Genomic DNA, 72,089 nt, shown 5'->3' with positions numbered 1-72,089 from the left:
TGCTCTGAGCAAGTTTAAGGTAGGCTAGGCTAAGCTATGATGTTTGGTAGGGTAGGTGTATTAAATGCAATTTAGACTTAGGATATTTTCAACTTATGGTGGCTTTATCAGGATGTAACCCCATCGTAAGTTGAGAAAGATCTGTATTGTCAATTTTTGGAAATACAGAATTCTCTTCTGTGCAATTCTATTATACATATGTGCAAAATATTCATATGTATTAAACATTTGTGACAACAGAGGAAAGTATAAGGTTTAAGGTATGCTTTCTTTGAGAAGGTGTGACCCACATCTAAATCAATGATACTCCGTAGCCATAAAAAACATGTCACTGTTTTTATTTTTTTTCCTTTTTACTGCTTCCAAAGGAAATTTGCTTGATTCCTACTCTATTTACAACCAAAGCCTGGCAACGTGCCTTCACATGTGGGGTAAGACTGAGTGAAAAACAAGTGAGAAACTGGTTGTAGATAAATGTGAAGAGGTGACCGTGAGATGATCCCTCCAGAACTGTGCAACACATACGTCTCCAGTGTCATCAGCCTGTTACTAAAAAGTGAGGTTACATTTCATTTTTGTGTCTAGATAATTATGGAAAAAGACCCTGTCTATCCGTTTACCAGATTTTAGCACCTGTTTGTCTACTACACTGTTTGGAGAGTTTCCAGGATACTGCCTCTAATGTGGCTAAGAGCTTTTCTGCAGTCAGGTCTCTCCCTACAGCCTTCCCATCCTGCTGGCTGACAGGATGTTTGTTACCTTTGCTGCTACTGATGTTTATCAGGCTGCCACTCTGCCTCTAACTACCATTGACATTGCCTGCCCAGCTCCCGGAGGGGGACACCGTTCTTGTAATTCTCCATAAGATGGTGGAGACACTGCAAGGACCTTGGCAAGGCTTGGGAGGCAGAGGAGCTGCAAACTCATATGTTAATAGAAGTCTGGCTGGTAATGGAAATGTGTGAAGGCTGTATGGTGTGAGAAAAGTGGCCATGACATTGCCTTTAATGTCAGGAAATTAGAGGCAATGTGAGGGTGGTGGTGAACTGGCTAACACACGCTCCAAACTGATTGTTGATCTGTGGGAATGAAGACTTAGTTTTGCCATATCTGATTTTGCAAGAGAAGTCTGAAACTCATATTTTTAAGTGAAACCTTATTTTTCAACACGGGCACCTGATTCTTTTTTTTTTTTTTTTTAGATGACACCTCCAAGGCCAAACCAAACATTTCTGTGGTCTTAATGGGACTGTCAGGCACTAATTAATAATCTTTGACTAACAGCTGCTGTTATAGGTAGCTACTCTTAGAACCCATATCCCAACTACACTTTCAAGTCCCTGCGTAGCAACCATCAGACTTACGTGTGGCAACACGCGCGCACACACACACACACACACACACATACAGTGCATGTAAGTGAGAATTTCATTCTTAGCAGGGGAAAACCTGCATCCTTTTAGCTAATGGGGTCTGGCTCCACCAACTACTCAAAATAGTCCCAGTGGTTTGCCCACTTCCACCTCAAATAACATTTTATGTGAAAGGGTTACATTATAGTCCAGATGTCAATGCACCAAATTCAATACAGTTTGCTTTCAGTCTTGTCTTCAGGATGAGGCAAAGAAAAGTTGCAGCTGCACATATAATATTATCACATCTCTTACCCTCCTAGGAGCAAATTCTTGAAAAAGAACTATAAACACAACTTCCAAGAATGAAATAGTAATTTTCAGGTAGAAAATAGATTGAATCTAGATTTAAGAGAAATCGTCTTCAGCTCTAGGGAGGCAGTCTTGCTAGTAAACCAAATTCAAAGCACTTAAGCCCAATGTCAGGCCTCTCCTTGGGGGCTACTTCCCTACATTCAGGACTCTCCTCAAGAATAATGGAGAGCTACTTGTGTACAAGTGTAAAAGGGCCCACCAAATTTCCACATCAGAATGCAGAAAAACTGTATATCACTCTCTCATTGAAGCTTCTCCTGCTTCAAAATTTACAGTTCACTCTACACCAAACAGTCCAGGAAACTTGATTGAAGGCAAAGCAAATTTAAAGAAAGAACAATTCAGCCACAGAAGCAGAAATAAGCAGAATCCCAAAGTCTACCACCAGTAGTAAGAAATAACTCATGCTGGGGAGAAGGTGAGAGGCCACCTGTAGTTTTTGGATAACCCAGCAGGTAGATATCCATTGTAGGGATGGTGTGTCAGGTATATTGGAATTACAAAACTAATGTCTATTGTTCTGATTTCATGCTTACTAGAGAATATTCCGATAATTTGATTTTCCCAGCAGATTTGCCTACCAGAAGTGAATGTGCTGGTCAGGCCAAACTGAAAAATACAGCCCACTTAACTAGATTGACAGCATTTCTCACTGTAGACTAACAAAAATTTTTCTGGTTATATACTTTACTTACACAAATATATTTTATAACTACTTGGTATAAATATCTTTGGAGTCCTTTATGTATTTTACATTCTCAAACATTTGATAATTTGATTTTTGTTGTTGTTGTTGTTGAGGAAGATTGGCCCTGAGCTAACATCTGATGCCAATCCTCTCCTTTTGCTTGAGGGAGATTGTTCCCGAGCTAACATCTGTGCCAATCTTCCTCTGTTTTTAGTATGTGGGATGCTGCTACAGCATGGCTTGATGAGTGGTGCATAGGTCCACACCGGGGATCTGAACCTATGAACTCCAGGCCCCCGAAGCCGAGCATGCGAACTTAACCACTATGCCACCGGGCCAGCCCCTGATAATTTGATTTTAAGTAGGCATTCACAGATGGTAATATGGGTGAATTAAAATATCACCTTGTGCATTCAATTCATTTTTAACTTTTCTTTATTAATGGACTGGAAAAATAAATTTTTATTTTTATTTCTCATATTATTTTTCAAGGTTAAATAAATTTACATTTCTTTACCTGTAGAATTTGCACTGCTGTTAAGAGGGAGGGAAGTGAAGAAAATTCACATTTATTGACAGCCTACTATTGTTTGACCTCTTAAATATATCTTTTGTTTTGCATAATAACCCTGGGGTAAAAAAGGTATTTCTCCTCATTTTATAAAAATAAGCTTAAGCATGTTTAGTAAAACTTGCCTTGGGTCATACAACTAGTAAATTGCAGGCCTGAGATTTAAATTTAAAGAGGCTAGATGACTGTTATTTCTTCTGATTTATTATTGGCACATTGGAGCCTAAAACTCTAGAAGAACGTATAATCTTGTGTGTTACTAAAAGTTTTAATAGGCCCTAACTGAGGTTTAAGTAGTATTTGAATGAGCCAGATTGGGAGAAGCCATGATTCAAGTCTGGCAGACATCTGGGGTTATAGAAGGATGGGCTTTTGAGATATGGGTCAAGCCAGAGACATGAGGCTTCAGGTATTTTTAATCATGATCATTCTACATCTAGGTAGTGGAAGGCACAGGGGAATGGGTAGAAAATAAGCATATTAGTCAAACGAACAAGATGATTATAGCTTCCAAAGAATTGATTTAGTGGCCGAGAAAATGATGAATACATTCATACATAGTAGATAATTACAGGAGGCCTAAGGATAGGATCAGCCATATATCTGAAATATGGCTAAAACTTATTAAAGTACTTGATATTAAACTAAAATCATATAGAACTAGAAAATGAGACCATATAATTCTCAGTCATTGTTTTCTCTGAAAATGGCTTTGTTTACTTGATAATTTGACTAGGTATAGAATTTCAGGTACAAAGTTTCTTAACTCAATATTTCGCCCAGTTGTTTCATTGCAAGCAGTATTCTAATGAAAAGTCTGTTTTTATTATCTTGTAAGGAATCTATTTTTTTCTTTCTAGTAGCATAAAGTTTTCCCTCTTTAACTTGATATTCTAAGATTTCACCATCTTGTTTCTGTGTTTTTAATTTTGTGTGGCATTTGCTGGCCCTTTGTGAGGTTTCAACTCTTTGCACAGTTCTAGAAAATTCTAGGCAATTACCTCCTGAAATATTTCTTCTACCACATTTTCTCTAAATCAACTAGAGGATATTATGCCTGGTGGGGTGAACTTGATAACTAGTCTTCTGGGTTGTGAGTGCTCCCAATTCCTCTTAGTGTCACCAGCCCCCCAAAATACTGCCCTATTTCTCTGCAATACGTTCCCATATTCATCTTTCCTGTCTGGCGGTAGATACTGCTATTTGTCTTGCAGGAGGGGGAGGAGAGTGATATGCAAAGGTCAGCCTGCCTGGCTCCTCTCTTTGTGATACTCCAACTCCTGTCAGTTGCTTCTGGATCTAGCTTCTTCTGGATTTCATCATCTCCGGGCATAGAGCATTTGTGTTGCTGGTCTCATCTCCCAGGTTAGAACTTTCTGGAGAGAATCCTGGCCTGTGAATTCTGTCTTGTCTGTTTGTATTTTTCAAAGGTCAGTTACTATTCTGTAGTTCTGTAAGTTCTTTTTTGTTTGTTTTTTACTATGGCTATTTTTATTTATTTTTAAAATATATTTTCCTTAATTTCTATGAATTTAGTGGAAGAGGGGAGATTACATCAAATGTTTACCATTTTGAAACTAGAAGCCTGTCCTCCACCCTTTTTTCATTAATACATGTGTTTTGTACTTAATAATATGGTCAGATAATTATCCATGAAATTATCTAAAAAAAACAAACAAAAAAATTTGATTATTCCCTTCTATTCCATATTTATTCCTTACAAACGTACCTCAGTCTTCATCTCCCAGCTCTGTCCATTTTCCCCCAAAACATACACATACACATCATACACTTAGCATAAACATATACATATATTATAGGTAGATTTAACTGTAGTTTAAAGACATAACACTTCATTAAATGATGATGGAGAAGCAATGAAGGCAAACCAGCAGGTTATGGTTGATAGAATTAAAACAGTTGACTTTTAACCTTATTAGTCATGACTATGGAATAGAGATGGGTGAAGCATTCACTTAAATTTTAAGTTACTTATTTACAACCTGATAATACTCTTTCTTTTAATTTTTCCAGATGCCTAAATGTTAGGGTTTGGGGAAGGAATTATTTTTTTCAGGCAAAATAATAGTCCTGAGAGGCAAAGTTTTTCTTGTTTTCAAAAATATTATTTTTAAAGTTATAAACAGAATGGACTCATAGTTAAAACACTTCTTTTTAACTGTAAGTGTCTGATATGGAGAGTTTAGCTGTGTTCAACCCTGTCTATTTGCTCCCGCATTTGTGAAATTTTATATCTAAGTTCTCTTCAGTTCTTAAGTATCAAAAGCAAATCAGAAATAGACTCTGTATTTTCATGTTGTGGGAGATCAAGATTTGGCCACCCTGAAATCTATCTCTTTACCTTGGTTGTTTTCTCTGAGGACATTTGACCTCCCCCACTAACTGCCTAAAGAATTTGACATGGTAGCTTCTTCCTGGAACAGATCTATCATGATGGCTGTAAAGATAACGTAGGGTAAATGTTACAATAAGAAAGACACCAACAAGGCCCTCTTATCAGAAGTTCTGTCTCTCTGGCCACATTCTCTGGATGACCCTGCAAAGAGTTACCAGACAATCATTTACATTTATAAGGGAAGTCTCCATTTGTAAAGGTATCTCCCTCTCTGTTTGGAGAAGAGAGGGAGATGAGCTCATTTCTAGTGACTTGTCAATGTGGAAGGTGAGGCCTTGAGCTACATAATAAACCTTACTCTTGTTTACTGTGCTTTAGTGGTAATCTCCTGTAACTGACTCCCCCCACCCCCCAAATCCTCCTTTGTCATTGGCTGAAAATGATATTTAAGACGAGAATTTCTGCTATTGTGTGGAGAAACGCAGTGTCCCTGCTTTCTCCCATGTATACATGTTATTAAACTTGGTATTATTTTCTCCTGCTAACCTGTCTTGTTGATTATTTGGCCAGCCAGAAGAACCTTAAGGGAAAGGGCAGAGGGAGATTCTCTCTCTTCCCCCGACAATGTATTCTGAGTTTTTAATAACTGAATCTGTGTTTGACTGGAAGAGGCTTCTGTTTAAAAAATAAATAGTATTTGTATTGTACCTATCCTCATAGCTATTATTCTACATCCAAGTAAGTACCTTGTTATAGCTCCTATCCCTTAACTTCTCAAAGTAACGAAGAATAAAAACTTTTATCATTTGATTAACTGCCTTAAATCATTAGCTATATTACACCTTAGACAAAATGCATATTATTGATAAGAAGAATGAGCTTTTTATAGGTATGATATCAAGAACTGACAAACAATATGGAATAATGGAGAACACACATAAGGAGTTCCAAGGAAAAATTCTTAAGGATTTTGTTTCTTGTGCTTTAAATATTTTGATAAAAAGCCTAAGGAAAGGTTCTCAATTCTCATACTGATTTATGGAAAAGACCACTCACTGTCATTGTGGCTCCATGAGCATTCATAGAAAGTCTTGTTTGGTGAGACTTATACCTTTTTCTTACACACAAATCCAAGTTCAGTCATGCTTCTCTTTTACTTAAACCTCTTAGCCTGACCCCCTGTGGTTCTCAGGAATGCTGCCCTGCTGCATCCTCAGGCCTTTCTCCACTCCTTTAACTAATTTGTCATTTGTTCCCTATACTCTTACCTGATAGAGAGGTTCTAAATTTTCAACACATTGTTCAAACCTCCTACTTTTGTTCTCAGCATACCCCCAAACCAACTTCTGCCTCACGGATCTTCTGTCTTTAAAGTCACTAGTAAAGTCCCCTTTGCCTGATCCAGCAATCTCTTCTTGATTCTCTTTATGGACTCAGGTCTATAGCCAGGCTGCCTGTGTCCTAATCCAGCTCCACTATTTACTCACTGGGATACTTGGGGTACATTACTTCTCTTCTCTAGGCCTCAATTTCTTCATCTATAAAATGTGGTTAATAAGCTTGTTGTGAGGACCAAATGAGGTAATACATATAAAGAATTTAGAATAGTGCTCAGCACACATCAAGTCCTCAGTAAATGGCAGCCATTACTGCTGCAGTTGTAAACTTTTCTCATTCATTTGTTCAATAACATTTATTGAACTTCCACTACATGCTAAGCACTGGAGTTGTAGAGAAAAAGGTCTAGTTCCTGTGCTAAAGAAGATCATAATCCAGTCAGGAAAATATACAAGGAAAGAGAAAATATCAATAATGTGAGATGATAAATTCATACATTAAACTATTATGCAGCCACCAAAACTGAAATTTGGCCTAGATTTACTGATATGGAAAGATATCCATAAAATAGTCTTAAATAAAAAATAGACATAAACCTATTTTTATTACACATTCTATTATTTTTCCAGTATTTTTCCAGTACCTCAGCTACATGGTAGGTACGGGGAATATAGAGGTGAATAAGATAGGCATACGCACTGAGTCCACAAATTTGTTGGTGGGAAAACTGCTACTGAACATGTAATTCCAAATAGGGTCCATGCTATCAAGTAGATGTAGGAAATGTTATAGCAGCTTTTCCAGAGATAAACCACATTAGAAGATTACTTCTCTGAAAATATGATGTTTAAACTGAGATTCTAGTGATAAACACAAGTTAATTCCACGAAAAGCTGGAGTAAAAGTGTTCGTAGCAGAGAAAATAGGATGACAAAATTCTAAGGTAGAAAAAGCATGGTATGTACAAAGAGGTGAGAACTCCAATGTGGCATGGAGAAGAAGTGATGGAGAGAGAGGCATATAGTAAGGAGGAAAGGTAGGTAGGGACCAGGTCTTTCCCGGCTTTACAGGTTATAGTAAGAATATGACATCTTTTCCTAAAGCCAATAGGAAATTTTGAAAAAATATTAAGGAGAGGAAAGGCTTGTATAATCCAAAGTTTAAGACAGATCACTGCCTGAATTGTGGAGAATAAGAAGAGGCACAAATACACATAGGAAGGAGGATGTACACCAAAACGTGTTCACTTGTGGGCACAAAATGAATACCTTGGGACAGTGGCAGATTGGTTAACTTTATTCTCTTTAGACTTCCTTTTTATATTTTCTGAGATTTTCACAATGGACCAATATCATTTTTAATAATGAAAATCAGTCAAACATATTAAAAATTCTAATACAATATAATAGGTATTATAGCTATGGAAAGTACCCACTAGTAAGGATATCTGACCTAGACTAAAGAGGAACAGTTATCTAGAGAAGATGAAAGATGAGTTAAGTGCTGATGGATGGATAGTTCAGGCAGACCAAGAAAAGGAGAATAGATATTCTGAATCAAAGGTAGAGCATTTATAAAGATATGTTGACCAAAGAGAAGATGGTTCAGCATGCAAAGTATGCCATGACCAATGATGTGGCTGAAGGAGTAGGCAGGAGAAGGGTATTAGACATTATGCTAATAAATTCATAGTTTATTCTGAAAATGGTAAATAGTAATTGGAGAATGTTGAGATGCATAAGGACCATCCTGATTGATTTTAGACTGAGATAGTCACTTTGGGGATTAACTGACCCAACTCTGGGGGGTAACAAGTCCAACGTTCTAGGAAAAAGAAAGGTATAATGCAAAACTATTCTATTTGTGTTATACATTTCTGAATTATTAAAAAAAATTTGAACTCCTTACCAAGGCAATTCTGTCATAATCTCAACCAAATAAGAACTAAAAAATATAGAGATTGAGGGATTTATAAGTGACAGAACCTAAAATGTAAAAGAAGCTAAGCTGAGATGATGGAGGAGAGAAGCGAGAATCCTTTAATCCCTGCCTGGGAAGGTGGCTGACCTTGGTATGCAGTGAAGAAGCAAGTTTAAACCATTACCTCTTGCCTCTTAGTTCTCAGACTCTTGATCCTCTCACCTAAAGTGAGAGCTCTGTTGAGTAGGAACCTTGACTCTTTCACTGTGCTATTAATTTTCTCCAGCAACACCGAGAGTGAGAGACACATGGGAGCCATGCAAGAAATATTTGTTGAGTAGATAATTCCTTATACCGAGGCCAAAATCTTGTGGATATAGTAGAAAAATATCAGGATATTCAAATGTGGGTACTTCGTTAGGCTTTTAGGAATGTAATTCATGAGACATACTAATTTATGTCTTTAGGAATGTAGTACAGGAGAGAGATTAATTTCCATCTAAATTGGCCCACCAGAAAGTAGACATAGAAACATAAGACAAGCATTTAACTTTGTTAATTTAAGCAATTTATTTCTACAGCCAGATTTGAAATCTTTGAAGATTAGGAAATAATCCAGTTTTGTTAGCTCTGTGACACACTTCAAAGCTATTGAAATAGCTATGGATCCTTATCATTGAAATGGGCACAGCTAGGTGGAGCCGGAAGAGTTGGGGACGCTTTTTATTTACCCCTGAAATCTCCTGCCTTGCTGAAACTAAAGGAATACTGTATCCCATTGTAAAGCACATTTCCTTGGAATTCAGCTTAATAGAAGAAGGTTGCCCTCACTCCCACCCTCCATACTTTTGCTATTGCTTCTCATCCACATCTACACAAAGGCCATTAATCTGAGAGTTACAGAGAAAAGCAGAGCTCCCAGGTATGATGCAGAGATGGCCCATCTCTGTCTCTTTCTTTAGCAAACCAAAGGCTTCAGTGGCATGACCCCACAAGATTTCTGGTTTAGTAATTAGCAAATAGATTCTCTTGAATTCTAATTGATTTGAAGCCAGCAGAGAGTTTAAACTAACTGAATTTTGGGGGTAGGGGAAAGCCCTACCCTTAAGAACAGATAGTGGTCAATTTGTAATGCAATCTTCAGGCATAAGTATCTATACCTATCAGGAATTATTTGGATCTACAACGGTAATACAGCTGTCTGGGGAGAATCTCTCCAATATCCCTTTTAGAGGGAGGCTTGAAAGTTACAGGACAAACGAAATTTTTCCAGGGAGCAGAACTTAACGTGCAGATTGGGTCATCAAGGACATTTCCTCTACTTCCAAGAAAGCAAGTCAAAAACAACATTTTATAGTACGTGCTCTTAATAAGGGATCACTTTTCCCCCTTTCTTCTCTGTAAATGAGATATTTTATTATAGTTACTCTGCCTTGGTTGTGCCTTTTTCTGCTTCTCTGAATCCAGTGTTCACCCTCTACCCTTCTCTACCCTACTCTCTGTCCTGGGAGGCTGACCTGTGTAGACAATGTCAATGGATTCTTATGTCATCTGGCCTCTAGTTGGGTTCAGCCAATGGGGAGGCACAGCAGTAGATCAGAGGGAGGGAAGAGGATAAGGTCAGGGTACTTATCTCCTGACTCCCTCCCTGCAAGGGTGCCTTCTGTGTCCCTCAACTGAAGGTCACTGCTCATCTTAAGTCAAATCACTCTAAGTGACTCTCCCTCCTTTGGTAATTTCTGGCCTGGGGTGGGGCAATAGCTCAGCTGCTACAAAACCCCAGGTTTCCTGCATAATACTTTGTAATTCCCCCACATGCATACCTTAGTAAGTAGACCCTTTGTGGACAATTCCTCCTTGAAAATATCCTATTTAGTTGTGCTACCTATTTCTTCTTGGGACCCTGATTGATAGAACTGTGAAACTCATTGTCTAACCCAAGACTGGTATTTTGAAACTTCACATCAGAGTCTGACTCCACTGTACTGAAAGAGATTGTACAGAAAGCTTGGACTTGAAAAACACTGACCTCAGGACATTGTCTATGAAGGTATAATAGACATGACTGTGTGTAATTTCTCATTGCGTAGGAAGTGAGTGTTTTTGGTGGCACATGGATTACTCTTGGCGGGGACATTTTTGGAGTTGTAGGTATGTCTTTGAATGTGTGCTAAGCAATTGAAGAGTAAATTGTAGTGGATATCCACTGTGGTTCTATTTTATGCCAATAATTTTTCTTTTAATTTTCTATTCTTAAAATGAACCGATTAGGACCCTGGCCAATTCATTTTATGAATTTTATTAGAAAAAAAGGAGTAAAATGGGACATAAAATGGCCCATCGGTGCACAAAATCAAAAATTATATGAGTATTTGATATTTTAACCAAACATTCACCTTAAATAAAGGCAAATAACCAGGGAAGTGGTACAGATGAGGTCAAATTCAGCAGAACATTGGTATTTGCAATATTTATGGTTTAACCATGGTTTTTTAATCATGATATGGTATTTGATATGACTATTTATTGAAGTGACTTTCACATATGAACTAATGCCACTTTTCACGTTTTCTCTACCTATATTGGAGTCCTCAATAAGAGATATGAATGTTATGTCTAAAAGAGAAATTCTTGTCTGTTCTCTTTAGATAATCCTAGTCTTAATCTGTAATACAATATCCTTTTTGAGAAGATTGCAATCAATCAAAGGATAATTGGTTAACATGACATACCAAGCTTAAAACCCCCTAAATGGGGCCTCCTTAAAACCTGCCTTTCCCTACAATAGCCAGAGTTTCTTTGGGGGTCATTATTTTTGGACCCTTCTGAATGATGCATGAGTATGCTGGGACAACAATCATAACAAATCTCTTGTCACTGAGTCCCACCTCTGCCTGAAGCTCATTGAGGAGGAAATTTGTGTAGCATCCTATATGAGGTGGTAAAATTGTTCTAGTATCAGGTTATAGTAACCTTCTCCCAAATTAAATGTGGAAAAGAAGACAATACCATGTAAAACTTTCTATGGATTCACAAAAATGATCGCTTCTTGACTTTTGGCTAAGATCAAATGTGGATTCGCCAGAATGAACTGCTATCTTGGTGTCAAATCTTGAACTTAGAAAAAATGGTTTAAACAGATAGTTGCTGTCTTATTATAGTGGTCATTCAAAGGAGGGGCAGTTCTGCCTTCAGAAAGAGTACCAATATTGGGACCCTATCCTTAATGGATTCACTACGGAAGAACTTCATGCATTTGATAGTACAAGAAGATTGCACAATAAACTTACATGTTGAAAAGTACAGGTGCACAATGGAACACTATATAGGCATTCAAAATGATGCTTTAGAATTGAATTTATTAACATGAACAGATGTTCACGATGTATTCTACAGAGACAAAAAGACTAAACTCTATGGTGTCAGTTAGGATAGTTTTGGCAGCAAGTAACAGAGCATCCAACTCAAAATGCATTAAAAAATGATATATTTACTTTTATAGTTATAATTATTAGATTTATTAATCCAGCTGATCTACTCCAGAGGTAGGGCAGTCTTCAAGGTTGGTTGATTCAGTGACCCAATAATGTCATCAAGGAACCGGGTTCTTTCTGTCTCTTTGCTTTGTACCCAAAATATCTACTTCATCCTATGGCTGGTTCCCAAAATAATTGTAAGATAGATTCCAGGTGCAGTTGGGTGCCCACTTGCTTTCTCATTCACATTCAGATGGAGAAGGAGAGAATAGCTGACTATCACTTGCTGTAAAGACTGAAAGGAACTTTTCTAGAAGTCTCTAGCAACCATCTCCTCATTTGTCATTGGCTATTATGGCATCATATGCTGATTTCTAAACTCATAGTTGGCAAAGGGAATGTGATTCTCTTTAGACCAGTCAAGCTCACTCCTTGATCCAAGGTCAATTTCCCAAATCAGAGTTGCTATTTAAAGGAGAATAAGATGGGATGCATTGAGAAAATCAAATGTAATTTTTAAAATTATCTATCTATCTACCTATCTATCTACTTATCTATCTATCTAATCTGATCTCTATCTATGAGTAGACTAGAAAATTTTAATCTTACAATATGATAGTATCTGGGCAATGGAATTACATTTCTTATAGATTTTTAAAAATTATCTATCTAACTGTATCTATGAATAGCCAATAAAATTAATACTACACAGTGGTGGTATCTGGGCAGTGGAGTTATGTTACTTTTAAATTTTCTTCCTTTTGCTTACCTGTATGTAATCTTGTTCTGTAAATAACCATGCATTGTTTTTGTCTCTTTAAACTTTTAGTGTGGGAAATTTCAAATAAATCCAAAAATAAAGGAAATAGTATAATGAACCCTCGAGTACACATCACCTAGCTTCAACAATTACCAACTTGTGACAAATCTTGTTTTATGCATTGTTTTGTAATAAGAAAAACGTTCAGTTAAAAAGAAGTTAAGATCGACTTCACATTTTCTCTAATCCGTAGAATTCACCTTTATGCAAATCTAAGCTAAGGATAGCCCAATATTGTTCTTGTCAGTTGCCCAAGATCCCTCTCAAATTGTGCCCAATGTATTTCTTTGAAAGTTTGGTTTTGCTCAGCTTCTCACCCTACCTGTTCTTCTTAAAAATTTGACTGCAGGATACCCAATATCAGAGGGAAAAGCACCTGACTCTGGGAACTTGGGCATACAAGAGGAAGTCGCTCACTGAAAGCAAAGAGTTATTTTGGCATTTCATTTTTATTTTTAAGACCTGTGAAAATTTGCATTTTACTCTCTCTATGTTTCATAGAAATAGAATTTTAAATTACTCACTGTTGAATAAATTTGACACAGTAGGGAGATGGTCCCTGTTGGTCTTGTGGCTCCCTGTCCTCCGAGACACCCTGACAAATACCCCTGTGAACACAAAGTCCCCAGATTGAGAGGCACAGCCTGGGCTTTTCTTCCCATTTAAGGCCCTCCTTCTGCCCTTCGACTTTGTTTCCTTGACTTTGAAACTCCATTCTCTTTAAGGACTTTGGCTTGAATGCAGTCCTCTTGATTTTTCCACCACAAACCTTCTCAGCTAGTGTGCCCTACCCTAGGAACTAATCTTCAATTGCCAGGCCTGGCCCAGTACCCTGCAGGAGGATCTTGGACGCACAAACCATAAGCATGAAGATCCTCGTTCATTTAATAAATCTTTATTGAGTGCGACCTATGTACCTGGCACTTTGCTAGGAATCGGGAATACTGTGGTTAAACAGAAGGACGTGATCCCTGACTTTAAGGAGTCTACACTGTCATGAGGGGCACAAATGTACAGACAGTTACACGGTGGGCTAATAAGTGCTAGGTTAGGTGAAGTACTATGTCCTATGAAGTACAGAGCAGGGTCCCTTAATTGGCTCAGGGACATCTTCCAACACTATAATGTAGTATAATGAGAGGAGAGGCAAGGAAGGGGTGGCTTGGTGGTAATTTTCTATATTTGAATGAAAACTTACTCTTGTTCAATCATGCAGAATGGTTTCTTAGAAGTAAAGGGACTGTCAAAAATGGTATTCAGTATGGGAACTTGTTTCCAGGTTTGCTTATTACATTGACTCATCAAGGAGGAACTAGCATGAAGAGTTTGATTACTTAGGAGTATGGATTAGAAAAAAATACTATATTTCAGGTTGAACTTTTTTTGTGAACATCTTACAAACATATTAGGTATTTTATTCAAGTCTCAGTACTTTTGGTCATGCTGCTGCTGCTTCTTGGAATGAACTTTCTTTGTTATCTTGGTGAAATCTTAATCATTTGTGAGTTCTCAGCCTTCTGTGAAATTTCTGCCAAGCAGAACCAATTGCTCCATCCTCTCTTTTTCCTTAGCCCTTTGTTTCTATACCACATACCAAGCATCTGTATCTGCCTCTCCTGCTATGCCTTCTTGCTCGCAGAGAGCAATTAATCATTCTACCTTCCAACCTCAGAACTCTGTATAGTACTTAAATATAACAGATATTTAAAAAAATATATATGGATTGAGCTGATTCAAATTTAATTTTATTTTCACAGTCAACAGATTCCTTTGATTACTTTATCATTAAAAGACTATACTATATCAATATTCAGAAACTTTAGGTTTATTTTTTCTTTCCTGTTTGTCAGTAAAAGAATGGGGTAGTGGTGGTGACATTGGCACCTCTTCTGAAAGCATCTTGATTACGTGAATATGATGTGAGACTCATTTCTCATTGAGTAATTCAGAAACGAACATACCCAATCATTGATGAACTCCTCTAAGGTGGAGATGGAGGGAAAGGCCTTATCCACACACAGTTAATTTGGCTGAGTAATGGAATTGAATTAGAAAATGGGTGAAGAGAGGCCTTTACCTATCCTTTCCACGCCCTCCTGCAGACGTGTAGTCCTACTCCTCAAGTTATTTAACCAATAGACTGTTTTATGTCTGGACGTTTTCTTTTCCAACTTTAGTCTTCCTTCTCTTCCCTTTCAGCTGTATATTAGACATAAAAATGCTATATAAGGTGACTCTTGATACTGGATATTCTCCATGAAATCTATTGAGGCCTTTAAGAAATGGCACATCCATTCTGACAGCTTGATTAGGGGTTCTATTTTAATAATTTCTTTCTTATACTTCCAGATACTCCACACATAGAGCAGGTCTCATGATCACTTGTGTACTTTGATATAACTTTATTAGGCTCAAACAAAGTAAGAGTCACTAATAGGTGAGAAAACATATTACTATAGTGAACTAGAAATTAGACTGGTGACAGGAAGTTGTGGCTTCTAGAGATCAAAATAACCTTGCTTGTGATCTTAGAAGAAAACCAAAAAAGTTGTTCGCTTAGGTCCAGTTTTAAACAAGAAGAACAATATATTTTACAACATTATTTTTGGTAATTCTGTAAATGATTTTGAGTGATTTTGCTGTACTAGGCATTGTGCTAGATGCTGTGAGTAATAAAAGATGAATAAGAATAAAGTTATCTCCTTAATGGCGGCGGGCCCCATGGCTTAGCAGTTAAGCGCATGCGCTCCGCTACTGGCAGCCCGGGTTCGGATCCCGGGAGCGCACCGATGCACTGCTTGTCCGGCCATGCTGAGGCCGCATCCTACATACAGCAACTAGAAGGATGTGCAGCTATGACATACAACTACCTACTGGGGCTTTGGGGAAAAAAAAGGAGGAGGATTGGCAGTAGATGTTAGCTCACAGCCGGTCTTCCTCAGCAAAAAGAGGAGGATTAGCATGGATGTTAGCTCAGGGCTGATCTTCCTCACACACACACAAAAAAAGAATAAAGTTATCTCCTTAAAAGAGACTGCAATATCAGTTAGCCCTTCCCTTGATTATAATCAAAATCATTTTATAACTTCCAAACAGAGATATATGTGCCAAATACATCTTCCTAGAACTTATTTAAATAGCCATTGTTAGGTTCTACAGTTCAAGTTCAATTAACTTAGCACCACTTAACCTCATTTAATTTGGACACTTCTAGTATTAGAAAATATCTTTTATACTATCATCCATTTAATCATTAATGTTGTTAAATATCCACTCCCGTCTTTTTTTTTTAGAATGATGTGTTACATAAAATTATAGATAAATAAATTTAAAAAAGAAACCAACTAAGACTTTGTATCTTTGGCTGGATGTTGAATAGTGAATGCCTCCCCTCAGGCAATTTAGGAAATTTACATATATTCTCCTTTTGCTTAGCTTTAGACATTTAAAAATGGTGATCTTTTAAGTCTTGAGTTTAATGACCTATCAAAAATAATTTAAGCCTGGAAAACCACCAATCTAGAAGTTAAAAATGCACTATTAAGGTATGGTGGTTAACAACCCAGTTTATAAATGACAACTAGACAGATTGGGCTCAAATCCTAGCTTAGACCCTTACCAGTGTGTCACCTAGGTCAAGTTAACATAAGTTCTGTCAACAAAACCAAAAATAAACAAGTGAGACTACATCAAACTAAAAAGCTTCTGCACAGCAAATGAAACAATCAGTAGCGTTAAAAGTCAACCTGTGGAATGGGAGAAAATATTTACAAACCATTTATCTGATACAAGGGTAATGTTCAAAATATATAAGAAACTCCTACAACTCAAAAGCAGAAACACTAAAAACCTGATTTTTAAAACGGGCTAAGGATTTGAACAGACATTTGTCCAAAGAAGACATACAAAAAACAGGTATATGAAAAAATACTCAATGTCACTGATCATCAGAGAAATGCAAATCAAAACCGCAATGAGATATCACCTCACACCTGTCAGGATGGTTATTAAAAAAAGAGAGATTGATGAGAATATGGAGAAATTGGAACTCTTGCACTCTGTTGGTGGAAATGCAAAATGGTGCAGCTGCCATAGAGGTTCCTCAAAAAATTAAACATAGAACTACCACACAATCCAGCAATCCCATTTCTGGGTATTTATCCACAAGAATTGAAATCAGGATCTTGAAGAGATATTAGCACTCCCATATTCATTGCAGCACAATTCATAATAGCCAAGACATGGAAATAGTCTAAATGTCCATCGACAGATGAATGGAAAAGAAAATGTGGAATATAAATACAGTGGAATACTATTCAGCCTTAAAAAAGAAGGGAATTCTGCAATATGTGACAGTGTGGGTGGACCCTGAAGACATTATGCTAAGAGAAATTAAGCCAGTCACAGAAAGACAGATACTATGTGATTCCAATTATATGAGGTATCTAAAATAGTCAAATTCATAGAATCAAAGAGAATGTTGGTTTCCAGAGTCTGGAGGGAGGGGGAAAGAAGGAGTTACTAAACAATGGGCATAAAGTTTCAGTTAAGCAAAATGAATGGTCTCTAGAAATCTGCTGTAGAACGTTGTATCTATAGTCAACAATAACGTATTATATATTTAAGAATTTGTTAAAAGGGTAGATCACATGTTAAGTGTTCTTACCACAATAAAATAAAATTTTTTAAGAATTATATAAATCCTGGTATCTTAGTTCTCTTGTCTGCAAAATGGAGATAATAATAATGCCTACTTTATAGGGTTGTTGTGAAAATAAATCAAATATATGTAAAGTGCTTAGAAGAGGGTATGATATAGGTAAATACTTCATAGTAAGAGGTAGGTGTTACCTCTTACTATTTTTTCTTGAGTGTAGGAACCTGATATCTATTTATACTGGTAGTCTCCTCCTGTGACACAAAGAGATTGGGTACAAAAAATGCTCAATAAATAATTAATTCATTCAACAAGTGTTTTTGAATGCCTATGTTTCAGGTACCATCTAGGTCCTGGGGGTAGAGCCAAAGAGAACAAAACAAAGTTCTCAGTCTTAAAGTCCTTCATTCTAATGGAGGAAACCGACAATAGAAAAAGAAACATAAATATAAATAATTTTAAGTACTGATAAGTACTTTGAAGAAAAAGAAGGCAGGTTAACAGGATGAAGAATAATGGGGGCTATTAGTGGGACAGACTTGTTTTATATGGAATGGTCAGGACTCTCTTGAGGCCATGATGTTGGATCATAGTCATGACTGAAGTGAGAGAATAAGTGTTGGGAAAATTAATGGGAAGAGAATACTAGAAAGTAGAAACAGGAAGTATAAAGGCCATGAGGCAGAACTGAATTCAGGGGTTCAAGAGCAAACAGAAGGCCCATGTGGTGCAGTAGAGTGACATCTAGTATTTGGAGATGAGGTAGGAATAGCCAAATAATTTTGGATTAATAATAGATATGTTCAGGGCTGGCTTGGTGACATAGTGGTTAAGTTCAAGCACTCTGCTTCGGTGGCCCAGAATTTGTGGATTCAGATCCCAGTCGCGAACCTGCACACCGCTCATCAAGCCAAGCTGTGGCAGCGTCCCACATGCAAAGTAGAGGAAGATTGGTACAGATGTTAGCTCAGGGACAATCTTCCTCAAGCAAAAAGAGGAAGATTGGCAATAGATATTAGCTCAGGGACGATCTTCCTCACCAAAAATCAATCAATCAATAATAATAATAATAATAATAGATACATTCAATAAATCAACAGAAATGATGGAACATCATGATAAAAAATACCTAAGGATTATAAAATCTTATGGAAATTAGGGGACATAACAAGGTACGTTTGTAACCAAGATTTTAAGATATTGAATAAGACTTTTTCTGTTGCTCGTAATTGAAAAGAAGAGATAAGAAACCCCCTTCCTATGAGAAACTCCAAAGAGATGCCAAAAATTGAGGCCAGACACTGTCCTCCTCCAAAGATAGGCACACTGTAAAGTGAAATAACTTACTCACCCAACAGCAACCAGCATCCAGCCCCCAACATGTATAAGGAGAAAACTGTGGAGGAGAGTGGTGAAAGTTAGCAAACTCCTGGAGAGCAGAGTGTTCACTGAAAAAGATTACTCCTCTTTCCAAGGAAAAAAAGACAGATTATTCTTTTCTCCTAGTGAAGTCAAATGACAGAAGCCCTTTGGGAGAATCATGTGTAAAGATTGTGTGTGTGTGTCTGCAAGAAGGGAGATTGGCCCCTCCTTTTTCAGCTGGTTGGATGATAACCTACTGAACACACAGGTCCATCTAGAGTTGCTCTGGCACACCAGTGTGGTGAGAGTCTTCTTGGAGAAGTTAAGCACTTGCCTGCTGAAATTTGGTATCCACCTGTGAACCAAAAACAGTTGCTCACTTCTAGTCTTCAAATTTTTAAAGAAGAGGAAGTTCCTGGTGTAGCTCCCACTTACAGGGTAGCAAGGGACTGTAGTCTAGAGTTTGTCCTTGAGAGGGAATAAATGGCCCTCTCCACCCCATCCTGGTATTCTGTGGCTCTTGGAGAGTTCAGACGATGATCTCAAAATATATAAAAAACACATACAACTCAACAACAGAAAAACAAACAACCCAACTAATAAATGGGCAAAGGATCTGAAGAGACATTTTCCCAAAGAAGATATACAAATGGCCAACAGGCACATGAAAAGATGTTCAACATCACTAATTGCTAGGGAAATGCAAATCAAAACTACAACGCCTGTCATAATGGCTATAATTAACAAGACAAGCAATAACATGTGTTGAAGAGGATGTGGAGAAAAGAGAACCCTCATACACTGCTGGTGGGAATGTAAACTGGTGCAGCCACTATGGAAAACAGTATGGAGATTCCTCAAAAAATTAAAAATAGAACTACAATATGATCCAGCTACTCCACTTCTGGATATTTATCCAAAGCACATGAAAATACGAATGGAAAAAGATATTTGCACCCCTATGTTCATTGCAGCATTATTCACAATAGTCAAGACTAGGAAACAATCTAAGTGCCCATCAGTGGATGAATGAATAAAGAAGAAGTGGTATATGTACACAATGGAATACTACTCAGCCATAAAAAATGAAATCATGCCATTTTTGACAACATGGGTGAACCTTGAAGGTATTATCCTAAGCGAAATAAGTCAGAAAGAGAAAGTCAAATACCATATGATTTCACTCATAAGTGGAAGATAAAAACAACAACAACAACAAACAAATACAGAGATACAGAGATTACATTGGTGGTTACTAGAGGGGAAGAGAGGAGAGCGGAGGGCAAAAGGGGTGACTGGGCATACGTGTACGGTGATGGATGGTAATTAGTCTTTGAGTGGTGAACACGATGTAGTCTACACAGAAATTGAAATATAATGATGTACACCTGAAATTTATACAGTGGTATAAACCAATGTTACCTCAATGGAAAAAAAAAGATGATCTCAATGGTTACCATGGCTATATGTAAAGCAGCACGGAAGTAAGGAAAAGGACAGGATAGCTGCTAAGTGAAGGAGAATTCCAGCTGGAGGGGAAGTTAGGGGCAGAACTGGTGTCAGAGCCCAGAGTGAACATGGTTGCTTTTCTTTGAGGGATTCTTCAATGACGGAGGGGGCTAGGGTAAAGCTGAACACCATCCAAAGAAAGCCAAGCACATCACCAGTGCAGAGCTCTCAATAGCAGAATGTATTAGCAGTAGACAAAACTGGATGGAATCAGGGAAAGACCTGGGACAATTTCCCAAGCCAACACATGGCTGATTATGTACGATTTTTACTACCCTTGTCTCTCCTCTCTGACTCCAAAACTAGAGGAGCTAAACAGTAACGAGAGAGGAGCCAGACCTCCTTCCAACTTCTCTATTCCAAGCAGCCAGCATCACAGTTTAAGTGTGTGTTGAGGGAAAAAAAGGTGATATATTTATATCAGATTCACAATTGAAGTTTTAAACTAAACAAAGGTTCTCATAACTAAAATTAGTAGAAAATGATGGCATGTGTCAAGATTTCATCAAGGATATGAAAAAGAGATTCGACACATTATAGTTGGAAGCCTTGATTGGAATAAAAATAACACTGTTTTGCTTTTATGCCCCTGCTGAGATTCATTACACAAGTAACCAAGCAACGAAATGGAATAATACAAACCACACTGGATCTACCAAGAAGTCAAAGCGCACTAATTTAAAATCATAATCTCGTAGGATTTTATTTTATTTAAAAGTAAAATTTTGGGGCTGGCCCTGTGGCATAGCGGTTAAGTGCCCACGCTCCGCTGCTGATGGCCCGGGTTCGGATCCCGGGTGGGCACAGAGGCACCGCTTGTCAGGCCATGCTGTGGCAGCGTCCCATATAAAGTGGAGGAAGATAGGCACAGATCTTAGCCCAGGGCCAATCTTCCTCAGCAAAAAAAAAAGGATTGGCATGGATGTTAGCTCAGGGCTGATCTTCCTCACACACACACACACACACACACAAAAGTAAAATTTCATCCAGCTCCTCAGTTTTGATAAAGTATCGATTCTGCCAACTTGTCTCTTTGGTTTAGCAAATTAACTGATCTTCCCTTAATCAGCAAAATATTACATTAACTCTCCAGGCCTTTGTCCAGGATATGAACTCAGCTATCTCCTATTCTGTTCTTATAAAGGTCTTCTGAGAGAAGCGATATTTAAGAAAGTTCGTCTAAGGGACATGGTACCTCTAGTTTAGGTACTTTGAGTTCTACCTTCGGATCAAGCTAGACCAGTAGAAGTATACATTCATGACCATGTAAAAGTATCTCCTGTAAAAATCTGTCACCAACTTCAACTAAATTATCTTCTTAGACTTCTTTAGATTTATTATAAGAAATAGTTATATAAAATTCTCTTCTATTTTTTGATAAAAATATTGCTGATATTATTCAGTGCATTGCTCAGTGTAACCCCCATGTGAGAAATTTCTTCAACTTAGTGGCAGGAAACGTTCTCTGTTGATGTGTTTCTTTCTTTTCAGTAATGAAAATTGTATAACTTTCTAAGTTTCCTTTGGTATCCTTACTGCCATAAGTTCAAAGCCAAGTTTGCAGTTCTACCAGAGCAAGTATGTTAAATAATATGTAGAATATATTTGCATTTGTACTTTTTCTTGAATTTGATCCCTATTTTATCAATTTATTGTATATTTTGGGAATGTCTACTTGTAAAGAGATGGAGTATAGATAAATAAATTTAGTTCATACTCCAGGAAGAGTCTGTTGAGAAGACTGAAAGTTGATCCCCCAACATGAAATTGATTAAACTTAAAAATGTTTTACAAAGACTAATTGCAAAAAAACAGTTTTAAAATTAAAATGGGTCCAAATGTCATCTTCATTCACTCACTAGTTTAACAATATTAACCAGTCTGTATTGCATACCCCAATAAACGCAACAATAAAAATATTGTTTTAACATTGTTATTGTCTGTTAATTGTAAAGAACTTACCTCGGGCTTTTACTATATGCGTCATGTATTGTAAAGCTTAGCAGAGGCTCACGTCAATGCCCAGAAAAATTATCCCCAGCGTCACGAAGACAGTTATAGCAGGTGCAGAACATCTTATAGAGGAATAGAGAAAATAAATCACATTTTTGCTAAGAAAATAAGACAAAGAAAAAGACAGTGAGTGACAAAGCAGTAATAGCTTGTTCTCCAGCTGCACCGTTACATGATCTCTTCTTGCTGAGATATAAGCAAAGGTTAATTAATTACATTGATCTCTTTGTTTTCTCAGCTTAAACAAATTAAGGTGCATGGATATCTTCAAAACAATACATGACAGGAGGAAATGGATCCATAAATGACAATAGCTGTGTTTACTCTGATAACTAGCTTGTTCACTAGTTTAATGACATTAGTGAGTTTGTAATGTGAACCCAATAAATCGACCAATAAAGGATTGCTTTAGCATTATAGAGACATAACCCAGGTATAACTTTGAGAGCTTACATAAATAATCAGATTATTATGCATAAGTATCCATGTATTATCAAGCATAAAAGAACTTGGTTCAAGCTAGGGGATATTTAAACAATGATAAAAATCATCCATGATTGTCACACTGGCACTATACTTAGGCAGACGCCTCACTGCTACGACACTGATAAGTGTAGGAAAGACTATGGAATAATTTGTTGGCTGGTAAAAATGCCTGTGGTCAATTTGCCGTTTTACTAGTTATGCAATGTAACATATCTACTGTGGGTTTCCCAGAGACTCAAGTTCACAAATATGTTCCTCCTGACTCTGTTTCCACATTGCAAAGAAGGCCACAGGGAAGACAGACTGCTCTAATCTCAGACACAAGAAGGAGGATAACTCTTTGAATACGTTTTCTTCACACCATAATTTAGGATTAAAAGGATTGCAGAATAAAATTTACAGTTTCAGAAAAATAGCAATGAAGAAAATAAATATTTGAATGAAAGATAAACTTTTCCTCTAAGAGCCTTTTTTTCTCTTAGAGGTCAATTAATTTTAAAATGATTGACTTTGCTTTTGTATCCTACAACTCCAGAATAACTACCCAAGAAAAACCTAAATATATGAAATGCTTCATTTGATGGATAATTTATAGTCTAACGTTTCATTCCTCCTTCTTTCCCTGTCATTCTTCAAATTTCTACTAAAGTGCAAGTAATATGAAATTTGATGGCACACATTGTTGATGCTCTTGGAGTAGCCGAATGAAGCCCATTAATATAGGAAGGATGTATTCATGACTATCTTTTGATATCTTTAGGCTGACATACACTTATCCTCTATTTACATATCTTTATCTCTGGTTTTCTGTAAATTCTAGCTTCTATTCATAGGGTTTTAAAAAAATTCATGGAAACCCTCTTATTTTCTGCATCTATGTCTTTAGGTTTACATAAACCTGAGTATACAGGACCATGGGACCATACACAAGGATTTATTTCAGTTTGGAATCTGCATTTTGGGAAGAAAAAAAATCATGAGATTCCTTTAAAATGAGTCTAACAAGTCCCGGCCCACAGTTACACTGAAGAGAAATCCATTCTCCTTTTAAAGCAAGAGTATAATCAGTATTTTCACAGAACATGAGTATAAAATATAGTATTATTAAGCCAGTATTAACATTTCATTAGTGAGGATTTTACTTTTATGGACTATACAATAAGAACACTTTAATTTCATAATCTGTAAATTTTTACTTCACTATTATTGTCTCTTTATTTTTGGCTAAATAAAATGCTTTCAAGTGAGTAGACAGAAACCTGATACTACATATTGAATAACTTCAAGTAAATATACATGCTATTCTTCAGTGTTAAGTGATCTATTGGCCAGAATACAAAGAGCAGATGAGATGCTCTCCCTGGTCCCGAGTACAGTGTGCCCCAGCATAGAGGTTACTTGGGTTACTTCTAGAGAGTGATTCCAATTCTTGGAAGCCTAACCTCGCACTTCATTATGGATCCCAACTTCTACATCAGTTCAGATGAGCCATTGGCTAAACAGATGTGTAGTAATAATCAACAGTATTTATTTTCTCTCTACATGATGATTTTTAGGTCTGGTCACACACCTCCTTCCTCCTTCCTTCCTTCCCTTTTTCCACGCGTATTTTTGAGAACCCATATGTGTTAGGAGTAGGGTTACTGTCTGTTAAGAATTCACAGTCTAGTGGAGTTGAGATATAAGTAAACAAAAATTCTAGTACAATACAGTAAGTGTTATGATACTATGAGAGCACAGAGGAAAAACACCTAACCTAGTTTATGGGGATTAGGGAAGGCAATTTAAAGATTATACCTGACACAAATACACAGATATTTGCATACACATGTGTGAACACACATTTTTAAAAATACATTATTTACTTTTCCAAAATGGTAATAACTCAATGTTGGCTGATATGCCTCTCTTCAGTATAATGAAAGAAATATACTGTATCAGTTGGGTGTTAATATTTGTAAATGACTTGACTTTTCTAGAAGAATAATGCCACCAAAATTTTAAGATATTAATGCTTTTCTAATCTCTACTGTATTTTCAACAGCTCACTTACAATAGTCACTACCAAAGGAAAACTTTCATTGTATGCATGGTAGAGTGGACAGCATGTTAGATTAGTTTAAAAAAATATAGGTGTTAGTCCTGGTTTGATGGTTCATAAATTATGAGATTTTGACCAAGTCATTTAACTTAATTAAACCTCAGTTTCCCAGCAGTACTTACACATACTAAGTGCTTAATGAACATGGTTATCTATACTTTCTTCAGTGCCTGGTTGGCGTTTGGCAATTACTGTGGTTTAATCCCATCCTCTTCAACTAAAGATTGACTCAGGAAGAGGTGTTAACCCAGGACTAAGCCAATTAGCACATGGGATTTCTCTGGTCAGTGAGAATGGCTTACGTTGGTTCTATGCAAAGTCTCCAGACCTGAGGGAAGAAGAGGAAGGGAGTGCACTGATTTGCAACCAAGAGGGAATCAGCTAGATGCCCAAACTGACAAGTAAAAAGGCAAGGGAAAAAAAAAAGAAAAAAATTAGAGGTAGGACCTGATCAGACCATTCCTGAAATTTAAAATTCTCTCTCTAGACTTTTCAATTTTGTGTCTGTATTTCAAACAGCTGGAGTATGCTTTCTGCTATTTGTGACTGAAAAATAAAGGGTATAATCTGAACGCTGGCTTAAAAAGATCAACAGTTAAATTATTCAGTGCTTTCTACATTCATCACTAAGACAAAAAGTTCAAATTATAAAGAGAAAAATCAGAATGCATGCTGTATGGAATATATAATGATATTATCTCCTGATTTTCCTTCCTTCTTCTGTCTCTTTCTTCCTATCCTCTTTCCCTATAGAAGAAGGAAGTAATGAAAACAAACAAACACACAATACCCGCCTCAGTTTCTTCCCTGGAAGGAAACATGAGGAGAATGAGCAAGATGATACAAATTTTTTTTTTCTAGATTTAAAATCTGACTTTTATAAAAATTCTGGTTTATGTTAACACTTTTAAATTACTATCTTAAGACAAAAAGCTTTTAAGTTCCCACTCCTAGAAAGTGCTTGTGAATTATGTTCCCTTGCTCCTTATAAAATTTGACATTTTTCTACTAGTTACACAAACAGTCCCTGCCACGCTAGCCAAGACCTGTCAGACTGGTTTTGTTTAGATCATCAGTGACTTCTTTCTTCACCTTAATCCAGCCCATGAAGCTGTTGATAGAGTCTGGATGCGCACACCTGTATTACAGATCTCGGTCTCCACAGGACTCTTCCTTGCTGGTCAGCAATGTATCGGTGAGTTCCCTTTTCCTTTTCTTAAGTTAACTTGTAGTTTGAAATGGCATAAACCACACCAAAAAATGTGTAGATCTCCAATTTATTATTTAATACCAAAAATTACTTTTGGTATTTTACATGAAATTATGTCAAGAAATAGATTTCTATTCTTTCTGTATGAGTGTTCCCTGTCCTCTTTTGTCTCATCCAAAAATGTTTTTCTATGTACTTTTGGAAGAGTTAAACAAAAGATAAAGGTACATGGTGTTTGATAGCTGTCTTTTAGTTTGTTTCTTTGTTTGTTTTCAAGCATAATAGAATGTGTTTTTAGTTTGGGCATTATTTGTCTTGTTAAGAAAATACTCTTATTTGCGAAGGTATACATGAGAAAAAATCTAAAATCATACATTTTTTTCTATAATTAGTTTAAATTTAAAAAATTGTAGATGTTTTGAAAGAATAAGAAATAGTTTAAGCGAACAATACAATTAAATTATTATAGATGGATTTTTGAAATAAATCCAATGATGTACCTGACCACAGTCAACATCTCCAATAGGTCAGTCATAATTATTTTGAGGCAGTTTTCTTTCAAAGTTAGAAACTAAACGGTAACAAGGCTTTAGTGAATTAGTTTAGACTCTGAAAATAATTTTGTCTTCAGATTAAAATTTTTATTTTTTCTGATTGACATATTGGCATATAATTTTTTATTAATTTCTACTTTGAAAAATAACAGTTTGAAAAATATCAAACTTCCCATAAAATCTAAATAGGCAAAAACACTCAGGCTCTATCATTGACAGAAAGAAAGTTCTATGTTACTTATGGGAAGTTTAATACTTTTCTATACATATCAATGAAGCAAGTAAGAGCTATAGATATTACAAATTTAGTCAGACTTCTTAGGGTTCCCTGCCTTTTGCAAATACTTCTCTACAATCCACGATGGTTTTGCGTCCTATTATCTTTAAGAATATTACTATAGAAAACAGTGCTTTTATTTAAATGTATAATCTCTGTCAGACTCAAGATACTGAATAGATTCCAGGCTTTGTCTATGTTAGATCTGAGAGAGTCTGAAATCTGTGTAGAGGAGCTATCATGTGAGGGTATTGGAGTGACTTTTTCTGAGTATAGTCTCTAATTTAAAGCAAAAGATGTACCTATTTTTCAGTCCTGCTTCGGAGTAGATGGAAGGTACTTCTCTAGGAAAATAAATAAACAAACAGAAAACAACTTTCTGCTCTGAAAATTGCATAAAAAGTGGAGCACATCTATGTTTGAGTGGGCCTAGGAGATGTTAAGAGAATGGACTAGAGTGGAAAGGGGTTAAATTTACTATGCACATTTGCTGGAATAAGAATACCTACGGGACTGCTTTGATGAAAGAGGTATATTTGTAATGGTGGGATACATGTAGACGATTTCTTTTTAAGGACATTGGTTCATAACTGGGAAGGCATATACATAAGAAACAGGTAGAGAGTGTCATCAAGTGTCATGCTCCTTCCTCTTTAGCCAAATTTCTGTTAGCCCTCTCCTGTACTTCACCTGTTCTAAGTAAGACCACTATTTTAGAATTTAAGGATAAGAAGAGATTTGACCAGGTAAACATATTCTTCTTATGCTGCCTTTTCCCCCAAGCTCTTGTTTTAGACTATTCTTTGAGCATGAAGAGATCAACATATGAATTTTATAAACATGCACATAGCAGAAGGTTAAAGAGAACTTTATCAGATATAAGGTTATAGGGAAAAGATTTGAGAAGAGAAGACTATATTTATTGGTGATGGTGATGTATGCTAACCGTATTCACCACCAACCACTGACAAGAATTAAAGGTAAGCAGACCAAATTTACAGACATTGATATCCACACACATTTAGATAGATGAAGATTAAATGAGTAATATTTAAATGACACAAAATGGACAACTTTATTTTTTACTCAGTAGGGTAAGAACTATCTCTCAATGTATGGCCCATGGACTCCCTGCATTAGATTCACTGGGTGCCTATTAAAAATGAAAAAGTCCAGTTGTCCTTCCAGAAATTCTAATGAATCTCTGGTTGAGGCATGGGAATCGTATTTTTTTTTTAATGAGGAAGATTGGCCCAGAGCTAACATCTGCCAATCCTCCTCTTTTTGCTAAGTAAGACTGCCCCTGGGCTAACATCCATGCCCATCCTCCTCTACTTTATATGGGATGCCGCATGGCTTGACAAGCGGTGCGGCGGTGCGTGCCCAGGATCCGAACCGGCGAACCCCGGGCCCCCACAGTGGAGCGCGCGCGGTTAACTGCTTGCGCCACCAGGCCAGCCCCGGGAATCATACTTTTAAAAGTTACACAAGATAATTCTTATTTGCATTAAAATTTGTGAAGAACTGATACAGTGTAAAGCCATAAAAAAGAAAGGAACTTGCAAGACGGAAAGAAATTTAGGCAGAAATGAAATAGGACAGCTTTTAAAAGAGGTAGCCCATTGTTTTACTTAAATTGGTATAATTATATCTTAATGGGAGATGCTCTCTCCCTAGTCACCTTTCCCTCCAAGGGAGGAGAGTATTCATTTATGCAACGTAGTGATGATTAAGGAGGGGAGGATAATTTCAGAAACTATGGGAAACTGAAGGGAGGATATAGACTTGATTTTGGTAGTTTGTGTCAAACAAGGAGGCTGGTCTTATTTGGAACTTAAAAATACAGGGAAAACGTTAAGGTAAAACTAATCTAGCAATATCACCCCTTGAAATTAGTCAATAGATAGTTATAGGGAGGCCATTCTGTTGAGATTTAGGTCCAGAGTTGCTATGTGATTGTGCTCCAACTGTCGAACACAGGGTCCCACTTCTCCGTCAACTAAGATCAGCCCTGGTCCACGAAAAAACTCTTAGTGAGTTCTCATTGTGTACTAAGTTCTGTGTGGAAGAAACTATCTGTTGAGCACCTGTTATGTATTGCATATTTTGTAAAATGTTATCTCATTTAATTTTGGCAGGACCTTGAGAAGCAGTTATTGTTATCACTCCTTTAAAAGATGAAATAACTGTAGCTCAGACTGTCCAGGGTTAGTACCTGCTGGATCTAGAATCAGACCATGGTCTTTCTGGCTCTAAAGTCTACACTGTCTCTACTGTAACACATTTTCTATCATGTGTGAGGAGCTAAAAGAAGGATCTTTGGGAAATTTGCACTCAGAGAAATGGAAGACATGCACATGTGCACATACACACAGAGAAAATGTGAGAGTATAGGCAAAGAAACAGATCACATACAGATTAATATGAAATAATGCACAAATATGCTGAAGGTGGTGGTATAATTTTACTTTAATTTGTAGGTTTTTAAAAACATTTTAAAAAAAGCACAGACTACCCATATTTAATTTTCTTAAAACTGTCTTTGTATTTAAACAAGGTAAGAATGCAACCTAACTTTTCCGCACTATCTCAAAGGTGATCAATAACTTCAATTACATTATCACTGTTTTCGAAAAAGGATTACAACATTTGCTACTGTGTGGAAACCAAGCTCATCTTAATGCAGCATTTAATGGAAGGAATTCATCAGTCTGTAATAACTATAACTGTCTAATGGACCTTTGTTATTCTTTCATTGTTGTCTGCTTTCCTCCAAGAATATGTCATTGCTTCAATATAAAGAGGGGATAAATAGAAACATTCAAAAAAAGGCAACACCATGTGCTTCAATATCAGCACAGAGATTTATAAGTATGCTTGATGGCTTTAGTGCTCGAGAATGGGGTGAGTTGGGCAGTTGTGGATCAGGTCTTCTAAGATGGTAGGTGATGAATTGGGTGCTGTGGCTGTGTTTCATGGCTTTGTCAGGGTTAGGGTTCAGAGGAATTGCACTAAGAACTTCTCAAACCACCCTCCTTTGGACATATTCTCAGTGAAGATGGTGGATGAGAATTGTGAAGAATGCTCTCACAGTTTCATGCATACTTTAATAGGTTTGAAATGAGGGGAAAAGAGAGTAGGAAAGTTTTAACAGGTTGAGAAAGATAAATGGGCTGCAGCAACACCAAGTCATGCCAGAACCTACAAGCCCAACCTTCTCCCAGGTACATACATGGCCTGCATGATTGGGGAATTCCTGAGATTTTTAGAATAGTAATTCTGAGGTGATAGAACTAATCTTAGCGGAATCCAAAGTGGCATAGAGTCATCATTAAATTCTATCTTGTAACCTTTCATAGGAAGATGTCAGATGATATCTCTTTTTTTGAAGCTGCAAAAGCAGATACAGGTTTTAACACTTCATTTAAAGTCAAATGTGAGTCAGCGCAGAACAAAAAATAATTGCTGTCATTTGTTTCATACATACTACGTGCCAACTACTGTCTTAAAATATCAGGCACGCTTAATCTTTACAACAACCTATGGTTATATTATTATACCCATTTTATAGATGAGAAAACTGAGGCTCAGACAGGTAACATTACTTGCATTGGGGTAATAAAGGGCAGAACTGGGAATTAACCCAGGTCTATCTGACTCCAAACCTATGCTCTTAATCACAATGCTATACCATCCTCACAATGTTTCCTTTATCTACCTAGGTGGTTCTATTGCTATGTTGATTTAACTGTCCTATTGTTTTAAAAGATATAAAAGTTATGTTTACAAGGAACAATGTTATTATTGAATAGATAGTCTTCTAAATAGACCTCTGAGGCTGCTATACAGGAAGCATTGCTGTCTGTGTTCTGTAAAATAAGGGATACAGCATTCAAAGATTAGGTAATTTGCATGTAGTTACAGGAATGAATGAGTCAGTTAATACTAGAGATAGAATCTGCCCTCCCAGTTCACTTGTATACTGAGTCCAATATTGTCAAGCAGAAGAGTTAAATTAACACAGGTGACTACATGACCTAGAAAATATTATTATTGTATTGTTATTACCATTACCGTATGAATTTGTACAGAAATATATGCCCTTTTTAAAATTAGTTATTGTACATTAAAATATTGTCAGGCCACATTTAGCAAAATTCAGAGAGGGTACATATAGTAGGAATATGTATTATATAGTATATACACATGATTCCAACGTGCATGTATATAATACATATATTTGGTACTTATCAACAACCCTGAGAGGCAGACTCTTTTAATATTACCAGGACCTTACAGGTAGGGAAAGATTAGTAAGATAAGACTTCCTTATCTCTGAGTAAGTGACCGGTAGAGCTGGAGTTTGAACACACAGGTTCTAACTCCAGTCGTGTACTGTCTAGTACTCCCTCCTGCCTCCACCACGTCATGATCCCTGGAATCACAAGTGCTCCCTGGTTAAGCAGAGCTAACTTTCCTTGCTCTTCAAACAACTAGCTTAATCTCATGTCTCAACTTTCCTAATCAAGAAAATACCAAAGAGAATAAACAATACATCTAAAATATTTCAAACCAAGCTTACAAGTTATACTGTATGTTCAAGCCATAATTAAGCATTTGGACATATATTACTGGATTCAACAGAAAAGCTAGATTTGGGCTTCACATATAGAGTTCTAAATCCTCGCACTAAACTGTATACTACATGGCTGACCACTGGCCCGACTCATAGATTCTTAGAGCTAGATGAGTCCAAAGATAAGTGGTTTTCCATATTTTCTTTGTCAGTTGAATCCCTTTTGCACATAAGGCCTGCTATGTGGAGCAGAGTTTCTATGGGTGGATTGGGACTAAGACTTGGGAACCTTGCCTGCTCTATCTTCTTATCTGATCAGGCACACGTGAGGCAACTTGAGAGATTTTTCAACCTGCTTTAAAAACAAATTAATTTCTCATTATGAAGGAGAAAAAATGACAAAGCCACATTTGTTGAGCATTTACTCTTTGCCTGACATGATGTCAATTGCTCCATAAGTGTTATTTTATTTAACCCTTAGAAGAACCCTATAGTTAGTCCCTATCATTATCTCCGTTCATAGGTGGGGAAATGTAGACTTAGAGAAGGTGAGTAACTTGCTCAGAACCACCTAGCTAGTGAGAGGCTGAGCCAGGCTAAAGCCAAGCAGTTTGATACCAGAGCGCAGACCTTTGTTCACTAAGCAAGAAAACGGAAGTTATTTGCTTAAAGTCACACAGTTACAATGAGATCCTCAATGGAACCTTGATCTCTTGATTTATTAGTATTACATTTATTACTTGTATCTCAAAATCATGCTGCTAGAGAATATTAAATAATAATATTTTTATCATCTTTCTCATATACAGAAACTATAAGAGAATTGGAAAATATGTTTCTTGATGTCCTCTGTTCTCAAAGATAATTACATAAAAATGTCAATTTACCTTGATTCCAGCTAATCTGTTTTGCATATTATAATAGTGTCAGATCTGGCTACGAGTGACAGGAATCCTAGTGTAAAGTGGCTTACCTAAAATGTAATTTTATTTTAATTTAATGTAAAACAAGGCAGGCAGGCAGGTAAGGGCTGATAGGGAGGTTCACAAAGTAATTAGGAATCTAGACCCCTCCTGTTGTGCTGTCCCACCAACATGAACCTATGTCCTCCAAATCTTGGTTCAATATGGTTGCCTGAGCTCCAACCAGCACATATCTATTCTAGCTATGGAATGCACATCAGGATTCTACCCACTGGAATAGAGACTCCAATGGTCAGAACTTATTCATATGGAGACTCCTGTGGACAAGACATTATTCTATTTTCCAGCTGGCCATGTGCCCAACCAAAAATCAAAGATTCTATTATTAGAGAAAAAGTACAAATATTTGGGCTAGGCACCTATGAGTCTCTACTACAGACATGTTAAGTTGGATGATGAGAGGTATATCCTGTTGTGACAAACAGGAGGCAGGTGGATATATGGGTCTGAAGTTTAGACAAACGATGTAAGCTGCAGTTATAGATTTGGTAGCCATCAGCATACAGACAAGAATTATAGCCATGGACATTAGGAATTGAAAATATTTGGAGTTTTTTTGATAAAATAATACATTTCTTATAATTTTATGGTATTAATTTGCATAGCAAATTCTACCTTATTCTAGTATGAATCTGAGCACATTTCACTATATGTTATTATTAAAATGCCAATATATTAGAGTATAATTAAGTTAAAGTGAATATATAATGATCAATTTCACAAATCTTGTGTTCCACTGGAAAGTTAAGACTCAATACTTTCGTGTATTACAGGTCAGCAATTGGGGCAGGAAGTTTAACCAAGAAATTTCACTTCTGGAAGAATAATATAAATTTTTACAGAATCCATACATTTTTCAGTTATCCTTCATTGCTGTATTAATTCAGATAGGATTTTATTATATACCAGAATTTTTAGGTTATCTGAGAGATTCTTGGTGTGTGGCTTATGGTGCCTGCCAGGGGAATAGCAACCTGGAGCACATTGCAGGGTCTTAGCATGTGTTCAAACTGCAACTGCACATTCCAGTTTTAAAGGCCATTAGTTGCTTACATAAAATGCAGTTTTATGGGTCTAGGGATTTTAAAACGGGCTTAGGATGCTAGTAATCAAGAAATCTTATGACTTCCTCACAGGTCTGATATTTGGAATATTTCAAATGACTTGCAATCCCTTAGTTTGACCGTTCCAAATTATCTGGCATATAGCTACCAGAAAAATGATGTATTTGAGAAATTATGTTAAAGCTGATTGTTTAATAAATGCTGAATTTTAAGTATAATAATATTAAGTATTCCTAGGTTGTTTGAAGCATGGAACACTAGCTTTGGTGGAAATTAAAGAGCATGTAGATCAATTAAAATCCCCACTACTTTTTAACAACTGAAGAAAATGAGAGCACAGTCAATATCACACAAGTTGAGGGTTAGGGGATGCTGGAGCTTGTGTGCTGTTGAATATGCTCTTAGATTTCTCATCTGAGAAATTTAGGACTTAGATGAAAGGACTTAGTCCTTAAATGAAAACCCTTAGGGCTAAGACACAGGTCACTGGTCTTCCAATTCACAGTTATTTCCACTATTTCATGCCAACTCTCATAGGAGGTGTCTAGACAAAGTCACGCGAAAGATTTGGTAGGAAGACACACAACTCGCAAAACGTTTCTGAAAGTCTGTGCTATTTATTAGCAGCCTCAAGAGCGTATCTACCTCAGGTTTCTCAACCATTTTTCTTCTGATAGACCTGCCATGACATACTTACACACTGCTTGTTAATTCTTATTTTTCTTCCACATTTTTAAGTGTGCACAATTCCCTATGACTGGCTGCAGTGGCATTCCTTGTCAACATTTCTGTGGGAAAACTGCTGCTTATAAAGTTGCTTACTCAGATCATGCCAATTTATTATCTCGAACTGGAAAGTGTGAGAGGAAAAGAAAACAAATATATTAGTGGAATTAAAGGTTAAAATAGTTCAATTTATGGATCTATAAACCCATATCTAATTAATAATATCTTTAAAGTTTTTGCACCTCATCTATCTGTGACTGTAAATTTCTAGAGGTCAGGCAAAGTGTCAACCTAAATCTCAGTTTGTAGTTTCCTATGTTGCATCGTATATTGTTGGGGACTTTAATAAAGATCTCGATGATAACACAGTGGAGACCAGAGACATTCCTTACTGTTGAGTTGCCATTAATACCTGTATAATACATATATCTAACAAAGTCTGAAGATATCATATGCAATCTTCACAACTTCCTTTTAAAGTAAGTGGGAGGAAAGATATTATCAGTTCAGTTATATGGTTGGTTAAATATAGGAATGATTAGGGGGCCGGCCCTGTGGCATAGTGGTTAAGTGCATGTGCTCTGCTGCTGGTGGCCTGGGTTCGGATTCTGGGTGTGCACCGATGCACCACCTGTCAGGCCATGCTGTGGCGGCATCCCACATAAAGTGGAGGAAGATGGGCACAGATGTTAGCCCAGGGCCAGTCTTCCTCAGCAAAAAGAGGAGGATTGGCATGGATGTTAGGAAAGAAGCTGATCTTCCTCACCAAAAAAAAATTAAAAAAATATAGGAATAGTTAAGCTATGAGTTTTGCCTAAGTTAACAGTGAATGAGTGGTAGGGTTTTCTGTCATTCCCAATATTTATTAAAAACTTACTACTGTCCTAAATAATACTATGTTTATTAAAAACTTACCACTGTACTAAGCAATACTATGTTTTTAAGTTTACGATTTCAATAATCTTTAGATACTTTATAATGTGAAAATGCCATATGGAGCCATTTAAATAATAATTAGGGAAATGTCAGATATTATCAAAAAAATTAACATAGAGCTTGATATGAATGATTTCACACTACTCCCCTGCTCCCAACAAATTGCTTTTACTAAATAGTAATTGATGCCATTTGCCAGTATTGAGGGACATACTGAGTATTTTAAAAGTAATTTTTGTTTCTATGTTAAGAATATTGTGGAAAATATAGTTCATTATGCTACATAGTATTCTTTTTATGGGGACCTAAAAGAATTGTACTGCTGCTGAACGATTGCTCAGCTTTTGTCTTATGTGTGCCATGAAGAATGTACTTGAGCAGGGTTTGCTTGTTTGCTTTGTTTTGTTTAGTTTTGGTTTTGAGTTGACTGCTAGAAAGCTATAAATTTTGTGGCCTGACTTAAGGAAATGTCTACATGGGAATTATAATATATAGCTTTAGTACTATTCCCGTTTTATGTTTTCACTTGCATTTTGCTTTCTTCTTGCATCTCTAAATTTAATTTAATGCCATATATATTATATATATATATATCCTTATAAACCACCTTAAACCAGTCTGGAACAAGATGGAATAGAAATAAAAACATTTACAATAAAAACATTGAATTTCCTGCCATCTGTCTTGGTGCAAGAAGAAAAAAGAAAATGGAAACAGTTGTGTGACTATTGGACTGCCACCTTGTTATAATTGTAACTTCTCCGTGAGAACTACTCATAACTAGCATTGTAGGGAATACACGCATAAATCAGCCCAAGGCCCTGGCTGATGCTATTAGATACTTTATTGATCTGTTTGTGTATCAGTGGACAGGGCAGAAATATGTTATTTACAACTTAATAAGAAGTAATTTGTATTTCTTCTTTTTCTAAAAAAAAAAAAAAAACAATGAAAACATATGATCCTTGCACACATACACAAAATTTTAGTTCCACTCTGGATATTTTTTCAGTCTTTTCCTAGAAAGTATAAGAAAGAGTGAATATTTCACCAATGCCTGCTGGTGTAAGTCTTCCACAACAGAAAAATTATCTGAAATATTTGTGTGGATAGGACAAGTAGGCACAATCTTAGGAGCTAAAGAGATAAGCTAGAGCCAAACACATAATAAAAATTGAATAAATGTTTATTAATTGATATTTAAAATCTTAAGCACCAACTTAGAGAATTAGCAATGTCATAAGGTACTATGCTGTTACTTCATTGTGGTATCTTTCTTTATACTTTTGTTTGTATATTGTAACATACATTCAATAATCCCAAATAATATGTTTCTCTTGGAATTAATGTGCCCTTATTTACATCTGTCACTTTCTGTACTATGGTAACACTTTACAGTGGACAGACCAAATCACAGTTGGAAAATCATATATTTTAAACACAGGTGAAATAAAAATATTAACCACAAAGCTTGATCATCATATAAAGTGTTTTATGGAAATCAAGCTTTACTTGAATAGTAATTATTTTTCACAGTCTGACCTGCCTTTCCTTATGTGTTTTGTTTTAAAGTTTTTTTTTAAGACTGAGGCAGACCAGAAGTGCTTTGAGAAATCAAAAGCCATATTGTGGTATTGACAAATGGTCATTTCAATTAGGCTTAGTCAACTTCAGTTCTATTCCTTCTGTGAACATTTCTTGAGCATGTGGTCAGAGAATATAGGGATAGGTAAGGCTCAAACCCTATCTTCAAGGAGCTCAAAATGCATACGTTGATGTGATACTCAGGGGTAAATAAACCTGACTGAGGGGACTTTTTGAACTGGCCCTCAAATACTCACAGGCTTTTATGATGCAAGCAAAGAATAGACTCTAATTTGCTCCACATAGGAGGCAGCAGGAGCAAAGTAAAAGAGCTTGAAAGCTTGTGGGGAAGAAGGGGAATGCCAGCCTAATGGAGGCCCACTTGGGTTTCAAGTAGTCTCAGCCATCAGCTATATCACTTCTAGAAAGACAGCTTATTGTAATGGAAAATGATTCAGAGACTGGGGAGACAGAAGAGAAATGTGTTGTTAAGCTATAGGACAAGTTTTAGTGAGAATTGCCAGAACAAGGTCAGTGGCAGTGGGATTGAAGACAGACTACATTAGATTTGCCATGCAAGAGAGATTAGAAAATGAAAATATCATTATAGTTTCCCAACACAATTAGTATTGACTTGTAGGCTATCGCTTAAATCAGCCATCAGTAAGCTACGGCCCAAAGGCCAAATCTGGCCCACCACCTGTTTTTGTACAGTGTTTGAGATAAGAATGATTTTTATGCTTTTAAATGATTGAAAACAAATAAAAAGAAGAAAAATATTTTATAAGTGAAAATTGTATGAAACTCAAATTTCAGTGTACAGAAATAAAGTTTTATTGGAGCACACCTATGCTCATGTGTTTATGTATTGTCTATGGCTGCTTTTGTGCTACAATGGCAGAGCTGAGTTGATACAACAGAGAACGTGTGGCCCAGAAAGCCTAAAAGTCACTACCTGGATCTTTACAGAAATGTTTGCTGACCTCTGGCTTAAGTCGTTGATAGTAATGCTTTGGTACCACCAGCTTTATAGATATGGTGAACACGTTCATTCAAAACTGCTCAGCTGGACTGAGCTGGTGAAACCTGTGAACTAAGAATATCAGTGCTGCTTACCATTTCAGAGAATGGGCAAAGAGTTGGAGATCCACTGTTAATCAGTCCATGGTGGTGGTGTTATGAAGGGCTTTGTTCTGGTAAACTTTGCTTTGAAGCACTATGAGTCTCGACTTCTCATTTTCCAGTGCTTGCCATGAGATTTCTTCGTGTTTGTACTTTTTTCCCTTGCCTTTTTGATGTTGCTGCTTTTCTTTTTTAGTACTCTTCTAAAAATGACACATTAAGAAGTGATAATGATAATGCAACTCTGGACATACAACTTGTCTTCCTTCTGGCAATTTGGGGCTTATAAAAATTTGTGTTTTAACTGCTATATTCATCTGCTATATTCACTGTCTAGTCATACATGCCTCCAAATTGAAAAGAAAAATCATTGAAGGAAAGCAACTTCATACCACTGAAGCTGTTAGAATTCGACCAGTGTGTCTGAAAGTGATTTTCCATGAGACAGTTCAGATAATTTTCAACAGGCCACAATAATGATTGGACAAGGGTTTATGTGCAGGAGAGGGTTAATTAGAGTGTCTGTTAATATGTAAAATGGATTTATTCCTCCATTTTGCTAATTTTTTTGAGCACACTTCTACCACTTCTAATTTGGAGCAATTCAGTATTGACTTACTTGCTGAGAGAGCAACAAAAAAAGTAATTAAGAAACAGAGTGAATCAGTTTGAAAAGCAATGATACAGACTAGGAAGGGAAGAGGTAATGTTACAAGGGAAAAACATCCCAGTAACATGGTCATTACCATTATTATTAATCATTAAAATAATGATAACAATAATAGTCCTTGCTATTTGTACAACAGGACCTCAAAATAATAAAATACTTTATCATTTTTATCTCTACATAGCTCATCAGGTTGTGGGGAGGTCTGGAATTATTATCCCTGTTACTTGTATGGAGAAAATAAGAGAGAGAATTAAATCTGCTGGTACAAGTCTATAGAATAAACAAGCTGGTGGCAAGACTCAGAAACATACTTTCTTAATTGTTTATTCAAAGTGTTTTTGATGGATTCTCTTTTCTATTTGTCCCATGCTTTCCCTCTTATCTTCTTCAAAGCCACCAAAGACAGCATCACTAAAATAGTTGTGAAAGGTAGGAGTCAGGAAAGGACAGGATACTGACAGGACAGGATACGTGATAGGAACTCCACGAAAAGACATGTATAATCTTCCTTATTATTTTTTTGTTATTACAAAATTTCTCCCTCCCTCTCTTTTTCTCTGTCTCTCTTTTGTTTAATTCACAAGCCATGATGTTTCTTGTTAAAAAAAAATCCACCAAAAGACGAAAAAGTACATAAATTAGAACTAAAGTTTGTATTTCTATTTCACTTCTTACTCTTAATAATTTTGTGTCTCTTTCTATATATTTTGCTATGCACATACATATGTAGTTTTATTCTTGACAAAAACTGGAACATAGAATGCATATTGTTTTGCAACATTTTTTCATTAAAATATATTATTGGCCTTTTGCATACGTCTAGCTTTACTTTATCAATTTAAAGGCTGCATTGTTTTACTTTTCTGTTTTGATTGAAAGTTGGTATAGAACAAACAGAACTTCTGTCTTATATTTCACAATTTTACATAGTAATCATATACTTGTGATAATCATATCATGCTTCCTATAATCACAAATTTATATTCTTCATCTGGCATGTTTTGACATTAGTTGAGAAGCCCTTACCTCCTCATATTCCCCCCAAAGTTTGGCTTACATCTGCTATATGCATCTCCTTTCTTCTGCAACAGGTGAATAGCAAGTATTCAGGGACGAAGGAACAGGAATCAGTTTTTAGGCTTCTTAGGCACATCTGCACATAAAAAAATAACCTCCTTGTGGAGAAGTCTTATTATTGCAGTAATTGCCATTCTAGGAACAGGTGTTTGGAATCCCACTCAAGGGAGAAACTGGAGATGAAAGAGATTGGGGAGAGGAAGATGGAGTTTCCTTGACTATGGCCCTGTGGGAAAAATCACAAGAACGAGGGAGGAGACCAAATAGAGTCCCTGGAGCCTTCCACTACATCCCAGTGCCTTCAGCAGGGGCAGATCCATGTAGCGATGACAGCACTATTGATTTTTGTGACAATGTTCCCACAGAACAGAACATCAAGGCAGAGCCAGGATGTGATGATGATGTGACATGGACCAAAATGATAATATCACTTCCTGGTCCTATATTACCAGGAAACAGAGTCCCTTTAGGTTCCGTAAGCAAAAATTATTTGTTGTGAAATGCTTCACAGTTCGTAGTAAGTTTTCACATTCATGATCTCATTCTGGGTCCCACAGTCAACCATGTGCTTTAGGCAGAATGGATACCCTGTCCCTTACTGTCAGATGGAGGAACTTAGCTCAGAGTCTAAATGATTTGTCCAAGCTGGTAAGGAAAGAGCCAGACTCAAAATTCTCTTTATTCTGGTTCAACCCCGCGTGCTCCTCCAGAATAACACCACACTTTCCCTGTAGTCCTCAGGCACCAGACAGAGCTCTGGAGGTAAGAATACGTGCCATTGATTCTACCAGCATGATAAATATCTCAAAAAATTTAAAATAACAGCATCATATTCAAACTCTTTAGCCAATTGTGACTTATGATTTCATTTTCTCTAGCTTTTGAGTTTGCTTAGCAATCATTATAACACAAGAGAACAGCAACTTTACTAATCAAACCAAAACCAGGTTGACCAACATTTTTCAGTAACATGTGTTTTTGAAGACAGGACACATGGGAGAGATTGAGGGAGTCTCACACAGAAGGGATTTCCTGCAGCATCACTGAAGTTTAGAGGTAAATATTAGCTCAAATATTCAGGTTCTTTAAAACGGACCTCTGGTTACCTCTTATGTGTATCCTCAAAGTTTGATTGGAAATAAATCAGAAAAACAGAAAGAGAACAGAATTAGAAACTCTATCTGGAAGGTGGTATGCTTCAAGCCGTAACACATTTCATAGGCAGTTTAAGATTCTAGAGTGGTAGAAATAGGCTTTAAATGTTTCGTAGCTCCTACAGTGCCTAACTCAGGATCTTGCACATAGCCAGCTCAATACATCATAAGCTAACATTTATCATAGCACTTTCTACATGCCAGGCACTGTTGTAGGCACTTTACATATAGTAATATGAAAGGAATACATACGCTTCCTTACAACAATCCCAGATACTATCATTATCATTTTCATTTTTATAGGTGAGGAAACTGAGGCACAGAGAAGTCAAATTATTTGCCTAAGGTCAGACAACCAGAGTCAGGATTCGAAGTAGGGTGTATTCTAAACCAAAATAGTATATACTCCTCCATGAAAGTGAGTGCCCTGAATTCCCCAGATATATCTGCTTTACCTAAGGAGTGGGCACAGTGTGCACTGTGATATAATCCGTCTACTTGCTTTCTTCTCAGGCCAGCTGTGGTGAGGGCAAGGAAGAGAGCTTGTTTGGAGCCCTGGGTTATTGGCCTCATCACCTTTATATCTCTGATTGTGCTGGCAGTGTGCATTGGACTCATTGTTCATTATGTGAGATACAGTAAGTATGGACTGCCCTGGCATCATGATTTACCCCAAATATTTCCTCATGTACATTCCTGTTTTGATTTGCCTCAGGCTTATTCATTCATTACTACAATTCATTTGCATAGCTGGTACAAAGAACTCTTTTCCTGCCTTGTCTCTCATTTAATCCTCACAAGCCAAGAAAGATTCTTTCTTCTATCTTTGATGTAGCAATGCTTCCTGCTGAAAATAACATGCTAGTTTTCATATTCATTACTAAGCAATAATCAGTATTAATTAGGGAAGACTGTAGGAGAGCTAGAGTCCAATGTCTTGAGTTGTTTGAGGTCATAGGGCAATCACCTTGATTTAAAATAATTCCAACTCTTTGAAATCCTGACAGTCCAATAAATTAATTATACAATCAAGGATCATAGAGAAGAAGTAGGCTCTATTCTGTACTAGTCAGCTGGAAAAATACTCATAGTGATATATTGTTGAATAAGTGCCTATTTCTGTTATTTTAAATCTCATCTTGGGGTATACTGCAAGTGATTAGAGAGGACAGGATATGCTGAGAAGGTTAACCAGAAAGAGGTTCACTCTGTGCTAATCAGGTACCTCACACTAGATGAACTATGAACACTGCTATGTTATTATAAAGGTCCCTAGGGTACTTCAGAAGAGTTCTTCCAAGGTATAACTACCCTTCTGAAGTTTCTGTCTACTTTGCCTCAGGTTTTCATTAGTTGACTCCATTATGACCTATCGGTTTAATATCTCCCTTAGTGAATAGATGATGCTTTGATATTCAAGACCCTGTAACCAAAGAAGCTAATCACTTGATTCTAATTTTATTGGGAATTTGCTTTCCTGTAAAGAGAAATGATGATCTATAAATTGGTGATCTTCTGCTAGCAAACACAAGTCCAATCTTAATTTCCCAAATAAGATGGATCATTTCGGGGCAGTTTAAAGAAAAAATATTTAAAGTAAAGATTTTTTTTGATAGAATTTGTCCACATGTAGGTCTTTGAATTTGGAGTATCTGCATCTTGATATTTTATCTGGGGCATGTTTTTAATAAAAAGAATAGCTAAAATAACTTTACAGTTCTACAGTCCCATTCTGAATATATTGAGTCCCATTATGTTGTAAGCTTCATTATTCCTGTCCATGGATGACTAGGGCTATGTTTTATTCACTTTTGTATTTCCAGAACTTAGCAGGATCCTGGCACGTATTAGATACTTAGTTAATGTTTATTGAATAATGAGTAATAAAATCGAATGAATCATACCTATGATATTTTCTTGGGGCATACTGTGGTTTTTCTGACTTCACAAGGATTTCCTTGTAATGCTAGGGGGTCTCATTACTTGGTGAGAGAAAATATTCCTTACTACTTCTCCTTTGCATCTTCCCAAGCCAAGTGCTATAAGGCTTATACATCTTACTCATATGCATACAATGAAAACCTGGCAAGATTTCTCCATTAACCTGTTCCTGGGTCCTATTGGTTAGATGATCAGCTGAGTAATATGAACCACACAACTCCCACTGCCCACACAGCACACCTGAATAAACAACAATTGTTGTGATACGTGTTACTGTCATGTTTGTGACCTGCCCTCCATGTGAGAACATAAACTAAAAACAGAGTGGTTATAGTACATGAGCATTTGAGAGCTGGAACGCCTAGATAACCAAACTAAAGCAAGCAAAACTGTTACAGAAACAGACAGACAAAGAAGGAGGTGATCAGACTTGGAAAAACATCAATTTAGCGTGAAACCCAAGGCAGCATAGAATTGGATGTGCTGTTTGTGTTCAGTGGCTTTTGGGGCTACATTTATGTCCCCTCTGTGATTTGAATAACAGAAGGTAGATCTATTATGAGCAACATCATTGTAGGTTATAGAATCACAGATCTGTTGGAAAATTATTAGCAAACTCATGTTCATCTTTATTTTTCTTACTTTTTATTAATATCCCCAATAACATCTTTCAACAACTACACATGCCATCTAATCCTGGCAACTGGCAATATGTTTTAACATTTAGTGACCTATTTGAGTCTATTGAGAAAAGTAAAATATCGACTATAGATAAATCGTTCATCTGGTTGAGGCATGTGAAATTGCCTGTATTTGACTATTTTTGACCTATACAAATGACAATTTCAAATTATTCAATCTAATAATTGAAAAAAAACCAGATCTAAGGATGTAGAAGAATGTTCTCTTCCTCTTTAGAACTTACTATTCAATGTGTGATTAGGTACCAGCAGCATCAGCATCACCTGGGAGCTTGTTAGAAATGCAGAATCTTGGGCCCAACTTTAGACCTAATGTAAACTATTGGTCAATATTTCAATAAATTAAAAACTTTGCTTGAAATTGGTATATTGCCAGGGACCTGCCTGCATTTCAGGTCACACTGGCCATTCAGGGCAAGACCATTCAGTGGAAGGGAGGTGAGGAAGGCAAAACCTTGCTAGGCCCTCACTTATGTGACTAATGCTCAGGAGACCCTGACCTTTCAGTGTCTCTGGCCTGTCCTCTATCTCCTTTATGTGTCACCCCAGGCCTTGTCAGAGTCTGACTGGTGGCTTCCCTCTCTGTCCCACCAAATACTCTGGACAGCCAGGATGTTCTTTTGAAATTTACCAGTATATTTTTTTGCATAAGTCTTACATAATGAGAAATTTATCCTATAGCCTCAATGAGTGGGTTTGGTTTTTTCCCACCCCAAGAAGTGGTGTTTAAAGAAAGTTTATGCTTTGGAAGTTAGACTTTGGCTTGAAACCCAGTTTGATCTTTTCTAGCTATGTCATGTTGAGGTTGGAAAATTTATTTACATTTCTGAGACTGTAGACCTTATCTGTTAAATGTGGATAATACTGCCTTCCATGGGGTTATGTTAGTTTCTTTTTCCTCCGGGGTTTAAGTGAAGATAGAAAGAATGAGAAACAGGAGAGAAGAGGTGAGAAATTGAGATTGGGTGAGGCATGTTCTGTTTTTCTATAGTAACCATATAGAACAGTCTTGATCACCATTGTATTCCTGATTCTCGACATAGGGTCTCTCATGGAAAAGGTATCCAGTGTTAATATTTGTTGAATGAATCTTTGGAGGGCTCTGTGCTTGCTTCATGTACAGGAGGTTAGAGGAAAATCTATGCAGCATTAATTCTTCAGCAGGCCAGAAACGAGGGCTGCTTAAATTGGATGCAGAAAGTGGATACAATGGCCAAGGAAGCAGATAAGATAATCCCTGTGGCTGGAGGGAGAAAATAAATGGAGTGACAAGGGAACCAGGTAAAACTAAATAGCTTTCCTGGAAGGTTATGTCAGGTTGCAGCTCTAGCTCCCTAAACTTCTATATACTGAACCCCTAGCATTTTAATCCCTATACTCATCTTCTTTAGCCAAAATAAATTTTCTTACACTAGAGTCTTGTAGCCCAAATTGATGTGTAGTTTACTGAATTGGGAAAAAATCTACTTTTGGAATATAAAAATGCATTTACTCTTGGGAAGCTTCCAAATCCATCCCTGTGTGTATGCTCGGATGGCATGACTTGCTGCTTCCTGTGGCTTATTCAGGAATGGATAATATATGACTAATTAACCCACAAGAACACCCAGCATTTCTTACTGCTTTTACACTCTAAATCTTTTGATGATGAATGTTGTTGTCTCTCATTCTGCGATAACCATGAAGCTCAGGGCAGGATGATGAGACGATGACCTGGGTAGTGACATTCTTTACTGTCTCAGTCTTTGTAGCAACCATCAAATGGGGAAATGATAATGCTTTACACACATCTCATGAAAAGTATGATGGGCTTTTGCCTCTTTCCTTGTAGATCACAGGAAGACCTACAATTACTATAGCACATTGCCATTTACAAGTAACAAACTATATGATAACTTTGGAAAAGAGGCTTCTAAAAATTTCACAGAAATGAGCCAGAAAATTGAATTAATGGTAAGTATTTTTTCTCCATTTCTAGGGCACATGCTATTACTTTTTACCATAATTTTTAGTATCTTAGTTTGTAAAATATCCATTCCACTGATCTTGCAATCTTTGCAAAATGGGAAGAGGCCCTACCTGAGAGAGAGAGAACAAAACTGACAATAGATGACTTGGAGAGTATGTCTGGCAGGGATGAACCAAGTGACCTTCAGCCATTCTTTTATTGTCCCTCTTACTCACTCTTCCTTAGCTAAAGCTACACTTTTGATCAACAGAATCCAGAATTCTGGGAATGTAAGGGTGACCCAAAAAAGGGTTGTTGTATCCTAGACTTCCTACAGAAGAGACATTGAGCAAAAGACCACAGGATTGAAACTATTCAGACACATATTTGAATAGTATTTTTTAGTATTAAAAAATATCTAACCTTGGACCAGTTTTTGGCACATAAGGTTATAGGAAACCCATGGATACTCATCTCTATCCTTAAGGTGTCGACATTCATCCTGAGGGATAAATCAAATATTTCAAAAAAATAGAAAAATTAGCAGTATAGGCCAAAAGAGCAAGGGCCTGTGTGATGACTTCTCATCAATGTCAGATTACTTAGAGAACAATTTGGACTTTTCCTGATAGTCTGTGAGGTAATTAGTGGTATGATGTGATAGAAAGCACCCTACACTCGGAGTTGGGACACCTTATTCTAGTACCACCTACTAGCTAGTGTTGTGTCATTTGGCAAATCACTTCATCATTCTGAACAAATTTCCCTTTGTGAAAGTTAAAGCACTAGAGTAGATAATTTCTAAATTGTCTTCTACTTCCAATATCCTGTGTAAAAACAGAATGGCAGTGACCCACCTGGAAATTTCCTGGTAGACTAGAAGCTTGAGAATTTTGATACCTTGCTGAGGAAGAGGTCAAATCCTGGTTGATATGTACTTGTAAACACCAAATCAGGGAAATATCTGAGTAAGCTCTTCTCTAAGGCTAAATATATGTATAAAATAAAGAGAAGGAAATGGAACTAAAAAGATCAAGAAACGATGCAACTATTTTCCTTGTTCTTTGTGCCATTCACTAAAATAAATTTTATAAGATCCAGACTGACTTAAATATAAATGAATATAGATGGGACTCTTTAATACTCTTCAAAATTAATGATAACTTTGAAATTATTTGATAAAAAAATAAACCCTTAAATAAAAATTTACAGGCGAATGCTGTCATTAGAGAACTCATTTGTATTGTGCTGATTTGTCTCAGAATTGAAGTAACTGTCCTTGGGTGCAAAGACTCAAGAGTCAATGACATTTAAAGAAAGAATAAAAAGGCTCATTGTCTCTGTCAGTCAATTACCAGCTTGTAGTAACTGTGTTTGGCAAATATCCACACGCTGAAAACACGAAACACTTGACGTGTTTACCTAGATTCCTAATTTAAAAATTTAAGTTAGCTAGAATTCTTATTTATAGTAGTAAAAAATATCTCCACAAAATACATTCTTCCACCTTATTAGAGTAAACCTTATAAGACATATTAGGCTAAGTATCCCAGTTCACATGGGCCTTCCTAAGAGCATTTTGAGTGCTGAAGTGGGTGCAGATTATGCCAGGATATTTGTCGACTTTTTCACCAGGTTTGGGAGCCAGGTGACTGTCATGCACTCATTTCCACGACCCAGCTATCACTTGGCAGAATTATTTCATTTCCTTTGTCTACCTACAGTAAAAGTCTATGTCTCAGGGTGTTAATGCTTACCTTTTCTTTTCAAAAAACTGTATGTTTATTCTCTTTTGTCTCTTTCTCAGTGTAACACAGCAGAGGTCACTGTTGGTCCCTCTACTTTGGTTCCCAGATCCTATAATTCCTAAGGCAGAGTTCAGTTGAAATCACTGAGTAGAATACCAAAAAAGATTCAAGATTCCTCAAGTTCAGCACATTGTGAAATATCAGTCCATGTGTTTTGTTTTTAAATTTTAAAAAAATTTTTTAAGCTTTGAATTAACTTTCAGAATTTCAGAAAATTGTTCTTAATGACATATTTTGAATATTTTTGGAACAGGTGAAAAATGTCTTTCATAAATCTTCATTGAGGGGAGATTTTGTCAAGTGTCAGATTATCAAGTTCAGGTATGTAGATCTAAAATGCTGACTTCTGAATATAATTTAAAGCTAAAGCTGTTAACCGCGTCAGTAATAAATACTGTTTGAAGTGCTAATAATATGATGTAATTCAATTCAACAAACATTCATTTGGCACCTGTTCTGTGTAAGTCATCGGTTACAATGGGCTTACTCATTCTCTAAACCCAAAAGAAAGCATTTGCAAGATGTTTGCAAGGGACAGAGGTGTTATTGGTGGCTATGTTATAGCATTGTGTTTTGGAAACTCTAATTAACACAAATAGGGACCTAAGCCACATCCCTTGGCTTACGAGCAAATAGTGCCCTATGTAAAATAGTGTAGTAGATGAGGTTTGTCTTTACCTCCTGATTCTCCTTCTTATCAATTTTTCTCACTTTCTTCCATTCCAAATATTTCTCTTTCTGCTCCAAAGTTTAAGAATATTTCAGATCTCTGATCATCAACCATCAATAAATAGGAGTTCAGAGCACAACATTTTAAGCAAAATGCCATATGAGGATCTTAAATAATGTATTGTCTTAATGCAAATTATTTGTATTTTTCAAAAGCAGGATAAGAACTGGGGTTGGCCCAGTGCCATAGTGGTTAAGTTTGCACCCTTCGCTTCGGCAGCCCAAGGTTCGCCAGTTTGGATCCTCAGCATGGACATACACACTGCTTATCAAGCTTTATATGTGGCAGTCGTCCCACATATAAAGTAGAGAATGATGGGCAAGTATGTTAGCCCAGGACCAATCTTCCTCAGCAAAAAATGAAGGATTGACAACAAATGTTAGCTCAGGGCTAATCTTCCTCACCAAAAAAAAAAAAAAAAAAGAATAAGAAGTGTTTCCAATATTATTTCAGTGACACAAACCCCATGAGTTATTTCTCAGTCTATTAATTAGCTGATATCTCTGAGGTGTTCCTTTGACTACTTTCTCCTGAAAATTCTATACTCTCTGGTGTTTGAAATATTGTTCTTCCTTGGATCTATTTCCACTTCTCCAAGCCTTAAATTTTCACTCCCTCAGGAAGACTTCATCCACCCACATGGCTTCATATGCTATTGAAATCCAAGTTTCTATTTTCAGTCTAAACTATTTTCCTGATTTCTAGAATTATATGCCTGCCCATGCACATCTCCACACGGGATTTCCACAGAAAATTCTTTAACTCGAGGAAAACTCAATTACACCAATGGTAAACCTAGAACTCATCACACACTCCTCCCTTTCCTGGGACCCTCACACTTTACGAATAACTAAGTTCTACCAATTCTATCTTCCAAATCACTTTCCATTTGGTTTACCTCTTTATCTTAGTAATCTTGGTACTCATTATTCTTTCTTTTATTACTGTAGTAGGAAAAAGTGTAAGTTTGTTGGAAAGATGAAGTCAGTCTTAGACATGTTGAGTTGAGATACTAGGGGACCATATGAGCTTGAAATATGAGTCTGACTTGGGGAAGGAAAAGGGAACTGAGCTGAAGACACACATTTGCTCATCATCTACTCAAAGTATTGGGAAGTTTGGGTGTGAATGGAATTTCTCAGAAAAAGGGTAATGTAAGAAAAAAAAGGATGATGAAAAAAGCTTGAAGAACAACAATATTTAAGGAGATGAAAGAAAAATAAGATCCTAGGAAATAGATAGGGAGGGATCAGGAAAGAAGAAAAATTACAAGAGAGGCACCAGTGATGATAAAGACAGAAAGTTTCAAGAAGAGAGTGATCAGCATTGACAAATACTCCTAAGAGACCAAGTAATATTACTAGAAAGAATCCACTGGCTATGTCAGCAAGGAAGTCACTTAGTGTCGAGAAAAGACTCCGTGGAACGGAAGAGGAGGAAGCAGACTGCAATGAAGTAAATATGAGGCAGAATATAATTTATCCTTTCAAGAAGGTTTGCTGTGACAAGAAGGTGAGAGATAAACTGAATAGCTGGGGAAGAGAAAGGGTTTTGTTTGTTTTTGTTTCTATTAGCCAGCCAGTATGGGGATTGTTTAAGAGATAGAAGAAAGAGTAAATAATTGATGTACAGAGTTGCAAGGCAGTGAAAGTGAATGAGATACATAAAAATAATCTCTTTAAAGCCCTGTTTCTTCAGATTACAAGAGCAATAAAAAATACATAAAATTCAAATAACATAATATTACATAAAATAGAAAGTGAAAACTCCAATAATTCCACTCCCAGAAATAACACATCTTCTTAACAATTTATTTTGCACATCTTTCCAATGACTGCATATAGATATATTTCATTCTTTAGCTGCTTGTATAGTGTTTCATTGCAACTATGTGTCAGGGTTGATTTAGCCAATGCCTTTTTGATGCAAGCTTGGGTTGTTACATATTTTTCTGATTTAAAAACAAAGTTACCATTAATATATGTATACATATCTCTTTGCACACACAAGAGTGTATTTGAAGATTAAATTTCTAAAAGTAGAAATACTGTATCAGAGAGGATAGATAATCAAAATTTATAATAGATAAATAAAAGTGCTCTCTAAAAATAAGATTCTAATTTATATTCCCATTTACAATTTATGTGAGTAGGGGTCGATGCAATGTATAGTGAGGAGTAAGATTCCTTGGGAACTGGTTGTATGTGAAAAAGAGAGGGTAGAGTAGCTGACAGAGCATGACAAAGGGCAGTCAAGGATGATTCCAAGGTAGTAACTCCTTCAAATAACACTAAGGCTAATTAACGCTCTACCTTGAAAATACAATGTCATGAAGTCAATACAATTTGGTCAAGCTTTTGAATATTATTCGGATTAGCAGTTGTTTAGGAAAGCCTGAAGTTTGCTTAGGAGAAATCACTGGATTTAAGCCACTGAGAATTAAGCCTGAAAGCCAAAGCCAGAGTTGATTTTATATTCACCATATATTATATTTGATAATTTTGAATGGATGACAAGAGAAGTATCTTTTTCTATTAATAACCGTGTACTTAACTAGATTGTTTGGTGGTAAGTGAGACTGTGAACACACTAGCTCACTATCAGGGAGGCTGAGTTGGAAGTTCTATATGTGGTAAACAATAAGCATATAGAAGGAAACAAATTTGATCTTTTAAAATTACATTTATGGTTTTGTGTATGTGTATATTTCAAATGAATGATAAAGAAAAAATATATTGTGATATTACCATGAATATTATTCAAAACTATATCTTCTAAAATCCTATTTTTCTTTCTGGTCCCAAGTCAAGAGGAACATGGAGTGTTGGCTCATATGCTGCTGATTTTTAGATTTCGCTCTACTGAGGATCCTGAAACCATAAATAAAAATATTCAACGTGTTCTACACAAAAAGCTGCGAGATGCTGTAGGACCCCCTAAATTACACCCTGAATCAGTCCAAATAAAAAGTAAGTTTATTTCTCTTATTTAGTTTAATTCTCTTACATAGAATAGCTCCATGTTAAGTTTGGTCTTGGGCACTGATTTAGAAACATTTTTTTGGATATCTCTAATTATGGAGTCTTGCCACCAACAGAGTATTTCTTTGAGACTAAATTGGTCCTAATGAAGTATTTTAATTTTTAAAACTACCCTAAACTTATGCCTCCCATGCAAGCCTGTCATTAACTCCTGGGCCTGGATTCTTCTTTTATATTGGGCCTTGTACCTTAGCTATAGAATCCAAAGATAAATGGAGAAAGTGGCTTTGTATATTTGTCCCTCTTCTTTTTCTTGTTGCTACATTTTATTTCTTGTTGCTACATTTCAGTATAGTGTGTGGAAAGGTTCGTGCCATCTATATGTTTGCCTTCAAATGGCATTGATATATTTTGATATATATATATATTGATATATATAGCTGTTTCCCTTAGAACATTAACCAATGAAAAATTTATAATTTATTTATACTTATTTTTGGTATATTTTACAACCAATTTGAAAAGTCTGAAGGTTTTTGTGTGTGTGTGTGTGTGAGACAGGGGGATGAAATAAACAGTGATAGGTCCTCATTATTAGAAAGTAAGAAACATAGGAGATCTCAGTGGTAATAAAAGTCTGGTTAAGAGCTAAGTCATGTGTTGTAAAATGATGCTAGTCTATAGAAATACTATGCAAACCACATGTACGATCTTAAATTTTCTAGTAGCCACATTAAAAAATGTAAAAGTAAACATGTGAAATTCATTTAAATAATTTGTATATTTAACCCAATATATTTAAAGTAATATTATTTCAACAAGCAGTCAATATAAAAATTATTCATGAGATATTTTATATTTTTTTTTGTACTAAGGCTTTGAAATCTAGTGTATATTTTATTTTTATAGCACATTTCAGTTTAGACTAGCCACATCTCAAGAGCTCACTAGGCACATGTGGTTAGAGGATACTATATTGGATATGCAGCACTAGAAACTAGAGAATAGAGGATGAGTAGAAAGAATGAATACGAAGTGCTAACATAAAAGCTAGTAGACCTAACTAGAGACCTAACCTGATGGTCAGCCACCTTACATGCTTAGAAAGGGAGGTTTCACTAGTCAGGGCCAGTTACATAATTTGTGGGGCCCAGTGCAAAATGAAAATGCTGCACTCTTCAAAAAGCAGTAAAAAAGGGCTGTTAAAGGTACTAAAATATAAGACTTTTCTTTCTTTCACAGTCTCTCTTGACTTACAGTATTTTTATTTACTCACGAAAGTCATTCTAAGTAAAAACATTAAAAGTTAAATTACTAGCATGCGTTTTACTGTTTACCTTCATGCTGTGAAATGTCAATTGCAAACATAAGAGCATTTAACTACTATGTATGTGGAATCATGAAAATTATACAACTGTACTTCATAGCTCATACATGTATGTATTTTGGTTCTTACCAGATCAATGGAAACACTACGCAAGGCTAGCTCAACCTTTTTTATTTTCCTTGTTGACATGCGCAAATTTTACGAACACCGTCTACATTCAGCTTAAGTGAAGAAGGACTGAAGGGTACTTCTATGTCATTATTTTCAGCAGAAGCTACTGGCTAATAAAGAAGTAATGGGAGCAAGAAAGGATATGATAGGGTCCCTTGGTTGTTTGTGACTATTAGAATGTCATTGCTTTCATTCTGTGTTCTAAGCATGTTCTGGTTCAAACAGAAAACATGGCCTCCTGGGACTGTCAGTGCCTTCTGTTTACTTAGTGGTAGACATCACACATTTATCTTGTACTCATTTTGAGTTTGGTGAACATTGTGGGTCCACTGGAATTCTGGGTTCAGGGGGTATTGTGAAGGATATATGCAAATGGAGCAGCAAGAACTCATGGAAATACATATTGTGTGCGTCTCCTCTGCTCATGCCATGCTCTATTATCCTATAGGACTTCACTTTCAAAACACAAATTATGAGATTAAAATTATTGAGAATTTCAAGACAGTGAGCATTAAAATAAATGCAAGGTCATGCTGAGGGTAGCAGCAAGTGTAGATACACAAGTCACACATCTCTTAGGCGGGCCTTGTCAGTATTGTCAATATGCGAAGCCAGAACTTTCTCCAGGAAGAGCTTGAGATAGAAAAGAACAAATTATTTAAACAGAGAGATTAGTGCTGGTGCTTTTTAATATTTACTGAGAATAAATGGTCTTTCTTCCTTATTTATGCCATTTTCCCCAAAAATAGCCTGAATGGAGAAAGTCAGAAGGAAGCCTTTCTAGAATATAAATTTCTAGTAAATCATTACTATTAAACACTAAAAGAAAAATTAACAATAAAATTTTTGCATTTAGATCTCTCATCCTACCATATTCAAAGAGAATAGTTTTGGTCTTTGGAAATCTACTGAGTCAGGAAATTTGAGTGCTTAGAGTTTTATGTATCTGTTGGTTGACTTAGTGTTTGCATAGGGTTAGGCACTGATTGGTGAGAAGTCAACAAGCTAAGGAGCCATTGGCTAGAGTTGAATGACAAGTTGAGGGCAAATTGTCTTGCTGAAACTTCAGCAACAAGAAAACCTAGAAAGGGATAATATTGTTTTTAAATGGGAGTGAAGACTAATTTCTGGAGATGCCATTTGGATATATTATACAAATGGCACTATGCCTATGAGTTTAGTAAAATAATCTGAAATAATGGTCAATAAAAATATTATTGCATTTGGGGAATCAATACTATGGCTTAGACCAGTATTTCCCCAAAAGAGACTGTGGACAACTTGCATCTTATTTCTTGGTATAGAGCTCAGATTACTGGGCTTCAACACAAAACTACTAAATCAAAATTACTGGGAAAAGAAACAGGAATTTACAATACAAAGATACTCCCTATGTGACTCTGATCCATACTAAAGTTTAAGAAACGCTGTTCAGATCTCCCTTCTCCCCAAGGCAATGAACACACAATGTCTATGATAAACTAACTGTGTTGCTTTCTTTACAACCTAAAGATACTATCTTATAACAGAATTCAGCAGCCTTTAGTATTTGAAGTACTTGAGGCATTATGCAGTTCTGATGTGCTGACCTTGTTCTATTCACCTTTTCTGTGTATTTCAGAAATCAACAAGACAGAAACAGACAACTTTCTGAACAATTGTAAGTTTAATATATTTATTAAAATTGCATAGCCTGAATGTAAAAAGTTAGCACTAGGTCATTTAGGCTTACTTTGTGTGGTATTACAGGGTCAGAGTAAAGTTTGATTGACCTGTACACAGCCTATGGTGACTTATCTTATCTCTGAGGCACACTTTATTGCTGAAGAGTAACAAAATTGGGAGAACTTTGGAGTGGATGTATGGGTGCCTGTGGCAGACGTGTAGTGGAAGTGAGTTGTGCAGTTGTTAAAGAGGCAAAAAATACTCACTTCTCAATGTTCTGATTGCAGATACCTGTTGTATACTCTCACAGAAGTTTTCTAAAAGTTACATAAAAATAATCTGTATGTTGTTATCTTTTAGCTAGAGGCAGAGACTTATTGTTACTCTATAGTAAATAAACTCTTCTTGATGTTATTAATCTCGTTATGGAAATTACAGTCAATTACGGAGTTGGGGTATATGTTGATGAAATTACTGAAGAGCCAAATAATATCTTCACCCATATTTTAAAAGTGTCCATATTTTAAAAGTCTAGTATTTCCCTTCCCCTGTGGCAGAGTATCCCACCATGATTTAGAGAACACATTTGATAGTTATGGAATTAGTACAGAATACATTTCTCTTAAAAGATGGAAGGAAATGTGCAGCTGACCAGCTCAGAATGTTGGTTAATTCACAAACTTAACTAAACATGAGACCAAAGGATAATCCCATTATTTAAATGGCATATATTCTTGCCATCAATATTTACTGGGAACCTACTATATGCTAGTGCTGTGTTAGGCAATAGGGATATAAAATGGATGAGCTATAACCCCTGCCTAAAGCAGCTTATATTAAAATGGGACTAGATGTATGAGACTAATGCATGAACATATCACTCTAAAACAATAGTTCTCAAACACGAGCAATTTTGACCCCCAAGGGATTATGCCCCACTGTGGCATTTTGGTTATCATCATTGTTGAGGAGGGGGCTGCTATTGGCATCTGGTATGTACAGGCCAGGGATCTTTCTAAACATCCTATGATGCACAGGACAGCCCCCACAAAAAGAATTATCCATACCAACATGTCAGTAGTGCCAAGGTTGAGAAACCCTGTAATAAACAATGTTGAAGAATATATATATATATATATATATACACACACACACATACACAGAAAGAGGAAGAGATACATATGTATATACATACATGCACATATATAGATAAATATTATTATTATTTATATTAATATTATTATTATTTTTCATGGAAACATCAAGAAAGTCATAACTAATCCAGTTTGGGCGTAGGAAAATTGTTAGAGAAAGCATCCTAGAGGAGGTAATGACTGATTCAAATCTTACAAGATGAATAGGAGTTAAATAAATGAAACAAAGCAGTTTAAGGTAAGAACAAGAGAAAATGTTTGATGCTACTGGAGCACAACATACAAGAAATTTGGGACATAGTAACACAATTTTATACTTAAACACAGCTGCTAATACATCACTTCTCTTTGGCAGGCTGTGGGACACGAAGGAGTAAAACTACAAGACAGGGTCTCAGGATCGTTGGTGGGACAGAGGTTGAAGAGGGTGAATGGCCGTGGCAAGCTAGCCTGCAATGGGATGGGATCCATCGCTGTGGAGCAACTTTAATTAATGACACATGGCTTACGGGTGCTGCTCACTGCTTTAGAACGTAAGTCCTGAACCTTGAGAATGATTAGGGATAAGCAAAGTGCACTGGGGCTTGGCAGGAAGGAAATACCTCATGAACCTTGAGAGAGATGAGTTTAGCATAAATTAAAGATAACGTATACAACACAAAGAGAGTGGGAAACTCATAAACCTTAATAAGAGGTTTTACAGTCTGGAAATGGCATCAATGTACATGTAGCTAAGTTATCCATTGATAGACACACAATAATTTGTCAAAGGAAGCAGGAATTTTAAAGTCGTCTTTGGATTTTGAGCTTGATATCAAAGAGAAGACCCATATCTCTCTGCTGCATCTTTATCGGAGATAGAGGCTAGATGGATTGTAGTTTTGACTCCAACGGGGAAATTCCACATTGTAAGAAAGCATTAAATACAAGGAAATTTGATAGTACCAAGTTATACAACTGAAAAGATTGACTAGTTATATTCCAAGGAATGCAGACTTTTTAACCTTATGCAAAATGCCTACAACATACAGGATAGAAATGCTTTGTTAAATTATTATGTAGCCTTTTTGGTTTTCAGAGAAATGTGTATGTTTTTGGGTAGGCGACATGGTGTACATAATACATTTAGTTCTCTCATTCTGTATAGGATATGCTTTCCATATATCCCTTGGAGTTACTGATGCCCTAACATGTCAAATGGCCCTAGGATTTGGAGTGAGTGACTTGGCATGCAGAATGGCATGTATATCCTAAGAAACATGCCACTGTGTCATTTCCATCTCATCTGACCCCTGAGCCTGATTCTCAGATTGGAAAGTTTGTTTCTATACATAAAAACTATAATTTAGAAAAGAAAACTTGTATTGACACCTGCAGACTAAATTGTTTAATATAAATCATTATATTGGTAGCACGGTGAAGTGGAATTTATTCTTCACACTTTCCCCCCAGCTATAAGGACCCAGCCAGATGGACTGCTTCCTTTGGAGTAACAATAAAGCCTCCAAAAATGCAACGAGGCCTCCGGAGGATAATTGTCCATGAAAAATACAAATATCCATCACATGACTATGACATTGCAGTTGCAGAGCTTTCTAGCCCTGTTCCCTACACAAATGCTGTACACAGAATTTGTCTCCCTGATGCGTCCCATGAGTTCAAACCAGGTGATGAGATGTTTGTGACAGGATTTGGAGCACTGCAAAGTGATGGTAAGCATCTTAAGAAAAACTCAAATCATAGTGATCTAGTTTGGTATTCTAAGGCATTTAAAGAATGGACGTCATTATGCCAGAATATGTTGGTGGGTTGGTCATATGGACCTGGGCCAAGTCAGGCCTTACTTGTGAACCAAGTCATTTAGAAGACACATAAATTCCTTCATGCTGTAGGTTACTATCAAATGCATCACTACTACTGTAGTAATGGTGCTTGGTAAGGTGTCTGAAAGAGTAAATATGTCTGAAATTTTTACTAGGGAATTACCTACGTAAGAGATTAGGGATTATTAATATACTCAACTGTGAATACTAGATAATTATAAAGCCACCATTCTCTGCTACTAAAATTACCTTCTAAGCTTAACAATGGAATGGAAATTACTTAAACAACTTGAGGTTCTTTCCGAGGCACCTAATTTTTCATTTAAAATAGGAAAGAATTCTCTTCCCAAATATTACTGTATCTGAAAAAATATATATCCTAAGATTCTTTATCACCATCTTATCCAATAATTATGAAAGACTTTCTTCAGGTTTATAGAATATATGTATATCTACAAATATAAAGAATATTTTTTCACTAGGTAACACTCAAAATCATCTTCAGCAAGTACAGGTGGATCTTATAGACACTAAAACCTGTAACAAACCTCGAGCTTACAATAATGCCATAACTCCTAGAATGCTATGTGCTGGCTCCTTGCAAGGAAAAAGAGATGCATGCCAGGTAAGTGATTTGACTGACTAGTATGCTGCGTAATTTTTTTTCACCTTTTATTTTGAAATAATTATAGATTTGCAGAAAGTTGCAAAGATACTACAGAGGGGTCTCATGTACCCTTCACCCAATGTTCCCCAGTGGTTACATCTCACATAACTACAGTACAATATAAAAGCTAGGAAATTGACATTGGTACAATGTGTGCTTCTGGTTCTATGGCATTTTTTCACATGTGCAGATTTATGTCACCATCACTGCAGCTGAGAACTATTTCATCAACACAAAGATGTACCTTTATAGTAACACCTACTTCCTTCTCCCATCACTGTCTCATCACTAACACCTGGCAATCACTAATCTGTTCTCCATCTCTATAATTTTGTAATTTCTAAAGTGTTATATAAATAGAATCGTATGGTAACATTTTTTTTATAATTCCATTTTGATTTATCTGTTAGTGTTTTTGACTAGACTATCTCTTTGTAGAAAAATTTTCAGAGGTCCCTGAGGTTCTGAACACTTTTTCTTTTCCATTCCTTTCTCTCTGTTGTTCAGACTGGGTAATTTCTATCATTCAATTTTCAAGTTCACTGATTTTTAATTCTGTCATCTTCATTCTTCTGTTAAGCCTATCCAGTGAGTTTTTTCAATTTTATTTTTATCATTGTATTTTTCAGTTCTAAGATTTCCTTTTGATTCTTATTTATATCTGCTATTTCTCTGCTGAAACTTCTTATTTTTTTCATTTGTTTCAAGTATGGTGGTAATTGCTCATTAAGATATTTTTGTGATGGCTGCTTTAAAATCTTTGTCAGGTAACACCAACATCTGTGTCATCTCAGTGTCGGTGTCTGTTGATTACCTTTCTCATTCAAGTCGAAATTTTCCTAGTTCTTGGTATGATGAGTAATTTTCAGATGTATCCTGGACGTTTTGAGTATTATGTTATGAGACTCTGGATCTTATTTAAATCTTCTGCTTTAGCAGGCCTCCTCTGACATGACACTGGAGAAGGTAGGGAGGTGCTGTCTCCTTCCCCACTCATCCTCTTTTGACAGCTGGGTAGAGGAGTAGGGCCTCATTACGGTTGGATAGAGGTGGAATTTCAGGTTCCCCACTGGGCCTCCTCTGATACCACTCTGGGAACTAGAGTTACTGCTGGGAACACATTGTTACTGCTCCCCTTGTGGCCTCCACTGACATCTTGGGGTAATGGCCTCATTACTGCTTGGCAGTGGTGAAAGTCCTGACTCTCCACTAGATCTCCTTTGACATCACCCTAGTGGGAGAGAGAGTTATGCCTTGTTGCCAATGGGTGGTAGTCCATGCTCCCCAGTTGGTCACTACAGGGGAGAAAGAGGAGAGCTTCATTATCACCTGGCAGGGACGAAGGTTTGGCTTCCCACTCAGCCTTCTCTGACACCAGTCTGGTGGGGGATTGGGCCTCCAGACAGCCTGGTAATGGTGGAAGTCTAAGCTTCCCACCTGCCCTTTGCTGGTGGGAGTTGGGGTGGGGCCACAGTTTTTTCTGTCTGGCTGGAGTAGAGAAGATGTTGTCTAAAAGTCTTCTGTTTTCCTATGTCGCCATCTTTCTGGTTCTTTGGCTAGAAAGAAAAGGCTATTCTTTTTTTGTTTTGGGGGCTTTTTTTGGTGAGGAGGCTTGGCCCTGAGCTAACATCCGTTGTCAATCCTCCTCTTTTTTTGCTTGAGGAAGAGTGGCCCTGAGCCAGCAGCTGTGCCAAGCTTCCTCTATTTTGTATGTGGGTCGCTGTCACAGCATAGCTTGATGAGCCATGTAAGTCTGCATGTGGGATCTGAACCCGCAAACCCAGGCCACTGAAGCAGAACACACCGGACCTAACCACTATGCCACCAGGCAGGCCCAAGAAGGCTACTCTTGATGCTTTTCATCTGCACCTGTTGGCAGGTTGCCAGGTTGCTGGTTTCTTCAGTTCCAAGTCCAGGGTACCTTTTAGAATCTTTTTATATTTATTTTATTTCTAATGTCCAGGGTTTTTCTTTTTCTTTTTCTCTCTTTTATTTAAAGCTGTATTTGGCTTGAGCAAAAGGAATAAGTAAGTTTATTCCATCTCAGGAAGAGCATAGACATCTTTTTGAGCCCTGATTTTGCTTTCCAGTATGTAGGCTAGCACTGTCAACTTTGTGCCTTTGCCAGATATGACAACTATGACCTCTATGTCTTCATCCACATTGCTGATAAAATCTTGGAGGAGGCCAATAACTGATTTCTTGGGTATCTCGCTAAACACCCCTATAATTTTTATTTTGTGATTTGACAGACTTTTTGTTTAATGTGCTCTGTTAGCCCCATATTAGTCTTTAAAATTTCATGTTACTCTGTATGCTTCCAATCTGGATCCATAGAGTGGTATATCATTCATTTCTAAGATTGTTTTTAGAACTTTCCATGTTTTTTCTCTCACATATACATTGCACCTGTTTTTTTGCTTTCATTGGGTCCACTTCCCTTAATCCGCGACTGACTTCACCAAGGTCCTTTCCCAACTTTTATCTCTGGATTGGTCACTTGAGCACTGTTCTGTAGGCTACATTGAACTCTTTCACCCAATTGACCTTTCTTCATACTCTTGGCAAATGCTCAAGATTGTACTCACTTTGCTGTGTTTCTTTTTCTGCTCTGAGGCCCTGATTGTTTGTGGAGGAAGATATGGAGCAACATAGATTGGTCCCATTACAAAATTTTACAGAAAATTCAAGTCAATTCTGTAAATAAATCTGCCAAAACAAAACCAACTTAGTAAAAGATTTCATTGGATCCTTGTTATTTGCAGATTCTGTACTTGGAAAATTACATACTTGCTAAAATTTGCTTGTAAACCCAAAATCAATACACGAGACACTTTCCTGATCATCCTTGAACATGAGCAGAATGGCAAAAAAATGAGTCACTCAAACGCATACACTGTCACCTGAGGTTGAAAAAGGTGATGCTGTGCCTTCTTGTTTCAGCTTTTATACCCTAAACTTGTGTCCTTTTTGTGGTCTATTTAATGCCACATTTTTCACATTTTTGTGGTTTTGGTGGTGATTTTGCTGTTTCAAGTAGTCACCAAGTGTAGTGTTGAAGTGAAGTGCGAGAAGGCTGTGATGTGCCTTATGGAGAAAATACGTGTGTTAGATAAGCTTCATTCAGGCATGAGTTACAGTGCTGTTGACAGTGAGTTTAATGTTAATGAATCAATAATACATATTAAATAAGGTATCTTTAAACAGAAACACACATAAAACATGGTTATGTGTTGGTCAGTTGATGAAAATCTGACCAGAGGCTCATGGAAATCTACCCCTGTTTCCCCTAGGCACAATGATTCAGTATTCTCTAAGCATTTGCAGCAACTTCTTAGAATATAACTACCGTGAATAATGAGAATCAACTGTATTTTATCTTCTTTGACAGTCATAGAATCATTGTTTAGATATCGTTCTAGATCTTCTCTCATCTTAAACTCTTTCATCCTACTTGCCTCCAATTTTACTAAAACTATTGGAAACATCTTGTGCTTTCATATTTGTGATCATCCTTTATGATTTTCATTCTCGTATCTTGGCCTCTATTTATAGTAATTTCTTTCCTAAAAGTTTCAGAGCTACAGCTGTATGCCTCTTTAGTCTTTTACTTTTAAGTTTTTATTATAGAAAATTTCCAATGTATGCCAAAATAGAGAGCACTGTATAATGAACCCCTATGTACTCATCACTCAACTTGAAACAATTGTCAACTCCTGATCAATCTTATTTCATCCCTATATACCCTAATACAATTCCCTTTACCCTCCCCTTCCCACCCTAAATTGCAGATCTGTTTTGAAATAAATCCCAGATGTCATGCAATTTCATCTGAAAATATATCCCTTATTACAATGCCGTTTCGATGAGGGTATTAGAGGTGAATGGCCATTACAAATTTGCAGAAATAAAGAAGAGGAATCAAATCTAGCCCTGTCATTATAATACCCTACTTTCCCATCTCTGGAGGGACCCAGAACCTGTTCTTTTTTTCTATTTTATGTCTAGCATCCACAATTTTTGCCACTTGACTGGCTTCATATATTTTTTTATATCTCAGAAATCATCAATAACCTCATATGTAAAAATCTTCACTTAGATCTCCTACTCTTTCCCATCTCAATGGCATTTGGCCACCTATTGTTTCTTAAAATATGATCCTTCTTTGAATTCTATGGTCCTGAAATATGATGATTTCCTCCTCTCCTTCTCCAAGTACTCAGTTCTGTTTCCTTCTCCTTTTTCTCTTCCTCTCCTTAAGCCTGACTATCCCTCAAGACTCAGGTCTTACATGAAATTTTTCTCTGCTCTCTATATACTCATTCAGAGAAGCTGTCTTTTCTCTGAACTCAGCTGTCACTTGAATGACTTCCAAATCTACCTCTCCAAAATTAACATCTTGTCCAAATTTAGTCTCACATTTTTACCTATTTTAAAACCATTTCCATTCCATGTCTTAAGGTCTTAGTATAAGACTAAAAGTTGTATATGTGCCATCTCAAACTCAACAGTCATCATGAATTGTTAACTAATTTTCCATTTTTACATTTCTCATTTATGTGATTGGGTTTCACTAGCCTTGGAGCCTTCTTTTACTCTTATATCTCCTTCACATGTAATCAACTCAATTCTAAGATATCTTCCCCTTTTACCATATCTTCCAGATTTATCTCTTTTGTCTCTATTCCTTCTGTTAACATCTTGATCTATTCCTTCATTACTTCATATCTTGATCACTACAATTGCTTTCTGGTTTGGTTTCTTCTAATTTTAAAAGATTCTGTTACATGCATTCCTGAATAAAATGTCTATTCTGTTTCTCACCAAATCGCTCACTAAAAATAACAGGATTTATGGGAAAAATAGGGTAGAAACAGATCAACAGACCCCTCAAAGGCTATGCAATGTTGTAACTAGAGAACTAACAAAAAAAATAATTGTACCTTGAAAAATGACTTGGACAGTGTAGGCAGGCAGAATGCACAGGGGGCTGGTGGCTGATTTAGGGGATATTAAAAATGCACAGAAATGATAGAGTGGAAATACTGGCTTGCCAAGGCTGAGACAATGAGCAGAGGAGGAAGTACAACGTGCCAGAACCCCAGAACTAAGTGAGGCTGCAGTGTGCCTCTCTGGTGGGGGCGTCCTGGGCACAAGCACTCTTTTAACATTTTCTTAAAATAGATCCCCAGAGGCTCCTGCCTGCGCATTAGCTAAGTTGAGAGCTTTTCTCTTTTCTTCTGAAGATTGTAATTCTATTCCCATTACTCTGGCTCCCTTGCCTAAGACAAAGCACATATAAACCATCCTAACTTCCACCTGATACTGACATAGCTTCCCTATTCACCAATTGCATGTGAGCTAACTAGTGTTAGCAGAACAGTCTAGATCTTTCTCTATTTAATATTTACTGGACTCACCTTACTTTTCAGCTTGTAATGCTGTTAGATCCACTGCTATCTTTTTGCTTTAATTGCTTTATTCTTCGACTCTTTTACTCCTGTCTCTCAAACAGATTTAAGCTTCGTTGTCTCTGGCATCTTCTATTTCTTCATCCTAATCTGCCCTGCCTTCATACAGGCTTGGGTTTCAATTATCAAAATGCTTCAATTATTCAAATAGCTTCATATGGTACATCTTATGTCTGTAAGCAGACTGTACACTCCTTGAGGGCAAGGCCTGTGTGTTTACACTCTTTTTACATCTCCTATCACATATGAGGGTGTAAGTAAATACTTATCAGTTAATTGATTTAAAAATTACAAACATATTATCTCAAATTCAGTTATTATTAGTATTAGTTAATATTTTTATAGGGACAAAAGAAAATTCACAAGAAAGTTAGTATAACATTGAGGGAAAAAAGCATGAGCTTCTGAGTCTCATCACTCTGGATTCAAATTCAATTCTGCCACTGAATAGCATGTGACATCAGGCAAATTATTTAATTTCTATGGGTTTTGGTTTCCTTATTGCTAAAATGGAAAAAATGAAACCCAACTCCATGTTTTGTTGCCAGAATTACAAGAGTTAAGGAGATAATAGGTTAATTAATTAAGAGCTTCATAGAGTGCTGAACACTTAATGGGTGGACCCCAAGATTTTGAGGAAAGATCAGCCAGTACATTTGGAGTATACAAGTCATAAAGAATTGGAATTTGTAGCTTTATGTATGTATTTACTAAGTTCTGTTTTGCACCAGGCTCTATGCTAAGCACTTTACATTCACTGTCTTCCATAATCTTCAAAATTATTATCAAAGGTAGGCATTATTAAGAACATTACAAATAAGTAAATTAAAAGTCTCAGCCAGCTTGGAAGGGACAGACTTGAGATTTAAACCTCGGTGTCTGACTCTAATGTTTGTGCTTTTTATCAGTAATAGACTCTTCACCCTTCTTTGGGGAGCTATGTCACGCTCATAGAGTACGGGGAGTTATTTTGTCAGATGCACTGGATAAGTTAAGAGTATTCTTCTCCAAAGACATGGAGCCTTTAACCTCAATGTACTGAACCCTGAAGCTAAGCCAATTTTCTGGGTGGTGGAGGTCCTCCTTTATGTGAATTACTGACTTAGACAGAGGGATCACTTCTGCATTTGAGCACACTGAAGACTTTTGAAGACCCACCTTTCATTAAACTCAAGTTAGAAAAGTAGCAAATTCCTCTGTAATGAACTGAATTATTAATTACTAATCTCTCCCTTCTCCTTTAGGGTGACTCTGGAGGACCACTGGTTAGTCCAGATGCTAGAGATATCTGGTACCTTGCTGGAATAGTGAGCTGGGGAGATGAATGCGGGCAACCCAATAAGCCCGGTGTTTATACCAGAGTGACTGCTTTCCGGAACTGGATCGCTTCCAAAACTGGTGTCTAAGAGAGAAAAATCCAGTAGAATGGAATGCATTTTTGTGCATAGGCCATTCTTAGAATTACAGCAGAAGCCTTGCAGGTCACCTGGATCTGACCGATCTAACTAAACTGTCTACTTGATGCATATACTTCCTTTCTAGCTCTGCTTCACGCTGAGTATCCTGCTGCTGCCAGATGGATTCTGTCCCAATTTGCATTTCTTTGTTTTATAGAAGTTTTCTGTCATCAAAATTTTGGCTTGTTGACGTAAATTTCTCATGCATAAATACAATTTGAAGTGACCTCTTCTTCGTTTCCCCAGCTTCTCTCATCTCAGTAGATTTCTATTTTCAAGGTACAGGACAAAGAGTGAAAGGAAATCTAAAAATGAAAGAACTACATTTTGATGTACAGGAAAGGTGTTTTTTTTGTTTTAATGGAATGAGGAAAATGATCGTATTTATTATGAAAGGCCAAGTAAACAGACAGTAAAATACCAAATACTTCATGATGGAGAAAGAATGGGAAATAAGTTAAGGAAATACAGAGAAACCAAGAAATAGCTTTATTTTCACTTTCAGCAAACAACTAGAGAGATAAATGTGGGGAAGATTCTGTTTTCTTGTGGCCTACAATAGCTATACAAACTTTATATAATGTACTTGTTCTAAATTAAGGCAAATAATATTTATTTAGCATTGCACTGCTGAAGATATCAACATATAATAATAAAAAATGACTAAATCACCTATTTGCTTGACATTATAATATGACAATCCATGAAGAAGGGGAAGATGGGGAAAATGTCACTAATTAATTTATTGCAAATTCTTTTAAAATCTGAGGCTAGAATGACAATTCATTTAAGAACAACCAGCATACCTTACGTGGTAGGATTTTTGTGTGGTTGAATGAGAGGGAATGAAGAGAGAATCAGTCCAAACTAGGAATGAAATGGGATTATCACTAAGTGCTTGCATGTTTGTATTTTAAGCTTTCCCAAACTGCAAAGCCTTGGTGGAAGAAGGTCCAGGTGTTAGTGTGTAGCTGTAGTCACGCAAATGAACCTAGACCTCAGACCTCCATTTTGAGATGATTGCAGATCCCTCCCCACCCCCTCTACCCCCTACCCCCTGGGTCTCTTAGACTCCTCTGGGCTCAGATGGGAAGACTTTATAGGGAATTTATTCTGGAAGCTGCCTTCCTGCTAGGTCTAGTATGGCACTGAATTGCTAACCGCTTGGATACAAAACTGAAGAGTAAAAGCCCAATATCAGCCACCTTCATAATTTTAGTGTTGGTAAATTACTTTTGAGTTGTTAGAGACACAACATGCAAGTGATCCGGGCCATTATGAAGTTAGGACAGGTGCCACGACATATGCCGTGTTAATGGCGAGATTTGACTGAATCTTGCCCTTACCGTTTCTTCATTGTATACAGCTACTCATGCAAGTTCTGTATTGCACCATAACCACCTTGACAATCAACATTATTGGGAAAAATTTGACTTTTATTGACCCAAATAATATTGCCATATGAACCGATAAAATTTAGACGCTTGGTTAAAATGAGATATGAAAACTGACATGAATTGATAGTGTTAAATAGTTTACATAAACTATTTTTGTTCCATTTAATGAAATCTTCTGGAAAAAAATTGAGGCAAGTGATCAATTTTAAACAGAGATTTAAGTACTTTTCAAACTACGTTACTCTGTGTTCAACAAAAAATTGATTCCCCTGTTTCAGTATATTCTGCAGTTGGCCTCTAGGTGGCACCCGCAAGCTGTAGGACGATATAGAGAAGACAGACGTCTGGATCTTCAAGTAATAATGAAAACTATAGTAGAAATTCTTTATTGGGGTCTTGTAAAACCAAAAGAATACAATTAATCTCTGTGAAGGCATTTAATAATTAATTCATATAAAATGACATCATTATTAGTGTTTTCCAGATTTCTAGAGGAGAGTTTCCTAACTAAAATAAAATTTATAACATATGATAAGAGGAATTGCCTCTGCAAACAAACTTGGAGAGATTTAAACGAAGGAGAAGTTTTAGAAGTTTAATTTCACAATGGCATACATTTCTCATAGGAGTATTTTTTATATTTTCTTTGACAAAAGATTTGAGAAATAGAGGTTGGGTCACAGTGAAAATACAAGCAATAGTTCAGACTTGTGCACAGAGAAACAGATCATATAGTATCATATTTTTTAAATGACAACTTCTTTTGAAAGATAACGTTTAAAAGGTTTCAGCATTCTTGGACATGTCTGTTTTAACCATTTCATTGGAGAAAGTTAAGAAGTCATAACTGAAAGAATATTTATTAATTTTACAAGAGGACAGGCACTTCCTCTTCTATATCTTTTATGACTCTCTAGTAAAATGCTCTGTATATAATAGTCTTTCAATAAATGTTGTTGAACTATTCTTTTATTTTTGTATTATGCAGAAAACATAGCTTTATTATTGTTTACATATTGATTTTAAGAAGTAATCCCAGAATTTACACTAACTGTGTGACTTAAGCCAGTTATTTAAACACTCTAAGCTTCAATATACTCATTTATAACACAGGGCTAATAATACTTACCTCAAATGATTGTTGTAGGGATTAAAATGAGATAATGATTGAAAGTGCTTACTTAGCACAGTTCATAGAACATAGTAGGTGCTAGAAATGGTAGCTTTTATAACTGTTGTAATTAAACTACGGTCTTGTTTGAAACAATTGGTACTTCATCATAAGAGGTGGAATAAATATTTTTGAAATAAAGAGATAATTAGACCAACAGAATGGGCTAGTTCCTTGTTTAATTCTGATTCTACAAGAGAAGTTTTATTGGGATCATTTTAAAACATATTGTCAAGTTGTTCTCTGTTATTCTATTTTTTCATTTCAACTTCTAAAAATGATAAACTTTTTTAACCATAAAGTGACTGGATTATATCAAGATCTACAGTCTAGTTCAAATGATGCCTCCTCCATGAAGCCTTCCTTCAATCCCTTAAGGGGACATAGCATCATCTTTTCTGAAATTCCTTACCAATTAAAAAAAAACTTTTTTATTTTCAGATAATCATAGATTTACATACAGTTGTAAAATATAATACAGAGAGATCCCATGTATCCTTTATCCAGTTTCCCGCAGTGGTAACATCTTGTTTAACTATAGTACAATATCGCTACCAAGAAGTTGACATTGAGACAATCCATCAACCTTATTCAGATTTCTTCAGTTTAAAAACATGCAATTATGTGTGTATGTATTTAGTTCCATGTAATTTGATCATGTGTGGATTTGTGTGACCACCTATACAGTCAAGATACCGAATAGATTGATTGCAAGCATCCCTCATGCTACCCACAGACACCTGGCTCCCTCCCAATCTCTGTTTCCAGTCTCTGACCCCTGGTAACCACTAATATGTTCTATATCTCTATTATTTTGTCAGTTCAAGAATGGTATATAAATGGAATCATACAGTATGTAACCTTCAGAGGTTGGCTTTTTCACTCAGCTTAATTCATTGTGATCAATCCAAGTTGTATGTGTCAATAGTTCATTCTTTTTTTTTCATTGCTGCATAGCGTTCCACGGTACGGATGCACCACAGTTTGTTTAACCATTCACTCATTGAAGGGCGTTTGAGTTGTTTACAGTTTTTGGCTATTATTATGGATAAAGCCACTATAACATTTGTGTGTAGGTGCATAGGTTTTTGTGTGAACATAAGTGTTTGTTTCTCTGGGATTAACGGCCTAGAGTGCATTAATGGTATGGTAAACACAAATTTAGTTTTTTAAGAAACTTCCATACCCTTTTCAGACAGCTTCTTACCATTTTTTAACCTTTCTGTACTTACACTCTCTCCCCATGTTTTTTTAGACGTGTATGAATAGATCTGATTTCAACAACTAGAGTATAAGCTTCATGGCAGTAGGGACCATGACTGATTCATTTTTATAACCTTCAGAGGTCATAGGAAAATATATTACTTATGGCACATGCTCAATAAAGATTTATTAAATAAAGAGTGAAGATAGTAATAAAATCAAGCAAACATAACAACATATGTAAAATGAAAAAAAAGAAATTACTTTGGGTAGAAAAAAATTAAGAATATTACCTTCGTGAGTGTATTATGTCCTCATTTCTATAGTTTTGGACTTTATCACAGTACCTGCAACTATCTCATGTTGGTTCATATAAAATCTTGGTTTCCACTTTCCCACATGGTACACAATCAAACACACACTAAAGACATGGTCTATGTGATGATCCTATCTTCATGCCTGAATTTATTTCCCAATACATAGTATATTTAACGGTTTTCTGACACATCTGTATCAGTTTCTACACTGTACTTGTGGAATGGATTCCAGTATAAGGATATACTCAATAAATATTTGTTGGTCATAATTTTTACAACCATGACTCTAATTTGTTTGTCCTAATATAATTTTTGTTATACAGTTCTCAAGGTGGAGTGAAAGACAGAGGCCTGTGAAATGCAGTTAGAAAGTCTGCTTTAGTTAATGTTGATCCATTAGTCAATACCGCTTTGCAGAGCTGTATCCAGCATAAATAAATTCCACAATCAGTCACTGTAATCACTGTCTTGCATATATCCTGACTCCTGCACTTATTTCTTGCTTCATCACTCTGTGACACTTGCTTTTTACCACAACCCTGATAAAATCCAAATCTCCACCTACTCTTTTCCTATACCAACATATTTGGAGAAAAATATGCAACCATACTGACTGGTCTACCTTCAAATTCATGATCACAAACCTCCAGCATACTCTTAATACTTCCACACCGTCATATTATGCTTCTCTGTTCACTCTCTCACTCTCCTAGATGTATATTTCGCATCTATTCCTCTCTTCAACTCCCCTGCACCTCCTTATCCAACCCCATTCTCCACTGATGATCTTGCTTCTTACATCCTTCAGTGAAAATTGAAGCATCTGAAGAAAACTCACACCACCTCTACTCACTCACCAGCAGCTGCCCCTGCACACTTGGCCTCCCTACCTGTTGTCCTGGTGCTCCCATCGAAAGCCAATCCCTCCACATGCACACTAGATACTATCTTCTCACCTGCTTAAGGAATTCCCTCCAGCAACTCTTCCCTCCCTCTCTTATATGGTCAACTTCAATTTTTCTTTTTCTTATTTCCTCGATCTTAAAACAAATGAACAAACGCCAAAAAAATTGTCTTGACCTCACTTTCTCTACCAGTTGCTGCCCCAAGATTTTGCAGGAAAACTTCTTGAAACACTTGATCTGTATTTACTATCTCCTACAACTCTTCTTCCATTATTCCTTAAGCATATTGCAATCAAACTGTGGCCCCATAATTTCACTAAAACTGGTCTTTGCAAGGACGTTTATAGTCTCCATGTTGCTAATCCTAATGGTGAATGCTCATCTTATATGTCTTATCAATAGCATCGGCACAGTTGATTTCTCCCTCTGCCTTCATAAACCTTCTTCTTTGTCTTCCAGTGCACAACATACTCCTGATTTCCTGCTACTCTCAGGCTTTTTACTCACAGGCTAGTGTCAGTTTCTTGTTGTTAACCTTGTCCTCGACCTCCTAACGTTGGGTTATTCCAGGGCTAAGACCCTGTTACTCTTCTTGATGATCTCATTTAGTCTCATGGTTTTAAATACCATCTACATGATGATGTTTCCAGATTTTTATCTTCAGCCTAGACCTCTCTCCCAAAATTCAGTCTCATATGTCCAATTGCCTATTGGTTATCTCCATTCAGATGTCTAATAACCATCTCAAACACAACATGTCTTTTCTCCGTATGTGTTATATCCACTGTCTTCCCACCTCAGTCAATGCCATCCTTCCACTTGTTCAGGTCCAAAACCTTGATAGCCTCTTGACTCTTCTCCTTCTCCTACCTCCCACATCTAAAACTTGTATAGTATATTAATATTCTCTAGAATTTTGCCTAAACTCAAGCTCACTGATCAGTTGTTTGTAAATTAATCTTCTGCTCCCTTTTGAAAAGAATGTAATTTGCCACTTCTCCCGTTCTCTGAATTTCCATAATTCCAGAGACATTAGGTTTCTAGTTCAGTAATTATTTTCAAGTATTCTTATTACCATGGAATAGAGTTCATGCCTGGAAAAGAAACATGAAAGCATTTATAATAGCAGAGTAGATTCCTAAAATTTTTTATTCCTCTTGAGCTTCTGTTGCCTACATTTCAGCCTCCTGTTCTCGGGTTGTCAAGCACCTCAGTTAGTCTGCAGCTTACTCTCTTTAGATATCAATTGGAATAATCAACCTGTCTGAGCATCTAGTGACAAGAATTGGTCTCCACTTTCCTCATCCTCCAAAATTTGCATTTCCAGCTACAACTTTTTCAATGAACTCCAGTCTCACATAAGCAATTACCTATTCAACAGCTCCCCATAGATGTCTAAAAGTCATTTCTAATGGAGCATTCTAAAAACAAAATCTTGATTTCTAACTTCCACTCCCTATTTTTCTCTGAATGTTACCATCTCAGTGGCACAACCATGCACCCCATTGCTCAGGCTCGAAACCTCGAAACCTTGCCAGCTCTACCATCAAAATATACCAGACTTCAATAATTTCTTACTTACACTGCAGTCCAAATAGCTATTTTTCTCAACTGGACCACTACAAAGCCTCTTAACTACCTGTCTCCTGTTCCTACTCAGTCCTGACACCTAGCTTCTTGCTTCACAATGTAGCCACTGAAAGCCTTTTGAAATATAAGTTGGACCATATCATTTTCTGTTTTAAAACTTTACAATGGCTTTTCACCAAACTTAGAATAAAATTCAAAGTTCTTACTACATCCTATAAGGTTCTATAAAAATTGTTTCTCTTTGGCCATTACCGCTATAACTTTTTATCTTTCTACTCCTTCTCTAACTCTCCAACTACTTTGGCCACTTTGCTGTCCCTCAAGTATCGCATGAGTTCTACTGCCTCCACATTTTGCTACTTTTTCCACCTGGAAAGCTATTTCTCTAGACAGTCATGTGATTTTTCCGCCCTACTCATTTCATTTGTAGGGGAGCAGAACTTTCCATCCCAGAATGCTTCTCTTCGGCTTGATTATTTTTAAGAACAAAAGACTCAGGAAGAAACTCTGACCTCCCCTTAAATGCCTAAAAGAATTTAAGATAAAAAGCCTGTCCCAGGAAGGAGCACTCACCATAGATAACTATAGTATAATATGAACTAATTGTGGTAGACAGGGAGGAACCTAGCAAGGCCCATTTGATCAAGGTCCTCTCCATGTCCCATTGTCTCTGCAAAGCATGGAAGACATTTGTTTACCAAACGT

At 36.6% G+C, this 72,089-nt stretch overlaps 1 protein-coding gene across 1 annotated transcript; it reads left to right on the top strand.

Moving 5' to 3' along the window:
- The first annotated feature begins 40,023 nt into the window (after nt 1-40,023).
- Nucleotides 40,024-65,830, top strand: LOC131409242 (transmembrane protease serine 11E-like). The gene is made up of 10 exons (XM_058546336.1): nt 40,024-40,278; nt 41,469-41,595; nt 45,431-45,552; nt 47,609-47,676; nt 50,891-51,054; nt 54,186-54,224; nt 55,739-55,916; nt 56,836-57,095; nt 57,689-57,831; nt 64,589-65,830. Exons 1-10 carry the CDS (start codon nt 40,024-40,026, stop codon nt 64,748-64,750), a joined length of 1,518 nt encoding a protein of 505 aa, XP_058402319.1. The 3' UTR covers nt 64,751-65,830.
- Nucleotides 65,831-72,089: the final 6,259 nt, after the last annotated feature.

This window comes from Diceros bicornis, chromosome 8 (genome assembly GCF_020826845.1).
Source record: "Diceros bicornis minor isolate mBicDic1 chromosome 8, mDicBic1.mat.cur, whole genome shotgun sequence".
NCBI lineage: Eukaryota > Metazoa > Chordata > Mammalia > Perissodactyla > Rhinocerotidae > Diceros > Diceros bicornis.
This window is presented reverse-complemented; position numbering and strand designations above follow the sequence as displayed.

Bases quoted from the DNA above. Each gene is read 5' to 3' on its own strand.
- LOC131409242 (XM_058546336.1), top strand. From the start codon at position 40,024: ATGGCCCTGTGGGAAAAATCACAAGAACGAGGGAGGAGACCAAATAGA. The intron at 54,225-55,738 runs GTAAGTTTAATA...TCTCTTTGGCAG, and splicing joins AGACAACTTTCTGAACAATT to GCTGTGGGACACGAAGGAGT. The intron at 57,832-64,588 runs GTAAGTGATTTG...CTTCTCCTTTAG, and splicing joins GAAAAAGAGATGCATGCCAG to GGTGACTCTGGAGGACCACT.